Source organism: Gossypium hirsutum, chromosome A08, assembly GCF_007990345.1.
Source record: "Gossypium hirsutum isolate 1008001.06 chromosome A08, Gossypium_hirsutum_v2.1, whole genome shotgun sequence".
Taxonomy (NCBI): domain Eukaryota; kingdom Viridiplantae; phylum Streptophyta; class Magnoliopsida; order Malvales; family Malvaceae; genus Gossypium; species Gossypium hirsutum.
Window position 1 is genome coordinate 91,164,913 of NC_053431.1, and position 72,089 is coordinate 91,237,001.

Below are 72,089 nucleotides of genomic sequence, written 5' to 3' on the forward strand. Positions count from 1 at the left end.
AAATTATGAAGTTGTATACAAATTAATTTAATATTATACATTTACTCTATTTAAATTTTTAATATAATATTTGGTACCTGAACTTGACATTTTTTTCTTAATTTGGTACCTAAAATTTTTTAAGTTCAATTTGATACTTAAATTTATTAAATATTATAAAAATTATGCAAAAAACTAATGGTATTTTTTTTTGTTATGTTACAAAAATATTATCAGTATTAAAGGAAATTCATGTTAAAAATAAGTATTGAGCTATGCTTAATGAATTAATATTAAATAAGAACAAATATTTTTTTAAAACACCAAATTAAAAGAAATTTATTGTTTTCAATTAATAAATTAATTAATTAATTAATTAAAACTAAAAGTAATTGAGCCTATAAAATACAAAAAATATCATATCATCTGTCACATGTCGACCATACATTGATTCTTTTTGCTACATCATAGAAAAATAACATTGTTAGTATATTGAAGTAATTTGTAAAACTTTGACAAGTACCAAATCCAACAAAAAAAAGATTAAGTACAAAATTAGGAAAAAGTGTTAAGTTCAAGTACCAAATTGGACCCTCAAAAAGTTTAAATACCAACTTAAGAAAAAGTGTTAAGTCTAGGTACCAAATTTGAAAAAAGTGTAAGTTTAGGTACCAAATGTTATATTAAGTCAAACTTAAACAATACACCTTAAATAAAAATTTTGTTATAAAATAAAGAGAGATGGAGAGAATAAAGAACAAAGAAAATATGAAAGCAATAGAGAATGTACTTTATTGATCAAAAGGGATGATTACAATATTTCACCAGAGTCTCTATTTATAGGTATAAGAAATATAAAAGAAGTAGAGATCTAATTCTAATAACTATTAGAATTTAAATTACATTAAAACTTTATCTTGATCATGATGGACATCCACTTAATAAGATATTCATAACGCTCCCCTTTGGATGTCCATTGGTAGATAATGTGTCTCGTTAAAACCTTAATAGGAAAAACGCTGTAGAATAAAAACCTAATGAAGGAAAAAGAGTACACAATTTATAATACGCATAATATGCTGCCTTATTAAAAATCTCACCAAAAAAACTCAATGGGACAAAAACTCAATTAAGGGAAAAAGAGTGCAATGCGTATTTACTCTCCCTCATGAAAACATCACAGATTCTCATATTATACGTATTCAATCTTGAATACTAGTTTTTCAAATGACTATTTGAATGCATTTGCTAAGTACTTATATTACCATTTTTTTAAAAGTTATGAGTGAGGGAAATTTGGGAAAATATATTTTGATCTCTTCAGGAGATTCAACAATAATCATAACAAACTTTAATCATGATTCTTTTATAAAAACACAAATAAATATGTTGGATAATTTTATAATCCTCCTTCAACTACTATTCATTAAGTCAAATTTACCACATATGTTCAAATTATTTCAATTCATATAAATGAACAATATGCTTCTAGCATCCTAAATCTTTCAAGGATTTTAATATAAATTTTACTTTATAGTGATTCATAAAAGGTTGTAACAATAACCATTAGACGCAAGTTAAATCTTTTATGAATTGTCAATTTAATAATATATCTAAAAGTTATTGAATCCACCACAAAAGAATATTATATCTTTTCATAATCAATGCCAGGACTTAGCGAAAAACTTCATATTTTTATTCCGCTTTTGCAAAACAAATTCAATTGCAACCTTACTGGCTTTATACCTTTAGATATTTGGACTATTTGTCCAAAAACCCCACGAATTTAATGGTACTTGAGTTGTGTCTTTCTATTTTGATCAATTTATACCATATCTATATTTCTCAATAGATTTATTTAAGATCTTCCTTTTATTTCATTATTTCAATAATAATATTGCATGCAAAATCATTGTCGACCACTTTTATTATTTGGTTCCACATTTTCTCGAATTGGCATAATTTATCAAGATATCTTATTTTCATTATTTTAATCTTCAGTTTCAGGTACCTAAATCTATTTTGGAGTTTTACTTATAAGTTATGTTTTGGGTCCCTTCTGGAGCACCCACCTCCACTATATTACCATCTAGAAGAATTTTCATCTTTAGAACTGATCAATTTATTATTTATTCTAACTGATTGTCTTACTAAGACTTTGATTCAAATTAAAATATTAGATGGTATATAGCACTTGGTTATTCTTATTAAGATTGTAAATACATCTAACAGTTAACTTGAAATGAGTTATCCTTATTGAACTTTTGGTTCAAATTATTCTCACCCTAACTCATTACAAGTTATTATTTCTCTCCCCTTAATGTCGAAAAAACTATCAAATCAAAATTATAATCATAAAGAAACTTGTAATTAATATATATTCCAACTTTCTTTGAGGATTCACTTATCTTTATGTGTTGTGATGGATCAATTGGAACATATTGGCTTGATGAAAAACCAATTGTAATGGGGAGTATTTATAACTTATTGGCTTGATGCGTACAACATATAAATCAATACAATCTCATGCTAAAATAGAAAGTTTTGTTCTCATAAGTAATGATTTAGCTATTAGTTAGAGGCTTTTGATAAACAATTCAGCTAAATCATTGTGTGTGTGAACAGAAGCTACAGGATGTTTAACTTTTATCCCAATTGACATACAATAATTATTGAAAGCTTGGGACATAAACTCACCAACATAAGCAAGATGAATTGTTTTATTACATAATGTGAAATTAATCATTTAAACAAGCAATCTCGCAAACAACAGGTTACGAGTTGATAACGAATGTGACTATTTTGTAGATGCATCTACCAAAATCATATAATGTCAAAACCATCCATATGGTGGATGAATGAGCCCATATTCATTTAAGAAATGCAAGACATTAAATCTCAACTTTAACTAGTAACTTTCTAATAATTAATTTTCATTGAAAACAAACAACAAATGAGAATTTTTTTTTAAATTAAAGAATCTTCTGGTTCTTTAATGAATGTCCATATAAATTCTCGATTAATTTTCGCATCATATATGATCCAAGATCGTCTAACTGGTCACGCCAAATAGTAAATGTATTTGTATTAGTAAACTTTTGGTTTACTTAATCATGTTTTTCAATTGTACTAACAATGTAAATATAAATTTTGACAATTAATAATTTTATCGTCATTCTTTTTATTTTGTATTCACATATAAGCAATATTGTGACACTTCTGAAAATGTCTAAATTAATGTGAAGTTATAATATCACTAAGTTAATAAATATAATTTCCAAATAATTATATACAATATTCGCTTCAAGGAATAGCAAATTTTGTGCTTTTTAGATATTAATATATTAGCTCTTTTGGAGCTTTCAACTAATTTTGTACTATCAAATATTGGAATAATATTTGTTTGTTTTAGTACCAAATAAGATAAATATTTTCTGTCTATAATGATGAATTCATTACTACATTCTCATATACTTCCTCAAAGAATATTAACAGAAATAAAATACTTGGGCATACGCTACATATATGGCCAATAATCTTTCATATCATATTGATAACATAAGTTATCTTTACTATTTGAAATGTTATCTTGAGAACTCTCATTGTTCTCTTATTTATTACTATGTTCCCACTTTTTGTAGTCTATGAGTATATCTTTTATTTTCTTTATGTTTACATTCACTTCGGAGAATTTAACAAATCTAGTAGGACGGAATTATAAACATCCCAATAGATTATTTATTTCATAATCACCGTCACAAACATGCATGAGATTTCAAATCAAAATCTATCTATTAATGTTGTCATGATTAGTCTCCAATTATAAAAACATGATATAATAAATAAAATATAGTAAAATATACCTGAAGATCTTTAACATCATCGTCATCACCATGATCCATTATGAGATTGAATCTTTCAACATCCTGCAGATGAAGTTGTAAGGGTGAAAGTTTAAGATGAAAGAGGAATTAGATTTGGGGGATGACTTTGAAAGATTTTGAAAAAAATAGAGAATTATCGTGCTGATAACGTGTTATAAAATAAAAAGAGATGGCGAGAATAAAGAACAAAGAAAATATGAAAGCAATAGAGAATATACTTTATTGATCAAAAGGGATGATTACAATGCTTCATCAAAGTTCTATTTATAGGCATAAGAAGTATAAAAGAAGTAGAGATCTAATTCTAATAACTATTGGAATTTAAAGTACATTAAAACTTTATCTTGATCATGATAGACATCCACTTAATAAGATATTCATAACAAATTTATCCTCATTTTAATATTTTTAACATATAGTAAATTATAAAAATAGTCACTTATGTGTGGTTTAATTTACATTTTGGTCAATGAACTTTAATTTATTACATTTTGGTCATTAACGTTATTGATTTGTAACATTTTAGTCACTTTGTCATTACTCGACATTAGTGGTATTAATGAAGTCTAACATGACACAAATTATGGTGTTAAATTCTTATGTGTCACCCATGTCTTAAATTCTTATGTGTCACCCATGTCAATTTAGAGTTAAGAAGCAACTAACCCTAATATGACTCTAGGGACTGAAGGGCCAGTTTCCCCTTATCCTTTCCTTTCTCTTTCACGTGAGATCAAAAGGGTTTTATATATATATATTTAATTTCTTTTCGTATATCTCTCTACTTATTTTATTCTTTTTATTTTATTCTTTTTTATCTCTTCCTCTCATTTTCTATTTATTTCTTCTTCTCCGTCACAACCCTAGTCACCACCCAACCACTGTCGTCTGGTGGTGTTTATTATTTTTTTAAAGTTACGGATCCATTAGAACCCTTTACGAGTAAGACGAAAGGTAAGATGAAACTTGTTTAAGCTTTCGACAAGCAAACAAAAACTAAATTGGTAGTGTTTTGGAGTTACTACTTGTAGACACGATTCACTGAGTTAATCGGGAGCTTTGGTTAGCCTTAGATGTTAATAGAATCATTTTAAGTATTATAAAAAATCAAGAGAAGCGTTTTAGGAAGTATTAAAAGTCGACCAAAATAATTTAGGCATTGGAGCTTAATAAAAGCAATTTAATTATTTTGTAATAAAAGCTAATTATGATCTTACGAGTAAACAGGGCTATAATATTCTCTCTTTTATATATATATACATATATATATGTACTTTTTTATTTTTAGCTTATATCTATCTATATTTATAAAATATATATTTTCAACTCCTTTTTAATTTAGTTTATTCTTTTTAACTCCTTTTTAATTTTTAGAAAAAAATTATAATAATCATTCCAATTTAAATTTTTTCTTGGATTAAATCTAAATAAAATAACTTTTATTGTAAATGTAAATTAATTTAATTACAATTGAATCTCTAATTCTAAAAATTTCAATGCCAACATTTTACTTCATATTTTAGCTTTAATTTAACTCTTTTATTTATGTATTTTTAAAGAAAATAGATAATATAGTTTTGAAAAAAAGTATAATCTAAATATTATATATATATTCCCCCACTAAAATAAACTAGATTAATCTAAACTTTTAAACATATTAAAAATAAATAGGTATATTCTCAAATTCTTTGTTCAATTAATTACATTTTAAATACTTATTTTTTTAACTTTCACTTTTTTTTGAATAATTTAATTGTAGGTTCTATACCTATGTACTTTTTTTGACATAATGTCTATAATTACCTATAATCCCTTCTCATAATGTACTTCAGCACACTTAAATCTATCTTTTAACTCCACAACCTCTTGCATTAATAACCATGCGTACCCTAATTAAGCTAAGAGTAAATGGAGAAGAGTTCAAACATTAATTTCAAAGTTTAATTTGAATTAAATTTTTTAGCCGCAGTAAATCACACGTTCGTAGCCCACAACAGGGGAGAGCACAAGCATGACACTTGGCTAGCTTGTTTTTTTGTAGAAACCTAAAACGGAAGGAGTTGATATTACATGGATTAACTGATTGAATTAATCGAGGAATGTATTTAACGCCGAAAATAATGGAAACACAGATCAGCTGTTTAGTTTATAAGCTTGGCGATTGAACTCTTTAAGCTGAAGGAACTGTTTCAGTTGTGCACATGCTACTGGTTGGTAAGGAGTTTGCTGGTTATATAGGCTACTAGTTGTTTTGATATTGATCATTGGCAATGGAGCGAAATGATCTTTATCAATTTAGTAATAGTTTCCGAGCAAACCGTTCTTCAAGATGGAGGGACAGTGGTGGTTACAATGTTTTCTCGAAATCTCAACGAGAACAAGAGAATGAAGACGAAGAAGACCTAAAATGGGCAGCCATAGAAAGACTGCCAAGTGTAAGGAAAGGTTTAGTGACCACATCAGATGGTAAGACGGCCAATGTTGATATACCTAAATTAGGGCCTGAACAAAGGAAGCATTTGATGGATAGGTTGATCAAGCATGCTGAGAAGGACAATGTAAGTTTCTTGTTGAAGGTCAGAGAGCGACTTGACAGGCAAGAAATTCTTCTTTCCGCTGTTTCCTTGGCAGATTTGTTTTTTTTTTAAATGCTATTGAGTATTCTCACTGCTTTTCTTAATAATTTTGTCAGGGTTGGTATTGAAATCCCCAAACTTGAAGTCAGATTTGAGCATCTAAAAGTTAAGGCAGAAGCATATATAGGAAGCAGGGCGTTGCCTTCATTTTTCAATTTCTTTATCAATTATCTAAAGGTAAGCTAAGGATTTTCATCTTTTTTCAAAGTAGGTATTTTCTTGTCAGTTTTAACCTTTCTTCTTTTGGTTTTGAAGAGCATTTTGTATGGCCTGCATTTGCTTTCTAGTAGAAAGAAACATCTGTTTATTCTTCGGGATGTAAGTGGAATCATCAGGCCATGCAGGTGAGCAGCTTTGCCCTATTATATTTATTACCTAGTTTTGATTGTGGGTCTTGATCCATTTTAAATTTTTGTTATATATGTAGAATGACATTGCTGTTGGGCCCTCCAAGTTCTGGAAAAACCACTCTGTTGTTAGCATTGGCAGGAAAACTTGACCGTGATCTAGAGGTTGAAACTATAAACTCTTTGTTCAAATTTTAGCTATATGTTTTAACATATTACTTTGTTGAACATCTAAAGAGATGAAAATTTTGTTTGCAGTTTTCTGGAAGGGTGACATACAATGGGCATGAAATGGATGATTTTGTGCCTCAGAGAACTGCAGCATATATTGGACAACATGATGTCCATATCCCAGAAATGACAGTAAGAGAAACCATAGCCTTCTCTGCTAGATGCCAAGGGATCGGACCACGATTTGGTTAGTTAAAAGAATCCCCCAGTTTTTAAGTTTTCAGTGGATGTCTGCATGCATGTGAGAATAAATTTTGTTTCTTGTTGCAGAGATGCTAGTAGAACTGTCAAAAAGGGAGAAAGCAGCCAATATTACACCTGATCCTGACATTGATGTCTTCATGAAGGTAATAAATTTATAGCGAAACTATTTGTTGGTGCTGTAACTGAAACTAACAGATTCAGTGCAGACTTGTTAAGCAAGTCTCGTGACTTGCTGAGCAAACAAGAGAATTCGAGCAAGAGGAAGGAAGAAAAGCTAAGAAAAATGAGAGAAAAGTTGATGAACAAAACTGAACTTCATTCATAGGTTGAACAATGGCATAATGCCAATACATAAACCAAGCAATTTGCTTGTCAAAATCTGCATAATGATACCTAATCATCACCTACTACCACTAATACATTGTAACTTGAAAAACTAAGCTTGCACACTTAAACAACGCTGACTTAACAGCTCAATTGTCATCAAAATTATATCAATCATAAACCTAACATAGTTCTAAATGAACTAAAGTACATTACATTAACTTAAGATTACAAGATGAACAAAATAGGAACAGTTCAGCTCGTTCCAACAGCTCCTGCATGACTTGGTCTTCATGGCTTGCATGCTGTTGAGTTTGCTGCATGCTGAACCAACTTCATCACTCCTCCTTGGTTTGCATGGAGCAAACACCTAGCTTCTTTCTTAGACATTCGAACCTTGTGACACTAAGGGCTTTGGTTAAAATGTCTGCAAGTTGATCCTCTGAATTACAGTGGATCAGCTTTACTTCCTGAGCTTGCTCCATTTCTCGAACAACATGCAGCTTGATGCTGAAATGTTTTGTTCTTCCATGGAACACTGGATTTTTAGCAATTGCTACTGCAGATTGGTTGTCACAGAAGATCTCAGTAGCTTCCTCTTGATGCACATTCAAGTCAGCCAATATTTTTCTTAGCCATATGGCTTGGTTGACAGCGCTTGCTGTTGCCACATACTCTGCTTCAGCAGTAGATTGAGCTACTAGACTTTGCTTCTTTGAGCTCCAGCAAAACATGGCTGAACCAAGGTTAAAAGCATACCTTGAGGTGCTTTTCATGTCATCTATCGAGCCAGCCCAGTCACTATCAGTGTAGCCAATCAGCTTCAGATTTCCTTCTTTGCTGTACTTCAAACCATAGTTTAAAGTGCCTTTGACATATCTCAGCACTCTCTTTGCAGCTTGGAAATGCTTCTCATTGCAGCAATGCAAGAACCTTGAGAGCAATCCTACAGCATACATGATGTCTGGTCTAGTGGCAGTCAAGTATAGCAAGCAACCAACTAGACTCCTGTAGGTTGTTTCACAAACTTTCTTAAAATCACCTTGGCTTGATAGTTTTTCTCCAACAGCAACAGGTGTTTTAGTTGCCTTGCTGTTTTGCATGGAGAACTTGGTCAGAATCTTTGTGGCAAAGCTTCTCTGGCTTAAAAATATCTCATTCTGTACTTGAGATACCTCCATTCCAAGAAAATATGACATCTCCCCAAGATCAGACATTTCAAACACTTCCTGCATCTTGGTCTTGAAGTCAGCCAGCACTACTCGATCTCCTCCTGTCACTAGAAGATCATCAACATACAGGGACACAATGAGTTGTATTTGTGTCCTTTGTTTCTTGACATACAGTGTTGGCTCACTCTTGCTTCAATCGAATCCCAGATCAGTCAAGTAGCCATCGATTCTACTATACCAAGCCCTTGGAGCCTGTTTTAATCCATATAGGGCCTTTTTCAGTTTGTAGACCATATGCTCTCTGCCAGCTATTTCAAACCCTTGTGGTTGTTCAACATAGATGTCTTCATCTAAGAAACCATTCAGAAAGGCTGATTTCACATCAAGTTGATGGATTTTCCACTCGAGCTGTGCTGCTAAGGCAATCAGCAGTCTGATGGTGTCGAGCCTGGCCACTGGTGCAAAGGTCTCCAGGTAGTCCAAGCCATACCTCTGACTGAACCCCTTAACAACTAGCCTTGCTTTCAGCTTGTTCAAGGTACCATCAGCATTCTGCTTGGCTTTGTACAACCATTTCACCCCAATTACCTTCCTTTTGACTGGCCTTTCAACCAATTCCCAGGTCTGGTTCTTCTCAATCATGCTGATCTCCTCAGCCATTGCCTGCTTCCACCCTTGCTGAGCCTCAGCCTCTTCAAAGTTGCTTGGTTCAGCTATGGCTACATGAGCCCTTTCATAAATCTCAGCCAATGACCTTGTTCCTCTGACTGGTTCATCATCAATATCCATTTCAGGGACATTTTGGTCTGGCTCAGCTTGGTCTGCTGCAAGTTCTTCAGAAACTTCTTCAGGTTCATGTCTTTCCCAGTTCCAACATGACCTCTCATCAAATACCACATCCCTGCTTACTGACACTTTGTTTGTTGAAGGATCTAAAATTCTATAGCCCTTCTTAACAGTGCTATAGCCCACCAAAACACCAGGTCGAGCCCTTTCAGACAATTTGTCCCTTTTAACAGCAGGTACATGTGCATAACAGATGCATCCAAAGACCTTCAGATGAGCCAGTGATGGCTTGAAGCTGAACCAGGCCTCGAATGGGGTCTTTTGATCCAAAGCCTTGGTTGGAAGTCTATTTTGAATGTATGTTGCAGTGTTAACTGCTTCTGCCCATAGTGCTTTAGGCAGATTCTTCTGAATCATCAAGCACCTGGCCATATCCATCAAACTCCTATTCTTCCTTTCACTTACCCCATTCCGCTGAGGTGTATATGTGTTGGTAAGTTGATGTTTGATGCCTGCTTTATCACAGAAGGCTTGGAACTGAGCTGAGGTGTACTCAGTCCCATTATCAGACCTTATGGTCTTCACTTTGCAGCCTGTTTCAGTCTCAACAGCAGTTTTGAACTTCCAAAACACAGTGGCCACCTCTGATTTCTGTTTTAAGAAGTAAATCCAGCAATATCTCGAGAAATCATCAATGAACAGTATGAAATACCTGTTTCCACTTAATGACTCAGTCTTCATAGGGCCACACACATCAATATGCACCAGTTGGAGTTTTTCAGAGGCTCTCCAGGCTTGATTCAAGGGAAATGGGAGTCTGGCCTGCTTTCCTAGCTGACATACTTCACATACATCATCATGGTCCACTGAGTTGATGAAGTTTTCAGCCAGGTCTTCTCTGACCATTCGGGCCATCGATCTGAAGTTGGCATGTCCCAGTCTTTGATGCCACAGCTTGGATTCATCTGAAGTGGCTGTGTAGGCAATGTCTGACTTTTTTGTCCAGTCAACCACAAAGCTCTTATCAGCCATGGGGACTGTCATCAGTTTGGATCCACTTGGATCACTAATTTGGCACTGGTGGTCTTTAAACACAACTGAATAACCTTTTTCCAGCAACTGAGCTATGCTGAGTAGGTTTCTGTCAATTTCAGGCACCAACAGCACATTTGAAATCACTTTGGTACCTGTAAGGGTGCATATCAGCACATCACCTTTGCCTTCAGCTTGAATAAAATGACCATTTCCTATCTTGACTTTAGTTCTGCAGCTTCTGTCTAAAGACTTGAAGATTGCAGCATCAGGTGTCATGTGGTTGGTACATCCACTGTCTAGGAGCCAACCAGATGAGGACCTTTCCTGAGCAGCTGAGCATGACACAGCAAAGACTTGCTCCTCTTGATCACTGTCCTCCTTAGCTACTCGAGCCTCAGCTTTCATCTGTTGAAACTGATTCTGCCTTGATTTGGTCTTACTCTTGCAGACTCTCTCAACATGACCCTTCTTCTTACAATGCTGACACACAGCATCTGGATTGAACCAGCATTTTTCTTCTGAATGACCAGCCTTTCTGCAGTGCTTGCAAGTCTGACCTTTTCTCCTTGCAGCATCATTCTTTGGCTTGTCTCTCCAGGCCTTCTTGCCTTTGTAGGCAGTATTTGTTCTTGCCTGAAAGGCACCTTCTTAGTGCTCCTCCAGTCTGCTTGTTCTCCTCTGCTCTTGAGCATATAGAGCATTGATCAACTCTGTCAGTGAGATGGTGGACAGATCCCTTGAGTCCTCGAGAGATGAGATTTTTGCCTCATACCTCTCAAGCAGAGTTGCTATAACCTTCTCCACTATCCTAGCTTCATTGAACTGCTCTCCAAGGAGCCTGATACTGTTAACCACAGCCATAATCCTGTCAGAATATTGCTTGACAGTTTCTTCTTCCTTCATCTTCAAATTCTCGAAATCTCTCCTCAAGTTTAACAACTGTTGCTGCCTTGTCCTCTCTGTCCCTTGAAACTCTTCCTGCAACTTGTCCCAGGCCTGTTTTGGTGATTCACAAGCCATAATCCTTGTGAAAATCACATCAGACACTGAGTTTTGGATGCAAGACATAGCTTTGTGCCTCTTGGTCCTTTCATCAGCATGCTGCCTGATCTGAGCCACTGTTGGATTAGCTCTAAGTGGCTCTGGTTCAACATCAGAGTTGACCACCTCCCACAGATCGAAAGCCTGCAGGTAGGTCTTCATTTTGACCACCCATATGTGATAGCCTTCTCCATTGAAGACTTGAGGTGCAGCTGGTGAAAAGCTTGATGAAGCCATAGATTTGTGTAACAGATCCCTTAAGAAATAGGCTCTAGATACCAATTGTTGGTGCTGTAACTGAAACTAACAGATTCAGTGCAGACTTGTTAAGCAAGTCTCGTGACTTGCTGAGCAAACAAGAGAATTCGAGCAAGAGGAAGGAAGAAAAGCTAAGAAAAATGAGAGAAAAGTTGATGAACAAAACTGAACTTCATTCATAGGTTGAACAATGGCATAATGCCAATACATAAACCAAGCAATTTGCTTGTCAAAATCTGCATAATGATACCTAATCATCACCTACTACCACTAATACATTGTAACTTGAAAAACTAAGCTTGCACACTTAAACAAAGCTGACTTAACAGCTCAATTGTCATCAAAATTACATCAATCATAAACCTAACATAGTTCTAAATGAACTAAAGTACATTACATTAACTTAAGATTACAAGATGAACAAAATAGGAACAGTTCAGCTCGTTCCAACAGCTCCTGCATGACTTGGTCTTCATGGCCTGCATGCTGTTGAGTTTGCTGCATGCTGAACCAACTTTATCACTATTTAGATTTGGTTGTTTTTAACTTTGAAGACAACAAGTCAAAGGCAGATGGCTAGTGTTACGGCTTTTCTGACTCCTAACCATATTCTTAATTTTGCAGGCAACATCAGTTGCGGGTAAAGAAACAAGTGTGCTCACAGATTACATTCTAAAGGTATTTTAAGAACGCGTCAAGAATATGAAGAAAACAAACCTCTTTGGCTTCATACCTAATTCCTTTGTTTTGGGTTTCAGATTTTGGGCCTAGAAATTTGTGCGGATACCATGGTGGGTAATGAACTGATTAGGGGTGTCTCTGGAGGACAAAAGAAGCGAGTAACAACCGGTAAACATTGTTCAAATTTCACACAATATTGAAGAGTGGTTATTGCTAAATCAGCTTACTATGTATTGATTGAATTATTGTTGAAAGCTGGACTGCAATGCAACATGGAGCCAAAAGCTTGCTACTGTCGAGACCAGCAGCTATCGAGCTCAGCTCATTTTGCTTGGTGCGCACGAATGGTTTTTGAACCGAATGAAGCAACCAACTTTGCTGTTTTGTTTTGATGTAATTTGGTTCAGTTCAACTTTAGTTTGTTTGTAATACTAGTTAAACTTAAGTTAGTGACAAGATCTTTTGATGTAATGGCTGATTGGTCAGCTATATTTGATTATTTTTGGCTAGTGATTAGGTTTGTATTAGTTGGGGCAGTTAAATACATTAGATAACTGTCAATGTACATTGTAACTCTTTTATATATTTCAAGTTTGAATGAAAAATGATGTATGTTCAGTCACAACATTGCTGAGTATTCAATTTTGATCAAATTTTTGCTTTGCTTTGCCTCGATTCTTCTTGCTTCAGTCTTGCAAACACTGAGTTGCAACTTTGTTTTAATGTTTGCTGCTGCCATTGTTCCAACAAATGGTATCATGAGCCCGAGTCTTTGAGGGGCCTTTGTATGCAATCTGTTGTGTTCAAATCAAAACCAACAGCAAGTTCAAAATTTGGTAAGATTGAAGCATTTAAAATCAGTTTAGCAGAATGAGTTTCACTCCACCACCTCCACCAGTGTTCACTGGAGAAAACTATCACATTTGGATAGTTAAAATGAAGACTTATCTCCAGTCACATGATCTTTGGAGTGTGATCGAGAATGATGCTGAACCACCTCCATTGAGAGCCAATCCCACCATTGCACAGATGAGGCAACATACTGAGGAGCGAGCCAAGAAGCATAAGGCTATGGCCTGCTTGCAAAATGGAGTCTCTGATGTGATATTTACTCGCATCATGGTCTGTGACTCACCTAAGCAGGCTTGGGAGAAGCTGAAGGAGGAGTTCATGGGGACTGATAAGACAAGGCAACAGCAAGTGATCAACCTCAGGCGAGACTTTGAAAATTTGAGGATGAAGGAGTCTGAGACCATCAAGCAGTACTCAGACAGGATAATGGCCATTGTCAACAGCATTAGGCTCCTGGGAGTGGACTTCACAGAGAGCAGAGTTGTTGAAAAGGTTATTACAACTCTCCCTGAGAAATTTGAGTCTAAAATCTCTTCACTTGAGGACTCGAGGGACTTATCAGCCATTTCATTGTCTGAGCTGATAAGTTCCCTGTATGCACTTGAGCAAAGGAGGGCAAATAGGCAGGAAGAGAATCCTGAAGCTACTTTCCAGGCTAAAGCCAGTGAAGGCTCGAGTGTGAGTGCAAAAGGCAAGAAGCCTTGGCACAATAGAAGGGTCAAGTCAGGAAGAAATGAAGCAAAAAGGGTGTTCCCACCATGTGTTCATTGCAAGAAGACAACACATTCAGAAAAGTATTGCTGGTTTAGGCCAGATATTCAGTGTAGAAAATGCAAGCAGTTTGGCCATGTGGAGAAGTTGTGCAAGGGCAAACCAAGGGAGGCTACTCTGCAACAAGCTAGACCTGCTAAAGACATTCAAGCTCAGGAGGAGCAAGTGTTCACAGCAACTTGTTTTGTTGGCACAACCAAGGCCAGCAATGATTGGCTACTAGACAGTGGTTGCTCACACCATATGGCAGCAGATGAGAAGCTGTTCAAAAGCCTAGACAGAAGCTTCCACTCGAGGATTAGAATAGGAGATGGTAGGCTAATTGAGGCTAAAGGCAAGGGCAGTGTGTTGATTAGCACTGGTTCAGGTAACAAGCTGATCTCAGATGTGTTTTTTGTACCTGACTTAGACCAGAATTTGCTTAGTGTAGGCCAATTAGTTGAAAAAGGGTATACATTGGTTTTTAAGGATGGTTGTTGTATTGTTCAAGACATGAATGGTTTGGAGTTAGTCACAGTCTCTATGACTGATAGGTGCTTCATGCTGGATGTTAGCCAAATAGAAAGAAAGGCATACACCAGCCTTGTTGAAAGCACTGACTTGTGGCATAGGAGACTAGGCCATGCAAATTTTAGATCCATCGATCTGTTACATAGGCTGAATCTGGTTGATGACATTTCAAAAATTGAAGCTAGTGGGAATGTTTGTGAGGTTTGTCAGCTTGGTAAGCAAGCTAGACTGCCTTTTCCTGCTAACAGTGCTTGGAGAGCTCAAGACAAGCTTGAATTGGTGCACTCTGATGTTTGTGGCCCTATGAGAACACCTTCAATCAGTGAGAACAGATACTTTGCCCTGTTTATAGATGATTTAACAAGGTTGTGCTGGGTCTACTTCTTGAAGCAAAAGTCAGAAGTGTTTGAAGCCTTCTGCAAATTCAAAGCTTATGCTGAAAATCAGTCAGGCTGCAAAATTAGAGCCTTGAGGACTGATAATGGATCTGAATATGTGTCTGAGAGATTTCAGAAGCTTTGTGACAGTGCTGGGATTCACCATCAGCTCACAACAGTCTATACTCCTCAACAGAATGGAGTCTGTGAGAGAAAGAATAGGACTGTACTGAACATGGCTAGGTGCCTCTTGTTTCAAGGCAAGCTTCCAAGTCAGTTTTGGGCTGAGGCAGTCAACACCTCAGTGTATCTGCTCAACAGACTGCCGACTAGAGCAGTCAAGGATAAGACTCCTTTTGAGGCTTGGGATGGAGTCAAACCTGTGGTAACACACTTAAAAGTGTTTGGCTGTGTATGTTATGCACTTATTCCAGTAGAGAAAAGGACCAAGCTTGAGAGCAGAGCAACTCCAGGAATCTTTGTTGGCTACAGCAGCAACAAGAAGGGCTATAGAGTGTATGATCCTACAGCAAAGAAGGTTTTAGTCAGCAGGGATGTAAAGTTTGATGAGGAAAAGGTGTGGAATTGGAATGGTGTTGAGACTGACTTGTCTGAATTGGACCAGTTAGACTTGGTTGCTGAACCTGCAGAAGAAGGACCAAGTAATGATGCTATCGATGATATACCAGTGAGGGGCACCAGAACTTTGGCTGATGTCTATCAGAGGTGCAATGTTGCTGTGATTGAGCCCTCAGACTTTGAAGAGGCTGCTAAAAACAGAAGCTGGACGAAAGCTATGGAAGCTGAGTTGGAAATGATCAACAAAAATCAGACTTGGGAGTTGGTGAGCAGACCAGAACACAAGAGGGTCATAGGAGTTAAATGGGTGTACCGGGCCAAGTACAATGCTGATGGCTCACTGAACAAGCACAAGGCCAGGCTTGTGGTGAAGGGCTACAGTCAGCAGTATGGTGTTTACTACCTAGAAACTTTTGCTCCAGTGGCAAGACTGGATACAATTAAGCTGCTGTTTGATTTAGCAGCTCAGAAGCAGTGGAGAGTTCACCAATTGGATGTCAAATCAGCATTCCTGAATGGTTTTCTCAAGGAGGAGATCTTCATCGAGCAACCTGAAGGTTTTGAAGTTGTTGGACATGAAGACAAAGTGTATAAGTTGAGAAAGGCCCTCTATGGCCTGAAACAGGCACCAAGGGCCTGGTATGACAGAGTTGATGCTTACCTGACCAAACTTGGATTTGTAAAGAGCCTTAGTGAGCCTACTCTATATGTTAAAAGGTTAGAACATGAAACCTTGCTGATTGTCTCCTTGTATGTGGATGATTTACTTGTGACAGGGAGCAAAATTGAGCTCATTGATCAGTTCAAGGTCCAAATGCAGCAAGTGTTTGAGATGACAGATTTGGGGATCATGACTTACTTCCTTGGCATGGAAGTGCACCAGTCTGATCGAGGTATCTTCATCAGCCAACATTCATTTGCTTTGAAGATCCTAGACAAATTTTGCATGCATAACTGTAAAGCAGTCAGCACACCTGTGGCTCAAGGAGAAAAGCTGACTAGCAGTGGTGATCAGCAGAGGGTTGATGAGAGGCACTATCGAAGCCTAGTTGGTTGTCTGTTGTATCTAATAGCAACCAGGCCAGATATCATGTTTGGTGTCAGCCTGTTATCGAGATTTATGCATTGTTTCAATGAGGCACATTTGAAGGCAGCAAAGAGGATCCTTAGATACATCAAGGGCACTGCTAGTTTTGGTGTAATGTTTGAAAGTCAGAACCAACTAAAACTAGAAGGCTACTCTGACAGTGACTGGGCAGGATCTCTCGATGACATGAAGAGTACCTCTGGATACTTCTTCACACTTGGATCGGGCATGTTTTGCTGGAGTTCAAAGAAGCAACAAACTGGTGCTCAGTCCACAGCTGAAGCAGAGTACATTGCTGCAGCAGGAGCAGTTAATCAGGCCATTTGGCTAAGAAAGCTGCTTTACGACCTTAATGAAACTCAAGATGAAGCAACTGAAATTTGGGTGGACAATCAGTCTGCAGTTGCAATAGCCAAGAACCCTGTGTTTCATGGCAAGACTAAGCATTTTAAGATCAAACTGCATTTTGTTAGAGAGGCTGAACAAGCAAAGGAAGTCAGCCTTGTGCATTGCAGCTCAGGAGCACAATTGGCTGACATAATGACTAAGCCCTTAGGGGCTGCTCGATTTGAATCTTTGAGAAGTGCAATTGGAATGTGTTGCATACAGTCCAAGGAGGAGTGTTGAAAGCTGGACTGCAATGCAACATGGAGCCAAAAGCTTGCTACTGTCGAGACCAGCAGCTATCGAGCTCAACTCATTTTGCTTGGTACGCACGAATGGTTTTTGAACCGAATGAAGCAACCAACTTTGCTGTTTTGTTTCGATGTAATTTGGTTCAGTTCAACTTTAGTTTGTTTGTAATACTAGTTAAACTTAAGTTAGTGACAAGATCTTTTGATGTAATGGCTGATTGGTCAGCTATATTTGATTATTTTTGGCTAGTGATTAGGTTTGTATTAGTTGGGGCAGTTAAATACATTAGGTAACTGTCAATGTACATTGTAACTCTTTTATATATTTCAAGTTTGAATGAAAAATGATGTATGTTCAGTCACAACATTGCTGAGTATTCAATTTTGATCAAATTTTTGCTTTGCTTTGCCTCGATTCTTCTTGCTTCAGTCTTGCAAACACTGAGTTGCAACTTTGTTTTGATGGTTGCTGCTGCCATTGTTCCAACAATTATAGGTGAAATGCTAGCTGGACCAGCAAAGCTGCTGCTCATGGATGAGATATCCACTGGTCTGGATAGTTCAACAACATACCAAATTGTCTAGTCGCTGAGGCAGTTTGTTCACATCTTGAATGGAACTGCCTTCATTTCTCTCCTCCAGCCAGCACCAGAGACTTACGATCTCTTTGATGATATCATTCTCCTATCTGATGGCCAGATTGCGTACCAGGGTCCTCGGGAACATGTGCTTGAGTTTTTTGAATCCATGGGGTTCAAATGTCCGGCAAGAAAGGGTGTTGCAGACTTCTTGCAAGAAGTAAGACTACTTAATGTCTGTCCAACCTTTCATGCATCATTAGGAATCGTAAATGGAAGTTTTTACTGAAAGCTTCATAAGATACTATGTTTATCAAGTAGCTGATTTCATTCTGATAATAATAATAATAATAATAATAATAATAATAATAATAATTCTGCATTCCAGGTTACATCAAGGAAAGATCAAAGACAGTATTGGACGCAAGCTGACAAGGACTACAGTTTTGTGGCGGTGGAACAATTTGTGGAGGCTTTCCAATCATTTCATGTAGGAAAAGGATTGCAGAATGATCTTGCAACTCCGTTTATCAAGAATGAAAGAGATACTCAACTTTTGACGACCAAGAATTATGGTGTTAGGAAGATGGAGCTTCTCAAAGCTTGCTTCTCGAAAGAAATGTTGTCGATGAAGAGGAACTCATTTTTGTACATCTTCAAGCTAGTACAGGTAGTACTACTCTACAGTGCCGTATCATTTCTTTTGTGTCTTAATTTGACGCAATTGTTTGTGACTAGAGATTTTATTTTTGCCACTAGCTTTTAGTGATTGTTGGATAAATGGCAGCAGCAAAGAAAGCAAAAACGATTGAAAGAAAAACAAAAGAAAAGAACTCAGCAAGAAAATTTGTAACTGAGAAGTCATCATAATTTCATTCAAACTTTGAATATATGATGGTTACAAAAGTATTTGACAGCTACCTACTAATTTAACTGCTCTTACTTACCAAAAAAAATATAGCAACTTGTATACAAAAGAAAGCTGGCATACCAGCTATTACATCAGTCAATCTTTCCTACTAACTTAGCTAACTCATTACAAAGATTTAGGCTAAGTTCCATAGGAACAAATATTCAAAAAAGTAATTTTATAACTGAACCAACTCCATTTCTTTGCTACAAAACAGTATAGCAGCTAAAATTGTACAATTTGCTGCTGTTGGTCCTTTGTTGCGATGCAGGCCACGGCTTCAACACTCCTCCTTGGTCTGTATGCAACAAACACCAATCCTTTCCTTCAAAGCATTAAATCGGTTGGCTCCCAATGGTTTAGTTAAAATGTCAGCTAGCTGAATTTCTGAGCTACAATGAATTAAGCTAACCTCCCTAGATTGCTCAGCTTCTCTAACAAAATGAAATTTGATTTTGAAGTGTTTAGTCTTACCATGGAAGACTGGATTCTTGGCTATGGCCACAGCTGATTGATTATCCACTCTAATCTCAGTAGGCTGAACTCGACTTTCATTCAAACCATCCAAGATCTTCCTAAGCCAAATGGCTTGGTTCACAGCTGCTGCAGCTGAGATATATTCAGCCTCTGCTGTAGATTGTGCAACAGTTTGTTGCTTCTTCGAACTCCAGCTGAAAACACTCGAGCCTAAGGTGAAAAAATAACCTGAAGTGCTCCTCATGTCATCAACTGACCCTGCCCAATCGCTATCAGAATAGCCTACGAGTTTCAGCTCCTTTGCCCTCCAAAACTTCACACCAGTATCGATGGTTCCTTTGACATACCTTAATACTCTTTTTGCTGCCTTCAGATGTGCCACATTACTGCAGTGCATAAACCTTGAAAGTAGGCTAACAGCATAGACAATGTCTGGTCTAGTTGCTGTTAAATAAAGTAAACAACCAATTAAGCTTCTATATGCCTTCTCATCTACTCGATCATGTTCACTGGCACTTGATAATTTTTCTCCCAATGCAACTGGTGTAGTGACTGGTTTGCATTTCAACATGCAAAATTTTTCGAGCACCTTGGAAGCAAATGTTTGCTGACTTATGAAAATGCCATCACTTCCTTGTTTTATCTCCATGCCAAGAAAGTAGGTCATCAGACCAAGGTCAGTCATCTCAAAGACATGTTGCATCTGTTTCTTGAAGTCTTCAATAAGTTGATCTTTGCAGCCAATAACCAACAGATCATCAACATACAAAGAGAAAATTAACAAGGTCTCCTCCTGATCCTTCTTAACATAGAGTGTAGGCTCACTGATACTCTTTATGAACCCGAGCCTTGCTAAGTAGCCATCAATCCTCTCATACCAGGCCCTTGGAGCCTGTTTTAGACCATACAAAGCCTTTTTCAGCTTGTAGACTTTCTGTTCTTCACCAGTGACCTTAAAACCCTCAGGTTGCTCAATGAATATTTCTTCATTAAGAAAGCCATTTAGAAAGGCTGACTTAACATCCAGATGATGCACTTTCAAATGCTTTTGAGCTGCCAAAGCTAGCAGCAATCTGATAGTATCCAACCTTGCAACAGGTGCAAAGGTTTCAGAAAAATCAACCCCTTGCTGTTGACTATAACCTTTAACAACCAGTCTGGCCTTATGTCTATTAAGGGAGCCATCTGCATTGTTCTTAATTCTATAAACCCACTTTACACCTATAATTTTTCTGTTTTCAGGTCTGTTTACAAGCTCCCATGTATCATTTTTCTGAATCATTTTAAATTCAGCTTCTATAGCATCCTGCCAGCATTTTTCTTTTTCAGCTTCTTCAAAACATGAAGGCTCTAATATAGTTACTGCACATCTCTCATAGATGTCAGTTAATGTCCTGGTGCCTCGAACAGGTTGATCATCATAGCCATTTTCAGTTACTTCTTCATTTTCAGCTTGCTGCAGATCAACATCAATCTCTTCTCCATCAGACATATTTGCTTCAATTCCATCCCATTTCCAGCTACTTGCTTCATTGAATTTTACATCTTTGCTCACTACAACCTTCTTGGTCAGTGGATCAAAGACTCTGTATCCTTTCTTCACGTTGTTGTAGCCAACAAACACCCCTGGCATGGACCTCCTGTCCAACTTAGTTCTTCTCTCCTCAGGTACCAACACATAACATAGACAGCCAAATACCTTCAAATGAGAGACAGATGGTTTCTGTGCAAACCAGGCTTCAAAGGGAGTTTTTCCTTTGACTGCATTAGTTGGTAACCTATTCAACAGGTAAGTAGCTGTATTCACAGCTTCAGCCCAAAAAACATTAGGCATTTTAGCCTCAAATAACAAACACCTAGCCATATCAAGGACTGTTCTATTTTTCCTTTCACAAACACCATTTTGCTGTGGTGTGTACACAGTAGTCAATTGGTGTTGAATTCCAGCATCATCACACAATTTTTGAAACTTCTGAGATACATACTCAGAACCATTGTCAGACCTCAAACATTTTAGTTTGCAATTTGCTTGGTTTTCAACCAAGGCTTTAAATTTGCAGAAGGAGTCATAAACATCTGACTTATGCTTCAAAAAATTTACCCAACAGAACCTTGAATAATCATCAATGAAGAGTACAAAGTACCTGCTGCCATTTAAGGAGGTAGTCTTCATTGGTCCACAGATGTCTGTATGAATAAGCTGAAGCTTCCCTTGTGCTCTCCATGCCTTGTTGACTGGAAAGGGTAATCTGGTTTGTTTGCCTAGCTGACAGACCTCACATACAGCATCCTTTGGCTCAATTTTGGACATATCACTGACCAAATCCATTTTGTGCAGCATGTTCAGTGAATTGTAGTTCACATGCCCCATCCTCCTGTGCCACAAGTCTGTCTCATCAGACTGAGATGCATATGCCTTGGCTTGCAGTTGATTCACATCCACAATGAAGGTTCTGTCTTGCATAGCCACTGTAGTCAACACTTCACCAGCAGCATTTTTGATCAAACAGTTTTTGCCTTCAAAAATCAGAGAGTAACCCTTCTCCAATAGCTGGCCAACACTTAGCAAATTTTGGTCAATGTCAGGTACATAGAGAACCTCTGAAATGGTTTTAATACCTGACTTGGTGCTTATTAAGGCCTTGCCTTTCCCTTTTGCCTCCAGCAGCTCACCATTGCCAATTTTAACTTTGGACTTGAAAGTGGTGTCAAGCTCCTTAAATATACTCTTCTCAGAAGCCATATGGTGGGTACATCCACTATCAATCAACCATATTTTACTAACTTTGCTCGAGCTTGCAAAGCATGATGCTGAAAAGACATGCTCTTCAGGTGATTCAACCTCTTCTGCAGCTTGAGCTTGGTTTTGAAATTGTGGTTGTGGTTTTGGCTTGCTCTTACAGACCTTTTCGATGTGGCCAAATTGCTTGCAGGCTCTACATTGAATGTCTGGTCTGTACCAGCAGTATTTCTCGAGATGAGTAGTCTTCTTGCAATGGACACAAGGTGGGAACTTCCTTTTGACAGGTTCTTTTTTCTTCTTCTCAGTCCAGGGCTTCTTGCCTTTGGCATTTAAGTTTGCACTTGAGCTTTCTCTGCTTCTAGCCTGAAAAGCTCCTTCATAGTGGTCCTCCTGCCTATTTGCCCTTCTCTGCTCTTGAGCATAAAGAGCATTTATAAGCTCTGTCAAAGGGATTGTTGACAAGTCCCTTGAATCTTCCAGAGAAGAAATTTTTGCTTCATACTTCTCTGGCAAGGTTGTTATGACCTTCTCAACCACTCTTTGGTCACTGAATTCCTCCCCAAGCAGCCTTATATTGTTGACAGTAGTCATGATTCTGTCAGCATACTGCTTGATGGTTTCTGAGTCCTTCATTTTGAGATTTTCAAAATCTCTTCTCATGTTGATCAGTTGCTGTTGTCTGGTCTTGTCAGACCCCTGAAACTCCTCCTTGAGTTTGTCCCAGGCCTGCTTTGGAGTGTCACAAGCCATTATTCTTGTGAAAATAACATCAGAAACTCCACTTTGAAGGCACGACATAGCCTTATACTTCTTGGCACAGTCTTCATTGTGCTGCCTAATCTGGGCTATGGTCGGGTTGGCTCTTAATGGTGGTGGCTCAGTGTCATTGAGAACAACATTCCACAGGTCGTGTGCTTGCAGGTATGTTCTCATTTTCACTGCCCAGATGTTGTAATTTTCTCCAGCAAAGACAGGTGGAGGAGGTGGTGTAAAACTCATTTTTCAACAAGCAAAACAACCTCTTCTTCTGTTGTTTCAAACACAATTTGCTTAGTGACAGTGTACAACCAAGGCCCTCAAAGACTGAAAGCTCTTGATACCATTTGTTGGATAAATGGCAGCAGCAAAGAAAGTAAAAACGATTGAAAGAAAAACAAAAGAAAAGAACTCAGCAAGAAAATTTGTAACTGAGAAGTCATCATAATTTCATTCAAACTTTGAATATATGATGGTTACAAAAGTATTTGACAGCTACCTACTAATTTAACTGCTCTTACTTCCCAAAAAAAATATAGCAACTTGTATACAAAAGAAAGCTGGCATACCAGCTATTACATCAGTCAATCTTTCCTACTAACTTAGCTAACTCATTACAAAGATTTAGGCTAAGTTCCATAGGAACAAATATTCAAAAAAGTAATTTTATAACTGAACCAACTCCATTTCTTTGCTACAAAACAGTATAGCAGCTAAAATTGTACAATTTGCTGCTGTTGGTCCTTTGTTGCGATGCAGGCCACGGCTTCAACAGTGATGGCAGTGATAGGATCGTCTGTCTTTCTGAGAACTGAGATGCATAAGGGGACTCCAACAGACGGAATAATTCAGACGGGTGCTGTTTTTTTCTCTGTGTTTATGATCATGTTTAATGGATTAGCAGAGATAAGCATGGTTGTTTTCAAGCTTCCTGTCTTCTTCAAGCAAAGAGACAGCTTATTCTATCCTGCATGGGCATATGCTATCCCTACATGCCTTTTGAATATTCCTATATCATTCTTAGAGGTCGGCCTCTGGGTAGTGATGACCTATTATCCCATGGGCATGGATCCCAGTATTCTCAGGTAACTTGGAAAAAAAATGAAAATAAGAAATATACTAATGACATGCAAGATTTGTATTTTCTTTCTCATGTCACTTCATTCATTACAGGTTTCTAAAGCAGTTGCTTCTGCTGCTGCTATTGAACCAGATGTCTTCTGCGTTATTTCGATTAATTGCAGCAATGGGTCGGGAGATGACTGTTACTAGCACATTATCTGCATTCTTTCTGCTCGTTCTTTTTGCGAACTGTGGATATATCTTGTCACGAGGTATAATAAAAACTTTTACTTTTTACTTTTAGATGATAACAAGTTCAGTTAAGTTTTAAGCACTAATGGTTGTTGCTTTGTGGTTGTATCTCCCCGAAGATGAGGTTAAGAAATGGTGGATCTGGGGTTATTGGGCATCACCTATGATGTATGCACAGAACGCAATAGTCGCTAATGAATTCCTTGGAGATAGCTGGAATAAGGTACTTTCTTGAACTGGATTAGTGAGGTTTCTCCATGTGACCTGCTGGATGGTCAAGAGGTTCAATTCGTGCTGACAAATGAATCAGGGTTACGTTTGACTTCCCTGAAAGCCTCTTGCTCTTGCTTACCCTTTTCTTCTTCCATTTGATAAAGTAAATTGTTTGTCAGGTTATCAAGTACAGCTAATGCCTAAATAAATTTCTGACATAGGTTATTCCATTAGCAAATGAAAAGCTAGGAGTTCTAGTTTTGAAGGCTCGTGGGTGCTTTGCAAAAGCATACTGGTATTGGATAGGAGTAGGTGCATTGTTGGGATTCGTACTAGTTTTCAATCTCTTCTAGACTCTGGCTCTAACTTTTCTCAACCGTGAGTTTCTTTACATGTCTACTCCAAGTTACTTTAATACATTCACATATATTTATATATAATAATATGTTGACTACTGTATTTGTTTAGCTTTGAAGGAATCCCGAAGTCTAAAATCAGAAGATAAAAGCAACGAAGAAGATGATAAAAGTGGAGTACATGCTCCGCCGCAGCCCAAAGGATGGGACACAGGTAATCAACATGGATAGATAATGGCATTGATTATAGAGTGTGTGTGTGTGTGGAAGCAAATGCCGAATCAGCTCATTTCGGTATCTAATGCACCTACTAAAATATTTGAGCAGAACAATTGAAGTCAAAAGATGAGCTGGGTAGAAAAAAGGGTATGATCCTTCCATTTGAACCGCACTGCATTACCTTTGAGGAGGTGGTATATTCAGTAGATATGCCACAGGTGAACTTCAGATATGTTATGCAATGAGAATTAATCAGAAGTCAAAAAGCCTGTTTCTGAAGTAAAAATAAAAAATAAAAAATGTAATATTTGGAATTGATGTTTCAGGAAATGAAAGCCCAAGGAGTGACTGAAGATAGATTGCTGCTTTTGAGAGGTATAACTGGTGCTTTCAGGCCTGGTGTTCTCACTGCCCTGATGGGTGTTAGTGGAGCTGGTAAAACCACTTTGATGGACGTCCTGGCTGGTAGGAAAACTGGAGGGTACATCGAGGGAAGCATCAAAGTTTCTGGGTTTCCCAAAACGCAAGACACGTTTGCTCGAATAAGTGGTTACTGTGAGCAAGCTGACATCCATTCCCCTCATCTTACAGTCCATGAGTCCGTGCTCTACTCAGCATGGCTTCGTTTAGCTCCTGAAGTGAATTCAGAAACCAGAAAGGTAGTGTTGAAAAGCCTACAGTCAGTTAGAGCAGTTCCATTTACTCTTTATTTCATATAAATCAACTGGAACAAACAAATGGTTGTGCAATTGGTTGCAGATGTTTGTGAAGGAAGTCATGGAACTCGTTGAACTGAATGCCTGGGGGCAAGCATTAGTTGGCTTCCCAGGTGTAAATGGTTTGTCACTTGAGCAGCGAAAGAGGCTAACCATTGCAGTTGAGCTAGTTGCAAACCCTTCAATTATTTTTATGGATGAACCAACATCAGGACTTGACGCTAGAGCTGCTGCAATTGTTATGCGAATAGTTAGGAAAACAGTGGACACAGGAAGGACTGTTGTGTGCACCATACATCAGCCAGGGATTGATATATTTGAAGCTTTTGACGAGGTAAGAAATATTAATGCATCACATCGTGTCAGCTAACAGTTGTGTATGCTGACCCACATGCATTGCAGTTATTGTTAATGAAGCAAGGAGGACAAGAGATATATGTACGGCCATTGGGTCACAATTCATGTGAATTGATAAAGTACTTTGAGGTAAACTTCAATTTTGATCCTTATTTATAATCAATCAGTCACTCTTTTGAGATTGACCATATACTTGAATCGTGGTTGGATCACCTAGGGAATCGAGGGAGTAAGCAAAATAAAAGATGGATATAACCCATCAACTTGGATGTTAGAAATTTCCATTGCGGCCCAGGAGATGGCTTTGGGGGTTGATTTTGCAGATGTATACAAAAATTCAGAGCTGTACAAGTAAGTGTAAAGATAGAAGTTTTTTGCATCTCGGCAAGTCTTAACATTTCATTTGATATATGTTTTCAGGAGAAACAAAGCTCTTATTGAACAACTGAACATGCCTTCACGTGGTGCTAAGGAACTTCATTTTTGTACTCAGTACTCGCAGTCAGTTTTGTCCCAATTCTTGGCCTGTTTATGGAAACAACGATGCTTATACTGGCGAAATACAGAATATACTGCCGTAAGATTTTTCTTCACGACCATCACAGCCTTAATGTTCGGAACAATGTTCTGGAAGGTTGGGTCCAAAAGGTAAAAAAGAAAGAGTGTTGGAGCCTTCCCTAAGATCTCTTATTTTCCATTATTCTAATTGCTTCATTTGAAAACCATAGAGGAAGGAGGCAAGACCTGCTCAATGCAATGGGTTCTATGTACGCTGCTGTTCTCTTCATTGGCGTCCAAAATGCTTCAAGTATACAGCCAGTAGTGAATGTTGAGCGAACCGTGTTTTACAGGGAAAAGGCCGCTGGAATGTACTCACCTATGGCCTATGCTTTTGCACAGGTAAAAGCACATGTTGTGCACTTCAAACAACTACATAATCTTCAAAGCATATATGTGACTGAAATTATTTTACTTATATTTTTCAGGTTGCAATTGAGCTCCCATATATCTTGGTGCAAACAGTGACATACGGCATCATTGTGTATCCATTAATGGCATTCGAATGGAGTGGTGCAAGATTCTTTTGGTACCTATTCTTCGCGTATTTCACATTCCTATTCTTCACCTTCTTTGGCATGATGACTGTGGCTATTACACCAAACTACCACATTGCTGGAATCATTTCTACTGCTTTTTATGCAATTTGGAATCTCTTTATAGGGTTCTTAGTCCCCCGCACGGTAAATCCTACCAAACCGACCTCCATATTATTATTGCTTTCAAGTTGCAATTTATCATTATCTATATCTTATCTAAAATATGCAGAAAATCCCGATTTGGTGGAGGTGGAACTATTGGATTTGCCCCTTAGCTTGGTCCCTCTATGGGTTGACAGTATCACAGTTCGGAGAAGTAGAGGATGTTCTTGATACAGGAGAAACAACAAAAGACTTTCTAAAGAGTTATTTCGGTTTCAGGCATGAATTTGTGAGCGTGGTGGCTGTTGTGATGGTTGGATGGGCAGTGGTTTTCGCATTTTTGTTTGCAGTTTTCATCAAAATACTCGATTTTCAACATAGATAATGAAAGTGTCCTTGGTGGTTTGTTCTACTAGTTGTCAATTTCTCATTATTAGATGTAGTTAGACATAGTTATTCCAAACTCTAAATAAAATTATTTTTTTATGTTTTTATTGGATTATATTCACTCCGACAATTTCCATATTTGAGTTGTTGGCAATTTATTGAACGATATTTATAAGTTGTGTTAAAAATGTGAATGATATTTAGTCCATCAATTAAGATCATATTAATTGGGAAATATATTTTGGAGATCAGATCAAATCAAATAGTCCCTATCTAATCTCTTGGATCGTGGATATTGGATTGAATTGGAACACAACATTTTTAGCTGCCGAGAGTCTATTTTTACCTTGTTCATTATTATAATATTGTATTTAGCTTATATGGTGGTTGTTTTATAGGGTTTGATATAGATCTTCCTATGTTAGTAACCGCTTATAAACGTATTATCATTTATAGTTAAATATCATACAAAAAATATATATAATTAAATTGACGGTATCCGCAAGCGGATGAGTCAATTTGTAATATAGTTTAGTTACAATGAAACACTTGGAAGTATTCAAGGATCGTATTTAAGGGATTGCAGATTGGAGAAATTCATATTAAATCAAATACAAAAAATAATTACTAACCTAATCGAGTTACAAATTAGTAGTGTTAATCCAAATAAAAATATTGATTAAACTAATTAAGTTAATTAACCTAAAATTAACCTAATGGACTCTCCTATTCCTAGTGTCGAAAATACGAGCCTTTAGCCTGTGATCGATTAAATCCTAATTATCTAATTAAATAATTAAATAATTAATTATCCTAGATCGAGTTATTTATCACCTTTAGTTAAGATTACCCTCCCAATTCATCTTTACTAACGATTACCACCTATGTCACCCTTCCAATCTCTTCCTAGGCATACGGATACTCTTTCAGTTTCACCGCTTGACACAAGTTGTACACAACAGGATACCCTTCCAGTCTCACCTGTCTCGGTCACTCCCTAACATACTAAATATTTTTGAATAATCAACCAATTTTGGATAAGTAATCACTTAACAAATAAATTAGTTTCATAATTGAAACATGCGAAATATAAAATAAGCACATCAAACTATTTGTATACTTATACAACGATTAATCAAAAGATAAATAAAAAAACAAAAGAATAAGAGATAGGAGAAAGCTCATGAATATATTTGAAGTGCAGTGCCGGAGTAATATCTGCTCACAATTGTCTTCACATCAGAATAGAAAAGTTTTGACCACACGAACATGAAAAGAAAATAAATATGAATAATAAAACTGTCTAACTAGGTTGGCTTACAATTCCAATGACCCTAAGGTTGCTTCCAATAAATAAAATATTCTGCTAAAAGCTAGGGTCGAATTATTGAAATTTTTCCAAAGAAGCCGTCCAAGAAAATCAGCTCTTTTCTTCTACACCAAGTCGCGTCGTACAATTCAAAGTTATTTACATTTAAACAAATTAGTTCAATATATTACAAAGCAAACAAGTCAAAGAAATATATATATCCCCGTCAAAATGTATATACGAATATCGTATTCATTTTTGCAGGGTATAGTTAGTTCGAATAATTTTTCCTACTCGGTTAATTTTATCCACGCTTTGAACCCTAATGCAGTAATATTTCCCCGATAACCCTTATAATGATGATTTTTTTGTGCCAATACTATCAAAATTTTGCACGGGCACTTTTTATAAGGGTTATACTAGTCATATTGCACCATTTCAATAACCACGAATTTTACCGAGTATTTTCTTTTTAATTCGAACATCCTATATTTCTACAAATATAAGTACCTATTCATATCTACCTTTATCCCCAGAGATATTTAATTTCTTTTTCCTATTTACAGTTTAATTAACTGAACTAATTAGTCTAAATATAAACAACCTAAATTATTTAATTTTAGTTTAAATTTACAATTTAAACATCAACTTAGGTATATGCTCTTAACCAATCACTTGTATTTCTACAAGCTCAAGCACACACATAAAACACAAAATTAAAAATGACTAAAATAGAATAAATTAACATAAAAAATTTAAAATTTAAAATTAATTTTTTTTCCTATGTCACCCCCACACTTTAGCCAGCACATTGTCCCTAATGCGCTATATGAAAATAAAAGAAAGATGTTACTTGATTAGAGTTAACGATCCATCGCAAATGATATGACTGACTCTTCCTTGTAGTTTTGGCTTGAATTTTTAGTTCCTCATAACTTGTGGGGTTCTTACACAGAAAAAGAAAACACACAAAAATATAATAATTTTTTTTGGCCCTTTGACCACCTCCAGATGTACCAACGTCCAGATTAAGAATCTTGTACAAAATATATCAAATAGGCGGTGTTCGCAAGTATATGGGTCATGTTGTAATATAGTTACAACGAAGTTGGTGAGTACTCCAAGGATTGTACCTAAGGGAGGTGAGCACTAAATTAATCTTAACCTAAGCACAAATAGAGCTAATTAGTACTTTAAATAAATTATATTACGAATAAACATAAATAAAGATTTTTGGTTTTTTTATAAATAAAGAATAAAAGAATATAAAGGGAAAAACTTTGGGAAATTTGATATAGAAATTGAATAAGATATTAGTATGGGTGATTACCTCGCTTCGGTAATCATAACTAACTATTGCTTCAGGTTCCCTATTTAATCAATTAGTCATTACGCTAGCAGAATCTCTCTATCTTTCACTAGAATAATGAGTCAGCAAGAACTACTTATCTCTCGACCTTACAGTCCAGACCGGTTCAGGGCTCCATACTAATTTTAGGTTAATTCCCACAATGATGTCTTCCTAGGGTCATCAAGCCTAGGGTTTAAGTTCTCCCTCTCCCGAATAGTTGATCCGCTAAGAAAACTCTGCACAACAATCAATTAATCATACCTCCACTCGCTAATCCCCCATAAAAGGATTAGTTCCTCATGAATCTCAAAAACATAATAAACTTGATGTAAAAGATAAACATAATAACAAATCAAGAGCAGAATATTTAAGAGAATCCTGAATTGTATTGATTGAAGCACCAAATCCACAAAGAGTTGATAAAGTTCCACAAATCAAATCTCCCGACAAATGCAAATAGCAAAATAAAAAATAACCTAAGCCTAAGAAAAAGGAAAAAATAAAAGATAAAATTACAAAGAAAATTATAAAGTATAAAAGTTATCCATAACAAGTGTTAAATGAGCATATTTATAGATTTAGGGTTGCCATTATCCTCAACCCTAGGTTAGTTGATGCTTTCGTATTAAACATTTGACTTCGCAGACCAAAACACCCTTGACTCATAAGTATTTCTCGTACAGGACTAATGTCGCGACACCCTAGTGCTTGTGTCATGACATTGAAGACAGTATCCTCGTACTTAATGTAGTTTCAGTGGTGTGTCGCAACATTGAAGGAAATCTTGAGATTCTTGTGCTCTACTACCCATGTTGCATTATCAAACTCCCTGTGGTGCAACACAGCGACTAGTACCAAGTTGATACGCCTTCTAATGGTCTCTTGCACACTCAAAAGATATTAGATCACCCTTAGGACTCATTTGGCCCCTAAGGTCAATAAAAGACTTAAATTATACTTTTTATTGAATGTAAATGAAATTATAAAAACTAAACTAAAATATAATAAAAATGCTTGTATTCAAGCTTCTCAAATGCGAAAACTAGTTTAATCTGCTACACCCAATTACGATAGATCAAACTCCCCCACATGTAAGTCATTGTTTGTCTTTAAGAAAGGCAAACAAAAAACAGTAATTCCTAGACGACCCTTGAGCAAGTATGGCACAAATGTTAGCTTTGGAGCACATAACTAGGTATTTCATATTTACACATAATCTTGGCATGATATATAGTTGATTTATATTTGGAAAAAACGGGTTTGAAAAATGCCGCAGAAAAGAAATTTAGGGAAAACAAAGTTTTAATTTTTTTCCAAAACAAGATCTTAGTTGGGATATCTAAAGTAATAAGTACTTAATCAAAAGTACCTTTTCGATTCATCTAGAATGAGTGCTTTGATCGAGTAGTCTTCTTCGCTATCCTTAAGCTCACATTTGTCGAGTCTAAGCTCGCTTCGAATCAGAATTTTTTCACAAAAATTACCAGAAGGGTAAATTTGCAATTTCTCTAAACTTTTTGGTCAAGTTGTAAATGAGAAAAATATCTCTAGAAATGTTCTGAAATAATTTCTTTAAAGAATTTTCTCTCTACAACTTTCTCTTAAATCCAAGTGTGAAAAATAATGACCCAAGGCTCTCTTTTTGTAGGGATAGTTTAGAGAGTTCAACTATAATTAAACTTAATCAATTTAATATTAAATTAATATAATATTTATCAAGATAAATATTAGATTAAATTTAAGATTAAATCTTATTAAAATAATAGAATGTTTATCTACAAGATAAACAATAAATTAAATTTAATATTAAGATAATCACTTTAATATTAAATTAATAAAATACTATTAACATAAGTATTAAATTTAATTTAATATTAAACTATTAAAATAATATTATTTTTGGAATAGTTAATTTGAAATCAATTTCTTTGGTAGAGTCCCAGTAGGAGTGTAACTCTTCAAATACTCAACCACCGAAGACTAACCACCACCGGCCATTGGGACACCACTGTGACAGTTCCTGGCACTGTCGTGTCTAGTGATGCAGGTGCAACACCTTTACGACATCCCGAGCCGATTCGGTCAGGGTCACTGACGACTCGACCAGTTTGGTCTAGTCACCGGTTGGATTGTTGGCCTGGTTTCACATATTAGGCTTGGTTAGACCAATTTCTGGGTCTTAGTCTCGGTTTTAGGCTCCTGGGCCCAATTTACGATCTTAGGTCCAATTTTCAAGTTCAATTACCCATTGGGCCAATTGTCTCACTTGAATTTAAAAAAATATCATATTAATTTTAATTAATTTGATTAATTTAATTTTACTAGATCAAAATTAATTTTTCCAAAACTCACATAGATTTTCCAAATTAAATTTTCAAGAAAATTTTTTAAGCAATTTCTCTAGTTGAACAATCCTTACGAACACCTAACTTAATTCCAAATTCAATAAATCGACTCAATTAAATTATTTCCAAAGTTTTAGAATTTTCTTCTAATTCAAATACAGTCCAATCGGGCTTTTGTTGAGCTAGCGGAAGGATCAATCAGACATATAAAATTAGGCTCTAGTAATTGCAATTATGCCTAGAAGCATTGTTACGATAATTCACAATTACTTAATCATGGAGTCAGTTTAAAAGAAGTATCATGATTGAAAACTCCATATTTTATAGTATTTACAAAAGAAATTCATTCAACTGCTATGTCCAATGACCTCATCAGGTGAGTGTTACTGTAATAGCCCAAAATTGGGTCTAGTTGGAATAGAGGTTTCGGGACCACAAAATTTGAGATAGAAATAATTATTTTATGATTATTTTGAGGTCTATGATATGATTTCATGGTTGTGTGAAAATTTCGTGAAGAAATTCTATGCATAAAGTGCTCAATTTGAAGTTAGGGACTAAATTGAATAAGTTGCAAAACTTGCATTCTAGAAGTTTCTAGTATGAAATTACTTTGAAATATTAATTATGAGGTCTTAAATAGAAATTTTACCAATTTCTAAGTGATGGAAAAAATTGGACATAGATGGAATTTTTGAAAGTTTAGTAAGGAAGGGCATTTTGGTCATTTGGTAATTAAAAGAAATAAAAAGGAAAAATAAAGCCAAAATTGACTCATCTTTCTCATGGAGGCCGAAATTAGCATGGGGAAAGCCATGGCTAGGGTTTTCAAGCTTTCCAAGCTCAATAGTAAGTCCGTTATAACCCCGTTTTTCAAGCTCTTTACGTTTTTGGAATCCCAGTAATTTGATTAAGCTTATTCTAGCAATAATTTAAGCTAGGGTTCATATTTGGAAAAATACCCATAGGTGAAATGTGTTTATTTTGATGTTTTATAATAGAATATGAGGTTTTAAATTATGTTAGACAACTTGTGCTACTCGGTTTTGAGTGAAAACAAGTAAAAGGGCTTAATCGGTAAAAATACCTAATGTCATAAGTATATGTCAGAGTGAGAATTTGATGTTGCCATAGAAGGTAAAAGTGATCAGAATGTCATAAAACATAAGAATAACGGATGAAGTTTAATTTCTGAGCCTAGGGGAAAAAGTGTAAATATGCAAAAGTTTAGGGGCAAAATTGTAATTTTTCCAAAGTTTGAGTTAAGGACTGTTTTGAATAGTAAATTAATTAAATAAGTAAAATATGATGTTTTAGATCCCGGAAAATGAGATTTGAACCTAGAATGAGAGAAAAATCGAAAATTGGGAAAGTTGGTAAAATGGCCATTTTAGTATCGAGGTAAGTTCATATGTATAATAAGCATTAATTTATGCATGTTTCAATGTAAAATTGATATATTCATTATGATTTCCGAGGTGTTGAAAGTATGTAAGTTGGTATGATAATAATACAACAATAATGCTGTAATTTATATTTGAAAGTTAAATTTAGTGAATTAATTGAATTATATTAAATTAAATGATTATGGTTCCAAGTTTATGAATTGATTTAAAAATATGTCTATGGTACATGAAGTGCATTAAATTATCATACATAGATGTGATTTCTATGATTATGGATATTATGGGAAATTGTAAGTTCATATGATTTTTAATAAGGTAATATGTAATTTAATGTTATTGCCTTGATATTAAATGAGATGTAAGTTTATATGTAAGTAATACATCAATATTACTTGTATTATGATATTTTATAATAATATTGGAAATATGTTTGTGGATAATTACTTGATTGGTGAAATTGTTGGAAAAGAGAGAGAAATCCCAGTTGAACCTTCGAAAAGATTGGATGATACAAATAGTATGTAGCTAGGTCACATGTATGGTGCTGAGTGCACATCATGTGTACAAGAGAGCTACAAGACATTATGATGTAGCTAGGTCGCATGGGTGATACTATGTGTACACCATGTAGACAAGAGAACTACGGGATATATGTAGCTAGGTCGCATGCGTGGTTCCAGGTGAAGGACACCATGTAGACAAGAGAGCTACGAGATAAATTGGCTAGGTCACATGGGTGGTACTGAGTGTTCACCATGTGTACAAGAGAGCCGAACTATATGATGGGTGGAGCTATCAAGGATTGATCTGAAGTGTTCAATGAGAGACTCTCTATGTATTGCTTTGTGAGTTTTGTGATGAATAAGTGCAGAAACTTGATTATGTGAATGATGTGTTCATTAAGTGACCAGGATGTGGTGAGGTTATAAACAAGTAAGTTATACATGAGGATGATTTTATGGTGACCTTGTGGTCATGGGCCTATACTTGTGATGTATGAAATGTGGTGAAAATGATTTGTGATATGTATGTTAAAATGAGGTTAATACAAAGAAAGTGTGAAAGAGTGAATTAGCAATAAAACTGTTTTGGATAGTAGCAGTGACATGATTTTGAAAAATCACAAAAAATAGTAGAAATTGAATCAGAGACTGAATGAGATATCAAATTAAATATTAATGAGTCTATTTTCATATAAAGAAACAGAGCAAGAAAAGGAGTTCTATATTTTGAGATATTTATATTTTTGTGAGACTGGTTCAGAATGATTACGTGATCCCCTATTCTGATTTTGGAAAATCACAAATTTTGGATAAAAATAATTAGAGGCTTAAAATTATATTTTTAAAATCCCTAATGAGTCTATTTTCAAGATAAATCAACAAGAACATTATCCAAGTTCTGTACTTTGAGATAATTAATTTTTAGTGAAGAGAGGTCAGAACTGTCAAAAAGTGAAACAGGGGAAATTTTAATGAATAAACTGTATTAATTGGATAAACCAAAAATTATGAAAATTTTATGGTGGAAAGATATGTGAGTCTAGTTTTAGAAGAAATTTACAGATCTTAATTTGGAGCTCTGTAGCTCGAATTATAAATAATTAAGTGGTGATGACTCGTGTGGAAAGTTTGATGTGAGCATTTATTAGTAAATTGTGAAATCGTACTTACAAGAATGCTATATACATTAAGGATGTGGAATGGAGAGGAGGAGGAGGAAAATAAATATATGTGGAATACATGGAAACTGTGGTATATGAAATATTGATATAATGAAATAAATGATATGTGTTTATAAGAAAACAAAAAGAGAATGATATGTATCATGACATGTATATATATATATATGACTAGTCTCAATGTAATGCTTGTTGGGTATGGAGTTGAATTGAAATGTTTCAGGCAAACATGTTATTTTGCGTATTTGAGTTGTGGTATTTTATAAAGATATGATCTAGTTTTAAATATGAATGCTTGATGATTAAGCTGAAGATATTTTGTAAGATGATAATCTTGGTATAAATGTATAAGTGGTACTATAATAAACAAGGTAAAATGAGTATGAGAGACACATGTATGATGACATACAAATGCTATGTTTGTGGTTTAATTGAGAATATTTAATCATTAAATGAATACCATGTTATATGCTTTTGATTTTGTATAAGTGTGTAAGAGATTAAGGTTGACCAAAGCTTGGAAAATAGCCTAGGTATATTCCACACAGGCAGAGACATGACCGTGTGTCTCAGTCGTGTATGGAACACGACTTTGGGACACGGGCATGTGGAGCCTTAAAGCATGAAATTTCCAAGATTTTCGTAAGTTCTCGGTTTAGCCCCGAACCCTTTCTAAAGTATGTTTTGGGCTTCGTAGACTCAAATAAGGGACTATGTTAAGTGAATGAATGTTTTGAAATATGAATGAAATTTTATGGCCCGTATTTTAGTTTAATGTTTGTATGTTTGTCCGGTAACGCCTCGTACCTTATCCCGGCTTTGGGTACGGGTAAGGGGTGTTACAGTTACCCTCATATGATATCCTTGATTCCTTTGAGTTAAATCCATTCATTCAATACAATCCTATTTTATCTCATTGTCACTATTGTGTCTTTTTAATGATGAATATGATCACTGTCAACAAATGACTGTGATAAATTGCTTGTTCGAGAATAAGCAACCCGTGACCACGTTTGATATTTATCAATCCACACAATACCAATGAGAGGATAGCATTAACTCTTTAATTGAGCTATGAATTCTACTATGCTAGTAAAACCATGCCATACACAAGTCATGTACCCAACATACTGGCTACGAGCTCGATCATCTTTAGAGCATAATCCTCCACTTATATCAAAACACATGAGTTGCATATACATGGTCAGTGACTAACTCAGGATTTAGGTAAATCACACCATAAACTTCACAAGTGAATTAATTCACAAGTGGATTCAGAATTAATTCATCTTGGGTCCAATCCAATGTATCATTTTACTAATTAATACATCTATGTCTCTACTCATGGAGTCAACTGCTCTGATAGCCAAGACTAGGCATCTCCCTAATTGGAATTGTAGACGACATGATAATCCTTCTTAGTATTTCAATCAAATGCTCACTTTGATTCTTTTACGGGATTATAGACTCATTTAGATTATCTACTAAAGTAAGTTGTCCTTCTCACATTGTAAACGTTCTTACAATGCTACTTATCTTCAGTTTGAACTTAGACAATCAATGAATTAATATTTGTTTGTCGCAAGTTCACTATGCATGCAAAATATGAAAGGCAGAAAATACGAGATAAATAATTGTGAAATGTGGAATTAACTTTATTTATTTATTCATCGTTCAAATAAATAGAAAATAGTTACATGTTTACTACAATATATGCACATTTCCCAAAAATCTCCCACTTGCCCTAGTGAAGTAAATGTGTCATATTTCGCATTACCATATCCTCGATATGTTTGTTAAAACTCATAGTTACAATAGCCTTAATAAATAGATCCACAAGGTTATCTTCGGAAGCTGCTTTCAGCACATTTACAATTCCTTCGACTGTTGCCTCTCGTATCAAGTGATACTTTCGACCAATGTGTTTCGTCCTCCTATGACTTCTCATTTCCTTGGTATTAGCTACTACAACACTGTTATCACAATACAATGTTATTGCTTTTTCTATACCAGGAATGGCTTTAAGATCGGTTAAGAACTTTCGAAGTGGTATTGCTTTTTTCATTGCCTCAGAAGTAGCCTTATACTCAGCCTCCATAGTAGAATTAGCAGTGCAAGTTATTTTTACACTTCTCCATATTATGGCCCCACGACTTAGAACGAATACATTTCTTGATGTCGATTTCCTAAAATCTTTAAAGGTTTGGAAGTTTGAGTCTGTGTATTCAACAGGAGTAAGGTTCTCCCTGGAATAGACAAGCATATAATCCCTAGTTCTTTTAAGATACCTTAATATATGCTTTACAGCTTGCCAATGCTTGAGACCTGGATTTGCCTAATATCTACTAATCATTTCTATAGCGAAACAAATATCTGGACGTGTGCAAAGCATCACATATATAAGGCTTCCAACTACTGAAGCATATGGAACCTTACTCATATGCTCTCTTTCTTCCACTGTCTTAGGACAGTCATCTAAAGGAAGATGAAAACTTGATGTAGTTGATTGAACGTCTGGCCTCACATCGATCATTGTAAAACATTTCCGTACCTTATTGATGTATGAAGCTTGAGAGAGAGCTATCATTTTATTCTTTCAATCCCTTAGGATTTGAATTCCAAGAATATAAGTAGAATTACCCAAGTCTTATAACACCCCTTACCTTAGTCTGAGGCCAGGACTGGGCACGAGGCATTACCATACTTAACCACATGCATACATTCATTTCTGAATCACCAAGACTTGATTAAATTTAAAACTCTTTCGAACTCTGTTTAGACTCCTTAAAGTGGGCCTACGAAGTCTAACACTTACCTTGGGAACCAACTCAGGTCCTTAAACTGACTAAATAAAAATGTCTCTTGAAGCAGGGCACACGCCTGAGTAAAAGGCCAACACGCCCGTGTGGTCATTATAACATGGTTGTGCTAACAGCCTGTGTGACACATATGACCTAAGCATCTAGGGACACGCCCGTGTCCCACACTCGTGTGAATTAAATTCTAAATTCAAACCTACAGGGGTTTTCACACGGCCTGTCACACGCCCGTGTCTATGGCTCGTGTCCCTCACACAGCCATGACACGCCCATGTCCTAGCTCGTGTCTAAAAAACCTTGACATTCTGTTTCTGACGTTAGCATCCATTTTAGGGCACACGGCCAAGGCACACGCCCGTGTGCTAGGCCGTGCCCTTCACACGGCTGAGACACACAGCTATGTCTCTACCCGTGTGTTTACTACCATGCATTCTGACTTGCAAAATTTATGCGTAGGGGACACATAGCCAGACACAACGCCCATGGGGCTGGCCGTATGTCACACACGGCCTAGACACATGCCTGTGTGTCTACCCGTGTAGACAATATAAGGCTATTTACCAAGCCTTATGCCACCCTAAAACAAAATTGAATACCAACCAACAACCATAGCTAAGGCCTATAAACATTTCACATTTGTAAAAGACTATCTTGCATCCATATAATAACTTACAATATTAACCATGTTCATGGCCTTATACAAAATGAGTCAAATGTTAGAACAAGCCAACACTTTTGGCCCCAAAACAATGTGACACAAAAATAGATTCAAAGGTTCCTATACATGCCATAATCAAAAAGATAAAACTAGCTATACCAAGTGCCTTAAGGATAGTGTGACTGGCTTCAACTACGTAGGTGACGATCCTCGATCTACTTCAACAGCACTATAAGAAAAGGGAAAGGAAAAAGGGTAAGCATGAGATCTTAGTAAGTACATAGATTCAAATAAGTGTAATTAGAAACACATTCGACAAACAATGGTTTATCATACTGAAGTGATATATCATTTTAACCTCACTATCATGCTCTTCCTTCTTTTACGCATACCTACTACATCTTATCACATACTAAGGTTTTCATTCGAGAGTTTAGTATACATACTTATAATTACCTGTAAAATAACTCAAGTACATTCTCTCTATTGACATACCTCATTGGAAGTATCGTCAATCCATTCATCGAGTTATTCCTTTTTGAACACTCAGAAATATGAAGGAATACACGGATATTTTACTCTTAAGTACTATACAAGTAGCCAAAGCTACCTCGTACTTTGTAATACTTGCATATTTGAGCTACTCATGGGCCATTTTACCAAGTTAGTACCCAAACCCCATAGCTCTATCATGTAATGCCCACTCATTGAGCTACTCAAGGGTCTGCACACAAAGTCAGTAGCCGGACCCACATTACATAATTCACTTATCTTATGAACTCAGACTCAACTCATGAGTTCAGACCACTCAATTTCTCATGACTTATATTTTATATCCTATACTATTTCTGAGGTTTGATGGGATCTCGTGTCTAACCTGATGTTGTCGCATTTGTTCATAACGTGGATTACTCTTATTTGACACTATTCACACTTTCGTGGTATCAAGTAAGATTATGATACATGGAAAAATTATAAAACATTTAAAAGTAAGCTACAATAACACATTTTTACATATGTACTTACCTCGGCACAAAATGATGGAAACGAGCCTAATCCTCGTAAATTTTGTTCTTCCCTTGATCAAGACCCGTGTCACGTTTCTCTTGTCTAAAATGTCGCAAATTAGCTTAATTAGTACACAATTCAATCAATTTAACTTAAGACTCATACTTTGGTAAAATGACCGTTTTTCCCTTAAAATTTACAAAAATTACGATTTTACCCTTAGGCCCGAAAATTGATTTTTATCACATTTTCTCACTAACCAAGCCTAGCCAATTACTTTTTATACTAGAAGCAGCCCACACTTCTCATTATTTCACACATTTATCACCTATTTTATAACTTATCCAAAATGGTCTTTAGTTAGGGTTTTCATGAAAACTGCTTCACAAAAGTTGTTTATTACACTACCATAGCTCATTTTCTTACATAAAATTTTAGAAAACAACATGAACACACTCATGGTAAAACCCTAGACTTTCAACCATTTTGCAAAATAGTCCATTTGTTAGAAAGCTCATGCTACAAGGTGTTCAAAAATACTAAAATCAATAAGAATAACCTTCTAAATGACTTACTTGTAAGGGATACAAATGGCTGACATTTTAAGCTCTCTAAAACCTCCTTTTGTTGCTGAAATATTGGTGGAGAAGATGACACTATAGCTTCTTTTTTTTTATTTTAGTCAAATAAATTACCAAAAGCTCACCTAACCTAGTCAACATGACTCAATTTGTTCCCTATGGCCGGCCAAGCTTCTTTTAAGGGTCTATTTGCCCTTTAAAGACCCTAAATTATGGTTCTCTAGTTATTTGACACCCTTAGCTATAAAAATAGGACTTTTACACTTTATGCGTTTTAGTCCTTTTTACGTGATTAAGCTTACAAACACTAAAATTAATTCACCAAAAATTTCATGCACCTTTATAAACATGCTATCACACGTAAAATAGTACTAAAATAATTTCTCTAGCTTCAAAATAGTGGTTCCAAAACCACTGTTCTGACTAGTCCCAAAATCGGGCTATTACAACTCTTCCCCTTTAGGGATTTTCATCCCCAAAAATTTTACCAGTGAATAATTTTGGGTATTGATCTCTCATAGTCTCCTCGGTTTCCCACATGTCCTCTTCGACTCCGTGTCTCTGCCATAACACTTTCACAAGGGAAATCTTCTTGTTCCTTAATCGCTTAACTTCTCGAGCTAGAATCTTAACGGGTTCCTCCATATAAGACATGTCCGGTCTAATCTACACTTCAGTCGGAGAAATTACATGTGAAGGGTCAGAGTGGTATCAGCATAACATGGACACATGGAACACGTCGTGGATCTTTTCCAATTTTAATGGTAAGGCTAACCGATAAGCTACCGGTCCTATTTTCTCTATCACCTCATAAGGTTCGATAAAATGCGGACTCAATTTACCCTTTTTACCAAATCAGAGAACTTTTTTCCAAGGAAACACTCTCAAAAATACTTTGTCTCCGACTTGAAATTCGATCTCCTTTCGTTTCAAATCCGCGTAGGATTTTTGTCTATCCGAAGTAGCTTTTAAATAATCACGAATCACTTTAAATTTTTCTTCAGTCTCTTTTATTAAGTCGACCCCGTGAACCCAATTCTCTCTAAGCTCGGTCCAATACAAGGGCGTTCGACACTTACACCGATACAAGGCTTCGTAAGGTGCCATTTTCAAACTTGACTGATAGCTATTGTTATAAGCGAATTTGACCAGCAATAGATACTTCTCCCAACTGCCTTGGAACTCAAGGACACAACAACACAACATATCCTCAAGGGTTTGAATTACTCTCTCTAACTGACCGTCGGTTTGCGGATGGAAAGCTGTGCTAAAATTCAACTTTGTTCCCAAAGCTTCTTGCAACTTCTTCCAAAACCTCGAAGTAAACCTTGGGTCCCTATTCGAAATAATCGACAAGGGCACTCCATGAAGCCTCACAATCTCAGAAATGTATAAGTCAGCTAGTTTATCAAGTGAGAAATCCGTTCGCACCGGGATAAAGTGAGCTGACTTTGTCAGTCAATCAACCATGACCCAAATGACATATTTCTTCCTTGGAGTTATCGGTAAACTCGTCACAAAAACTATAGTAATACGATCCCACTTCCACTCGGGGACCATGATAGGCTGAAGTAAACCCGAAGGTACTTGGTGCTCAGCTTTCACTTGCTGGCACACTAAGCATTTTGATACAAACTCTGAAATGTCTCTTTTCATACCCAACCACCAATACATTTTCTTCAAATTATTGTACATTTTCGTACTTTCGGGGTGTGCCGACAAATAATCACTATGTACCTCAATTAAAATTTTCTGAATCAACTCGGTATCCTTAGGAACACAAATCCTATCCTAAAACTTCAAGTAACCATCGGATCAATCTGAAAATCTGACTCAACACCCAATTCACATTGAGTTCTCTTGGCTAACAATTCACTGTCACTCATCTGAACTTCACGAATTTCTTGGAGAAATGTCGGTCTGGCTTTTAAATCAGCTATAATTGAACCATCCTTTGACAAGGCCAATTGGGCGTTCATTGCTCTCAGTGCATATAATGGTTTTCTACTCAATGCGTCGGCGACCATGTTCGCCTTACCCGGATGGTAGTCAATAGCCAACTCATAATCTTTTAATAGTTCCAACCACCTTTATTGTCTCAGATTTAAATCCTTCTGAGTTATAAAGTACTTAAGACTCTTATGATCGGTGTATACATGACATATCTCTCTGAACAAATAATGTCGCCAGATCTTTAAAGCAAGCACTATGGCGGCCAACTCTAGGTCATGTGTTGGATAGTTCTTTTCATGAGGTTTCAATTGTCTTGAGGCATAAGCTATAACCTTGCCTTCCTGCATAAGCACACATACCAACCCATTTAGAGAAGCATCGCTGTAAACCATGAACTCTTTTCCTGATTTGGGTTGTACTAATACTAGAGCCTTCAACTTCTCGTAACTTTTCTGACACTTATTCGACCATTCAAACTTAACTTCTTTTTGTAATAACCTCGTCATGAGGGTAGAAATCATGGAGAAGTCCTTTAAAAATCGTCTGTAATAACCAACCAAACCCAAAAAGCTTCTAACCTCGGTCACATTCTTTAGTGGTTTCCATTCAACAATAGCAGAAACCTTGCTGGGGTCAACTCTAAGGCCATCACTCGAGACAATGTGACCCAAAAATTTGACTTCACAAAGCCAAAACTCACTTTTACTAAACTTGGTATACAACCAATTATCTCTCAGAGTCTGTAGAATGATTCTTAAGTGTTCGGTATGCTCTACCTCATCTCTAGAATATATCAGGATGTCATCGATAAATACAATGACGAACTTATCCAAGTATGACAAAAATATCCTGTTGATTAAATCCATAAACAGGGCAGGAGCATTTGTTAAATCGAAAGGCATGACGAGAAACTCGTAGTGGCCATACCTCGTCCTAAAAGCAGTCTTAGGCACATCTGACTCCTTAACTCTCAGTTGATAGTAGCCAGATCTCAAGTCTATCTTAAAAAACCATGCTGCTCCTTTCAATTGGTCAAATAAGTCATCAATCCATGGCAACATATATTTATTCTTGATTTTCATCTTATTTAACTGTCGGTAGTCTATGCACAGCTTCATAGACCCATCTTTCTTTTTTACAAATAGCACCGGAGCACCCCACGGTGAAAAGCTTGGTCTCACAAAGCCTTTATCGGTCAACTCTTGTAATTGTGACTTTAGTTCTTTCAACTCAGTCGAAGCCATTCGATACGGAGCAATCGAAATAGGCGTTGTCCCTGGCATTAACTCTATACCAAATTCAACTTCTCTATTAGGGCGTAACCCAGGCAATTCTTTTGAAAATACATTCGCATACTCGCATACAACTGGTACTGTCTCAACCTTCAGCTCAGACTCCTTAGCATTCATTATAACAGCAAATAAGCTTCACAACCTTTCCTTAAACATTTTCGGGCCGACGTTGAGGATATCACAATAGGCAAATTCTCTGGTTCATCTGATTTAACCCAAAGAGTTTCACCATTTTCACACTTCAATTTAATAACCTTTTGCCTACAACTTACTATAGAATCATGGAGTGTCAACCAGTCTATACCCAATATGACATCAAACTCATTGAATAGTAACAACATCAGATTTGCCGGAAAAAACTGACTTTTAACTATCAAAGGACATTTCTTGCATACTTTATCAACTATCACATGCTTGCCTAGTGGGTTTGACACCTTAATTACAAACTTCATAGACTTAACTGGTATGTTCATGTTAGACACTAATTTCATGAACACTTACGAATGAGTAGAGCCAGGATCAATCAAAGCAATAACAGTATTATCATAGAGAGAAAATGTACCGGTGATCACATCAGGAGAAGATGCATCTTTACGTGCGCGTATGGCATATGTTCTAGCCAGAGTTCTAGCTTCGGATCTCCCTGTGGTGTCTCCCATCACATTCTTGCTGCTAGCCCCAATTTCAACATTCTTCTAAGGTCTTCCTTTAGAATTTGTGCCACTTGGCCTTGCATTTTGAAAATTTTCTTTCTCGTTCAGCTCAGGATAATCCTTGATAAAATGGTCTTGAGACCCACATCGAAAATAAGATCTATCATTCATTATACACTTACCGAAATGATTTCTACCACAATGCTGACACTCTGCTCGAGAAGACCTAACGTTACCCACACTAGTTACCGATGTAGCCCTAGATTTAGAACTAGAATCTTGTTTCTTACGATCTCTATATGAGTGTCTGGCTGACACATGAGAACGAGAATAAAAATCCCTAGATTTCTTAGAATGAGATGGAAATTACTTACTCGAATGTCTCTTCCTTGCATCCCTAGACTCTGCTTCAGTTTTCTTCTTCTCCTTAATCAATTCTTCGACCTTACAAGGCCGATTAACGAGCACCACAAACTCATTCAATTCAAGGACACCCACTGACAATCTGATATCCTCATTTAGTTCGTCTTCAAATCTTCAACACATCTTAGCCTCGGAGAACACACACTCCCAAGCATACTTACTGAGTCGGACAAACTCCCTTTCATACTCAGTAACTGTCATGCGGCCTTGTTTCAAATTAAGAAACTCCTTACGTTTTTGTTCCATGAATCTCTCACTAATGTATTTCTTCCGGGATTCTTCTTGGAAGAATTCCCATGTAACTCTCTCATGAGGTACCACTGAAACTAATGTTTTCCACCAGTTGTATGCCGAATTCCTCAACAAGGATATGACACACTTCAAGCATTCTTCTGAGGTACAAGAAAATTCATCGAATACCCTGATGGTATTCTCAAGCCAAAACTCTGCCCTTTCATGATCATCATCTTTATTTGCACGAAACTTCTAGGCTCCATGCTTTCGGATCTTGTCCACGGGGGGTCTATACAGTCTCACAAAATCCATACTCTAGGGTTCTACAGGAATAGGTGGAGGAATAGGTGGGGATGGAGGGGGTTGAGCATTCGGGTTAGCTCGAACAAATTCTGTGTACCACTTATTCATCATGTAGAGAAAGGCTTCTTGAGCCCCTTCTCCCCCTCCATGGCTAACCATGGGAGGTCGATTATCGGATGGCACTGCCCCTTCAGTAGGAGCCGATGCATTACTTTCTACATCGTTCACCATAGTTCGATTGAGATCCATTACTATAAGAAAATATGATAACAAAATCAGGAGCCATCACACTATCACAATTTATTTATGCATGTATAGCTAGACTTGTACACATACTAGGTTAGTCCGAGAACTGACTAAACGATAGCTCTGATACCACTAAATGTAACATCCTTTACCCAAGTCCGAGGCTCGGACTGGGCATGAGGCATTACCATACTTAACTACATGCATACATTCTTTTCCGAATCACCAAGACTTGATTAAATTTAAAACTCTTTCGAACTTTATTTAGACTCCTTACAGTGGGCCTACGAAGTTTCAAACTTACCTTGGGAACCAACTCGGGTCTTTAAACCGACTAAATAAAAATGACTCTTGAAATAGGGCACACGCCCGTGTGGAAGGGCAACACACCTGTGTAGTCATTATAACATGGCTGTACTGATGGCCCGTGTGACACACACGACTTAAGCATCTAGGGACACGCCCATGTCCCACACCCGTGTGAATTAAATTCTAAATTTGAACCTACAGGGGTCTTCACACAGCCTGTTACACGCCTGTGTCTATGGCCCGTGTCCTAGCCCGTGTCTAAAAACCTTGACATTCTGTTTCTGAGATCAGCATCCATTTTAGGGCACATGGCCAAGGCACACGCCCGTGTGCTAGGCTATGCCCTTCACACGGCTGAGACACAGGACCATGTCTCTACCCGTGTGTTTACTACTATGCATACTGACTTATAAAATTTACATGTAGGGGACACACAGCCGGACACCACGCCCATGGGGCTGGTCGTTTGTCACACACGGCTTAGACTCACACCCGTGTGTCTACTCGTGTGGATAATATAAGGCTATTTACCAAGTTTTTTGTCACCTTGAAACAAAATTGAATACCAACCAACAACCATAGCTAAGGCCTATAAACATTTCACATTTGGAAAAGACTATCTTGCATCCATATAATGACTTACAATATTAACCATTTTCCTGACCTTATACAAAATGAGTCAAATGTTAAAACAAGCCAACAACTTTGGCCCGAAAATAATGTTACACAAAAATAGAATCAAAGGTTCCTATACATGCCATAAGAAAAAAGATAAAACTAGGTATACCAAGTGCCTCAAGGATAGTGTGACTGGCTTCAACTACGTAGGCGACGATCCTCGATCCACTTCGGCGGCACTATAAGAAAATTGAAAGGAAAAAGGGTAAGCATGGGAGCTTAGTAAGTACATATATGGAAATAAGTGTAATTAGAAACACATTCGTCAAACAATGGTTTATCATACTTAAGTGATATATCATTTTAACCTCACTATCTTGCTCTTCCTTCTTTTACACATACCTACTACATCTCATCACATACTAAGGTCTTCATCCGAGAGTTTAGTATACATACCTATAATTACCCGTAAAATAACTCAAGTACACTCTCTCTATTGACATACCTCATTGGAAGTATTGTCAATCCATTCATCGAGTTATCCCTTTTTGAACACTTAGAAATATCAAGGAATACACGAATATTTTACTCTTAAGTACTATACAAGTAGCCAAAGCTACCTCGTACTTTGTAATACTTGCATATTTGAGATGCTCAAGGGCCATTTCACTAAGTCAGTACCCGAACCCCATAACTCTATCATGTAATGTCTGCTCATTGAGCTACTTACGTGTCTGCACATAAAGATAGTACCCGGAGCCACATTTCATAATTCACTTATCTCATGAAATCAGACTCAACTCATGAGTTCAGACCACTCAATTTCTCATGACTTCTATTTTATATCCTATACTATTTTCGAGGTTCGACGAGATCTCGTGTCTAACCTGATGTTGTCGCATTTGTTCATAACGTGGATTACTCTTATTTTGTACTATTCACACTTTCGCGGTATCGAGTAAGGTTATGATACATGGAAAAATTATTTACATTTAAAAGTAAGCTACAATAACATATTATTTACATATGTACTTACCTCGGCACAAAATGATGGAAACAAGCATAATCCTCTTAAATGTTGTTCTTCCCTCGATCAAGACTCAAGTCACATTTCTCTTGATCTAAAATGTTACAAATTAGCTTATTTAATACACAATTCATTCAATTCAACTTAAGACTCATAATTTGGTAAAATGACCATTTTGCCCTTAAACTTCGCAAAAATTACAATTTTACCTCTATGCTCGAAAATTGATTTTTGTCACATTTTCTCACTAACCATGCCTAGCTAATTACTTTTATACTAGAATCAGCCCACAATTCTCATTATTTCACACATTTATCACATATTTTATAACTTATGCAAAATGGTCCTTAGTTAGGGTTTTCATGAAAACTACTTCACAAAAGTTGTTTGTTACACTACCATAGCTCATTTTCTTACATAAAAATTTTGAAAACAACATGAACACACTCATGGTAAAACGCTAGACTTTCAACCATTTTGCAAAATAGTCCTTTTGTTAGAAAGCTCATGCTACAATGTGTTCAAAAATACAAAAATCACTAAGAATAACCTTCTAAATGACTTACTTGCAAGGGATACAAATGGCTGATATCTTAAGCTCTCTAAACCCCCCTGTTTTTGCTAAAAAATTGGTCAAGAAGATGACACTATAGCTTCCTTTTTTATTTTAGTCAAATAAGTTACTAAAAGCTCACCTAACCTAGTCAACATGACTCAATTTGTCCACTATGGCCAGCCAAGCTTCTTTTAAAGGTCTATTTGCCCTTTAAAGACCCTCAATTATGGTTCTCTAGTTACTTGACACCCTTAGCCATAAAAATAGGACTTTTGCACTTTATGTGATTTAGTCATTTTTTCGCGATTAAGCTTACAAATGCAAAAATTAATTCACCAAAATTTTCATGCACCTTTATAAACATGCCGTCAAATGTAAAATAATTTTAAAATAATTTCTCCAGCTTCAAAATAGTGGTTTTGAAACCACTGTTTCAACTAGGCTCAAAATCAGGCTGTTACAAATCTTTCATGATAAACTGTTGGGCTAACCAAAGTTTAATCGATGACAATTCTACTACATCATTTCTAATAAGTAGAATATCATCGACATACAAAACAAGGAAGACCACCTTTTTGTCCTTTATACGCTTATAAACACAAGGTTCATCAACATTTTTCTCAAATTCAAAATTCTTGATCGTTTAATCAAATCCTTTATTATATAAATAGGGCGCCTGCTTAAGTCAATAAATGGATTTTTGCAGTTTGCAAACTTTCTGCTCCTTTCCTTTGACAACATAGCTAGTTGGTTGACCATGTAAACGGTATCATGAATAAAACCATTCAAGAATGTTGTCTTGACATCCATTTTCCAGATCTCATAATCAAGATTCAGTAATAGGGAAGAGTATGCGGATAGACTTGAGCATAGCTACCGGAGAGAAGGTCTTATCGTAATCGATGTCTTCTTTCTGTGTGTAGCCTTTCCCTACAAGTCTAGCTTTGTGTGTTTCCACTTTTTCTTTGGCATTTCTCTTCTTTTTGTAGATCCATTTACACCTTATGAGTTTAATTTTAATCGGTAAGTCTACAAGTTCCCATACCGTATTAGATTTTATAGGATCCATCTTAGCATCCATGACCTGTTTCTAGAGCTTGGAATCAACATCTTGCATAACCTCCTCGTAAGTGAGTGGATCATCATCCTCATGATTGGCTTACATATTATAAATACTAACATCATTGATGAAAAAGTCTGATTTATTAGAAACTCTCCCACTACGATGAATTCCCCTATGGTGTTGATTGTTTGTAAGTCTTTCTACGACTTTCTCAAGAATTGAACTTGGTGATTGTTCCATCACTCCTGAAAGTTCCTCAAGTTCCATTTTACTTCAAGGTTTAAATTTATCCATGTAGCTTCCTTAAGAAAAGTAGTATGAGTAGAAAGTTTAATTGTATTATCTTCTAGATTGTAGAATAATCCTCCCTTTGTTCTTTTCGGATATACTACAAACATGTACAATTCTATCTCGTGCATCCAACTTCTTTGCATCATTATCTAGAATGTGTACTGGACAACCTCATATTGTAAAGTGATTTAGAGTGGGTTTCTTTCCATGCCACAATTCATAAGGTGTCTTACAAGTATACTTGGTTGGCACATCATTCAGAATATAGCAAGTCTTTTGTATTGGATGTCCCCAGAAGGAAGTAGGAAGTTGTGAATAACTTAACATTGAATGAACCATGTCAAACAAGGTTCTTTTCCTTCTCTTAGCTATGCCATTTTGTTGTGGAGTGTCCGACGTAGTCAATTGGGATAAAATCCCATATTCTATAAGGTATCCTAAGAACTCGTCGGACAAGTATTCCCCACCTCGGTTAGACCGAAGATTCTTTATGGATAAACCTAATTGCTTTTCCACTTCTGCACAAAACTCTCAAAATTTATAAAAGAATTCACTTTTGCAGTGCATTAGATACACAATTCAAGAATAGTCGTAAATAAAAGTCATGTAATGTGACACCCGTAATTTGACCCTAGTCGGAAAGCGGTTTCGGGACCGCTAAACCGAGTCACCAAATTATTTGAACATAATATTTATTGTCTAAAATAAATGTGTGAAAATTTTAAGCTTTGATTTAGTAAATTTCATGTGAATTTAGTCAATAGGACTTATGTGTGACATTTTTGAAATGTGATAGATCAAAACATAAGGACCTATTAGAGCATGTTGAAAAAGGGGGGACTTGCATGTCAAATTTCCCCCCCATCTAGTAGTGGCCGGCCATGACATTAGGATGGACAAAGGGTGATGGGCAAAACATGTCATAGACATGTTGTGTTGGTGCATCATGGGAGGAAACAATAAAGTAAAGAGCATGGGCAATAAAATATTAGTGTTAGTAGGATGAGAAACAAAAAAAAAAGAAAGGATATGTGTGATTGTCCCCCCCTTGCCGTGAGTTGAAGGAAAGAAAAACAAAAAAAAAAAGTGTTCATCCTTTGGTTCATCCTTGGCTGAAAATTTTAAGGAGGAAGGAAGAAGAAAGATTGAAGAGGTTCGGCCATGCATGTAACTAGGCTAAGGTATGTTTGATGATGTTCCATGAGATGCATGCATGTTTTAGTTGTTAGCTTGAGTTCTACCTAGCCCATGGTCTAAATCTTGCTATGTGATGGAAATGACACTCGGCCATGGATGCATCATTCTTGCTTGGTGTTGATGTTGTGTTGGTGAGATATCAAGTTATTTTTGTGACCAAGTTGAGATTTGAATTTTGGAATGAGTAAGGTTTTCGGTTATGTTGTTTTGTATGAGTAATGGATTGTTGAGTTCATGCTATTATGAATAAAATTGATTAAGAGAGGCTTGAGATAATTAAATATGCATGTTGGTGGTAAGATGAGCATTCGGTTTTTATCATGGAAGCATAGGAAGCTTGTTAAAGTTGAATTTTAGAAAAGTTAAATGTGTGTGTGCTTGTGCTAGTGCCGAATGTGCCTAGGGTGATTTAGCATTGAGTTTGGTGTTATATGAATTGAGTTTTATGGTTTTGGATTTTTAAGTGTTGTTAAATACTTTGAATAATATATATAAGTGGCTTTGAAATGTGAAACTCGGCCAAGTGGTTATAAGCATGATTTTAGAGATTCAATGATATTCGGCCGATTTGAATAATTCATGGCACCCCAAGCAAATTAGTTTTAGATGTTAATAAATATTGAAATTATTTAAAAGCATATTACCGAATGTGATTTTAGTCAATGATTCAGTTATGAGTGCTGATTTGTTTTATAATTAGCCGAATGTGTATATGTATACTATGAGGTGGTTTAGCTTAAAGAAAATTAAGGTGCTCGGAAGGTGATTGTCGTGGATAGTTTAAGTAATGAAATTTAATTTCTGTTATGTAAAGTGATGACATTGCTATTTGCAAATTTGAAGTTAAAAAAATTGTTGATTGAGCATCAAGAGCTTATGGAAACAAAGTCGGATCGTGGAAAAAGGGAAATTGGTCGAATAGTCGGAATTGACGTACATTAGCGATGAGGTAAGTTTTAAGTATTAAAGCCTATAATGTGATTGAGTATGATATGTTAAGCACATATTAAAAGAATCATAACTCTATTGTAAATTTTTATGCATATAGCCTAATGGCTATTATGAAGTATAGGTAAGTTATTGATATGATATGTTGCCAAATGGATATGATATTATGAAGTGCTAAAAGGATATGTCAGAAGAGTAAAATTGTGATAAACCTGCTCAGGACAGCAGCAGTAACATGAATTTAGAAAATCACCATAAATTTTTGGAGTTGAATGGGAGGCTGAATAAATTATGAAATTAAAGCTTAATGAGTCTAGTTTCTTATAAAAGAAACCGTGTAAGAAAATTTATTTCCGATAATGAGATATTTAAAGTTGTGTGAGACAGTGCAGAATGACACTGTAATCCTCTGTTCTGTTTTTAGAAAATCATTATAAATTGTACAAAAATGGTTATAAGATAAAATTTATATGCTTAGACTCCTTAATGAGTCTAGTTTCAAATAAAATCAAATACAACACATTTTGAATTCTGTAAGATGAGAAATCTGATTCGTAGTGAAGAGTGGTCAGATTAGTCAAACAGTGAAACAGGGGAAACTTTAAGAAAAATCTGGTATTGATTGGCCAAACCTAAAATTCTGGAAATTTTATGGATGGAAGATATATGAGTCTATATTCAGGAAAAATTAACGGAAAGTGATTTGGAGTTTTGTAGCTCCAGTTATAAATGATTTAGTGACTATTGCTCAGGAAAAACAGCTTGTGCTGAATTTGAGATTGTTGTAAACCTTGATAAACTTGTTCTAGTTGCTCATAAGCTATTGATTAAACCCATACGTGAATTATAAATTGTGATATTGGAAAATGATAGATGTAGATTCAGCCAAGACAGTGTATATATGTGATAAGGCCTAATGGCCGATGTGATGAATGTGAAAGTGTATATATGTGATAAGGCCTAATGGCCGATGTGATGAATGTGAAAGTGTATATATATGTGATAAGGCCTAATGGCCGATGTGATGAATGTGAAAGTGTATATATATGTGATAAGGCCTAATGGCCGATGTGATGAATGTGAAAGTGTATATATGTGATAAGGCCTAATGGCCGATGTGATGAATGTGAAAGTGTATATATGTGATAAGGCCTAATGGCCGATGTGATGAATGTGAAAGTGTATATATGTGATAAGGCCTAATGGCCGATGTGATGAATGTGAAAGTGTATATATATGTGATAAGGCCTAATGGCCGATGTGATGAATGTGAAAGTGTATATATGTGATAAGGCCTAATGGCTGATGTGATGAATGTGAAAGTGCATAAACGTGATAAGTCCCGAAGGGCATTTGTGTCAGTACTATATCCGGGTTAAAACCCCGCAGGCTTTATGCGAGAATATTATCACTGATTAATGTCCGTAAGCTTCATGCTCGTACTATATCCGAGCTCTAAAGACCCGATGACTACGTGTGAGAATTTTGTCCGGGTAAGACCGATAACTTCGTGTGGAGATTATGTCCGGGTAAGACTTCGTAATAAGAATTGCTTATAAATATATTCAATGCGAAAGGTTAAACAGGTATGTACTCCAAGTTTATATGTGAGCTTGATTTGCACTAAATCATAAGGTAGTTATGTGATGCATACGAGAGCAATCTATGAGACTATTCCTATGATTATGTGACATCGGATCAGTGTGAGAGGTGATGTGAAATCATACGATATATCTATGTCACATAAGCTCACTTTTATGTGAAAGTTTATCTGCCTATTGTATATGATGAGATGTGCATATTCGGTAAAGGGATGGTATGCTCGAAGGAAGAGTGAAATAAAAATACGAACAACTATGTTATAATTTGATTGTTATCTGTTGACACTGCTTAAAACTTACTAAGCATTGTAATGCTTACTCCGTTTACTCTGTTTCCTCTGTTTTATAGATCTCATTGCGAAGCTGCAGGCTCGGGGATCGTCAGCAACTAGTCACACTATCACTATCCACTGTTTGGTACTGCTATGTTTTGGATTATCTTATGGCATGTATAAAATAGACTAGTCGCGGAAGAATATTTTGGTTAATGTATATAGCCATGCGAAAATGGCTTATATATGTTTGAGCATAATGTTATAATCATTTGGTATGGAATGGTTAATCACTATCACAATTTGTGCTATTTATGCTAAAAGGGCTAGTTGAATCATGGAAACTATGAAATAGGTAAAGTCTACCTTAAAGGCAGATGCTGGCAGCAGCAGTGATGTAGATTTGGAAAATCACTAAAAATAGTAGGATTGGAATTAAATAATGAATAAATTATGTGAACGAACCTTGATGAATATATTTTCATAGGAAAGTAACGAAACGATCATATGGACAGTATGTTAAGAGATATTCAGGTTCTCGTGTGACAGGGCCAGAACGGTTTCTGGATTCCCTGTTCCGACTTTGGAAATTCATTATAAATTAACCAGAGATAATTAGGAGTCATGCAATATATGTATAGATTCCTCTCTGAGTCTAGTTTCTATAGAAACAAACAGCATCAGTATCGAAGCTCTGTGCAGGGAGATATCCAAGTCGTATTGCGCAAGGGTCAGTGTAGTTGATCCCTGTAACATGGGAGACTTTGACTAATAAAATGTACTAATTGGCCCAACAAAAAATTCTAGAAAACAATATGTAGATGGTAATATGAGTCTAGTTTCAGGGAAAAATTACGAAACTAATTTTCGAGTTGTGAAACTCAAGATATGATTTTTAAGGTGACAGTGTCGAAGTTAGCCAACTGTCTGGAAAATTTTAAAATGGACTGCGATAGTAAGCGAGTTTAGTCTGTGAACCCCTCGTGTCCGACTCCGGCAACGGTCTCGGGTACAGGGTGTTACATGTAAAAATCGTAACTTCCTTGGGCATTGATACCCATGTGACCACTTACATCAGTGTGCACAAGTTGGTTGGCCCTTGTACCTTTCGCATTAAAAGTCCTCTTAGTCATTTTACCTTCCAAGCAATATTCACATTGTCAAAGACTAACTTCCTTAAGCATACTTAAGGGACATCTTTCACGCGTCCAGTTATGCTTTCTTGGTTAATATGACCAAATCTTAAGTGCCATAGGTACCCCTCATTAGAGTGAGAATTTTTAGGCTTTTTATTCACTATTTCAGCTTGAAGCATTGAGTAGTTATTTGGTTTGATAAAGTAGAGATTATTTTCTATCCATCTATTATAGATTAAAGAATGATTTCTATGAATAACAATACCTTTATTGAATGTGATGGTATAACCGTCATAAAATAAACATGTTACAGAAATTAAATTCAACTTAAAATGAGGTACATAAAATACGTTCTTTAAAGCACCTTCCTAAACTTATCAAAGCTAAAATAAGTTCTCCCATTGCTTCGGCTGAAATACAGCTCCCATCTTTGGTCCACAACAAAAGACTTCTGTCACGCATACTTCTTGTTTCGTTGAACCCTTGTAAAAGAACATACACATGGTTAGTGGCTCCAGAATCAATAGCCTAGTTGTCAATTGACTCTTCCACTAAGCAAGCTTCAACCACAAAGAGTTCCATACCTTTTCCCTTTTTGGCTAGGTAATCCAAATACTCCTTGCATTTTGATTTGAAATGCCCTTTTCTATTGCAGAAAAAACATTTGATCTTTTTAGGATCTTTTAACTTCTTAGCCTTTTTCCTATCCACACGAGGTGGAACCGAAGACTTAGTCAGTTTCTTCTTTCCTTTATCTTTCTGCTTCCCCTTAGAGGATGAGGGGCCTACAGCTAAGTTGTTTCTCCTGAACCGACTTACCATCATTCAACATCAACTTATAGGATTGCAATTCTTTCATAAGTTGAGTCAAGGAAAGTGCTTTATTCCCTAAATCGTAAGCGCCTCTAAAACTTTCAAAATCCTTTGTTAAGGATTTGAACACTATTTCAATTTGAGTGTTCACGTCTAGTTCAACCTCATTATCCTCCACTTAAGCATATGTTCTTTAAATGGAGTTCCGATTTTCTATTAAGAATTTATCAAATCTGTAATAGCGAATTGGCGAGCTAATGCGACTTGGCCTCCGAGCAAATCCTCCAATTCGTCATGATTTCTTTGGCAGTTCAAAATTCTCATGTTTCTTTTGCAATACATTACTCATGCTCACTAACATATAACATCGAGCAATCGAGTCAGGATCTCTCTAGTGATTTCTCGCTTTGGGTTGAGCTTCAAGAGGGCACGTTTCATTAGGAATGAATTTGTGTTTCTCATAGCTGAAAACTATTAGCAAGTTTTGTTTCCATTCTCGAAAGTTATCCCTATTTAATTTATTCTTAATAGGAGTGTAACTCTTCCACTACTCAACCATCAAAAACCAACTGTTTCCTCCCATTAAGCACCGTCATCACAGCCACTGACACTGTCGTGTCCAGTGATGTAGGTGCAAGACTCTTACGACACTCCAAGCTAGTTCGATTATTGTCGATTCGGTCTGAGTCAGTGACGACCCGACCAGGTCTAGCCACCGGTTGAACTGTCGGCCCAGTTTTACATACCGAGCTCGATTCGACCAATTTTTAGGTCTTAGTCTCGGTTTTGGACTCTCGAGCCCAATTTACAATCTCAGGTCCAATTTTCAAGTTCAATTACCCATTGGGCCAATTGTCTGACTTAAAAATTAATTTTCAAAAATATGATATTAATTTTAATTAATTTGATTAATTTAATTTTAGTTGATCAAAATTAATTTTTCCAAAAATAACTTAGATTTTCCAAATTATGTTTTCAAGAAAATTTTTTAATAAAATTCTCTAGTAGAGTAATTCTCACGACCACTAAATTTAATTCCACATCAAATAAATTGACTTAATTAAATTATTTCCAAATTTGTAGAATCTTTTCTGATTCAAATGCAGTCCAATCGAGCTTCTGTTAAGCTAGCGGAGGAACCAATTGGTCATTTACAATTAGGCTTTAGTAATTGCAATTATGTCGAGAAGTATCATTCCGATAATTCACAGTTACTTAATCATGGAAGCAGTCCAACTGTTTTTTCCAATGACCCTGTCATGTGTATGTTACCCTCATATGATATCTTTGATTCATTTGAGTTAAATTCGTTCACTCAATACAATCTTATTTTATCTCATTATCACTATTGTGTCTTCTTAGTGATTAATATGATCACTATCAACAAATAACTGTGATATAGTACTCGTTTAAGAACAAGCAACCCGTGGCCATGTTCCATATTTATCAGTCCACTATCATTAACTATTTAATTGAGATATGAATTTCACTATTGCTAGTAAAGCCATGTCATACACAAGTTATGTACCCAACATACCGGCTATGGACTTGATCATCTTTAGATCATAATCCTCCACTTATATCAAAGCACATAAGTTACATACGAATGGTCAGTAGCTAACTCAGGATTTAGGTAAATCACACCATGAACATCACAAGTGAATTAATTCACAAACGAATTTAAAATTAATTCATCTTGGGTCCAGTCCAATGTATCATTCTATCAATGAATACATCTATGTCTCTATTTGTGGAGTCAACTGCTTCATAGCCAAGACTAGTCATCTCCCTAATTGAAATTGTAGACGACATAATAATTCTTCTTAGTATTTAAATCAAATGCTTACTTTGATTCATTTATGGGATTATAGACTCATTTAGATTATCTACTGAAGTAAGTTGTTTTTCTTGCAATGTAATCATTCTTACAATGCTACTTGTCTTTAGTTTGAACTTAAACAATCAATGAACTAATATTTGCTTGTCACAATTTCATTATGCATGCAAAATATGAAAGAAAAAATACAACAGACATAACAGTGTAATTTGAAATTAACTCTATTTATTTATTCGTCGTTCAAATAAATAAAAAACAATTACATATTTACTACAATATAGGCGCATTTCCCAACACTTACCACTTTTGATATCAAATACTTAAGTTCAGTGTATTACAAAGCAGAAAAACATTAAGGGTTTCAAATGTATGAGTCCATCAATAAATTATACAAGTAATTTGATTATCCTAATAGAATACAAATAGTCATAAATGTAACTATGTAGTACGATGCCAATTCATAAATAAGTTTACCTAGATCACATAGGGCTTTTCAGCTTATAATATTATGAGGCTTGAGACATGTATGGAATTCAAGAATAGTAAGCATCAAATAGTTTCAAGCACAATAATAGTTTGATACATCATATTGTTCCCTATTTTCCCCGTTAGTGACCCTTACCTGCTCACTGCCTTAGTTCTCATTCTTTCACATTCCTTATTTCTCCATATAGGAAATCAAAACATAATATAGTAACTACGACTAGCTCACGAGTTTTTATGCACTAATGAGCGAGTCTTTCTATTTTTAATGACTTTGTCACTTTCTTTCTTCTTTTTCAATGCATTTTTCATTCACAAATGCTTTTTTACTTTTCAAGAACTTTTTCTACTTGTTTTGATTTTTTTTATTTTGCTACACATATTAGCTAGCCTATAATCACTCTATCACACTGATCCTTCCTATTTAACTTTATTTTTACAAAATTCTACTATAATATATATACTTAACTCTCAATATGTATGGCCAGGCATTTATAATCGTGCAGTTCAAGACCAAAGAAAAAGGGCAAATACAAATTACATGTTTGGCTTAAGTGTTGCATGACGGTTCATCAAGAGGTGTTTTTTGGATCAAATATAGGTACTAAGGATGAATAAATGGGGTTAGTTTTTGGCTCTGGGTCTATAGCTCTTGGTGTATACCAAACAATGCCTTAGGTCATTCTTAAGTATTTCAATATTCACAAATTTAATCACCCAAACAATCAAAATTTCAACAATTTATCGTTTGCCTATATTCTTTATATCATCCGGTACATCCAATTGTTCAATGCCTATTTACAATGTAATATATATAACTTAATAGTCTAATAATAAAAAATTTAAAATCATCTACTATCATACAAAATTTATAGTAAATACAATCAACCTATATACACGCTCAACCAATCATTTGTACTTCTACAAGCTCAAGCATAAAATTGACAAAAAAAATTAAATAAACAACATAAAAATGAAAATTGAAACAAATTTTCTATGTTACTCCCCACACTTTAGATAACACATTGTCCTTGTGACATCCCTAATTTGACCCTAGTCAGAAAGTGGTTTCGGGACCACAAAATCGAGACATAAAAATAATTTAATATTCATTTTGATGCCTATAATATGTGTTAATTCATGTGTGACATTTTTGATGTTTTAACTTAGAGTTATAAATGTGAATTTCACTAAAAAGGGCTTAGTAGTAAACTTTGAAAGTATGATGGGGAAATGTGTGATGACTAGTTGATTCATGCATGCAAAATAGTGGAGTTGCATGTCAAATTTCCCCTTTTAATGTTAGTGGAAGGTAATGATGACTTTGTTTTGGCATTTTGTGCTTTGTATGTTAGTAACTAATGTTAATAATATATTTGTTTATATTAAAGAAAATGGTTTCATAAAATAGAAATAATAAAAGTTAATAAAATAAATGAATAAAATATGTTTGAGGTGAAAATAACAAGGCCATTTCTTCTTCTTCTTACCGTGAGTTGAGAAAGAAAATACAAACCTTTGAGCTTAGGGCATTCGGAAAAAGAATGCTTCAAATAAGGTAAGGTTCATGTTATTTTCTTTGAAAATTTGTGAATTTTGGTTGGTTTTGAAGCTTGCAACAAGACCCATGTGAAAATTTTTGTGTTCATGAAGCATGTAGCAATCGGTCATGAGCTTAATGGGGTATATTTTGTATGTTTGATGATTTTGGGAGGATAATTGATTCTAGTTGAGTATGAACAAACTAAATGTGCTTGATGGTTGAAATGAGCTTGGAAATTTGGCCAATGTTGTTTAAGTTCATGAATTAGGGCATAATTTCTTTCGGCAAACTAGGATAAATTGTAAAAAAAAATTTCTTAGCATTAATAGCATTTGCTTAATTGGTGAATTGAACTTTGAGTGGATAGGGTGAGCCCTTGTGACTATGTTGATTGTGAAAATCGGCAATGTGGGGGTTTATACAAAAGTTAATGTGTATTGATAATAGTTGTATGAGAATTATTCAAATTAGCACCTAAGTGATAAATTGATTATGTAATTGGGTTGATTGTTGCATTCGACCATGAATTCAACTTGTCATTTGAATTGGTAGATAAATGCCACATATTAAGTTGAGTAATTAAATTTAGTTTTAGCTTGATTTTGAATGAATATAAATTGAGATGTTCTTTATGTGTTATCCGAATTAGTTGTTGAATAAGATATTGGGCCACACTTAGTGAAAGTGTTGAATGGATATGATAATGTGAAGTGCAAAAAGGGTATGTGAGAGAGTGAATTATGTATTTGTGCTTTCTTCAAATGAGGGAAAATCTTATATTCATATACATTGTTTCGGCTATAGGTGTGTTTGAAAAGTAGGTTCTTAAGTATTTGAGTTTGATTCCTTTGTAAGTTTTAAGTACTTAAATGGAATGAATATGAATTATGTATATGTATGCCTTATGTATGTACCATGTCACTTAAGGACATTTGGCAATATGATTAAATTCTTGTATAAGAAAGAATGATAAATTAAGTGACTCTTTGCTTGTGAATGTGAATTAGATATAGATTAAATAAGCATGAAATCGAGTCATGGCATATTTTATTAATTAATACATATTGAAAATGATATGTGATTGCCAAATGTGATTGTCAAGTGAATAATATTAGTTAAGTACCTAAGCCAATCTATTGTTTCACTTAAGCTTAAGAGCAAAGAGGATCAAAGTCGGATAAAGGAAAAGAGAAAGTAAACGAATAGCCGTGGATATCTAGTCGTTGACCACTTCTGAGGTAAGTTTTAAGGGATTAAACGTTGAGTAAATTCAATCATAATAGAACATATTGAGTTGATTTAATAAGATATGATGGGCCATGATATGTTCTAAGCTCAAATGGTAAGTTCTTAAGTGTTTGAGCTTGGAAATTTAAGTGTAATTTGAAATAATCTGCTTAGGACAGCAGCAGTAACGTGAATTTAGAAAATCACCATAAATTTATGGACTTGAATTAGAGGCTGAATAAAATATGAAATTAAAGCTTAATGAGTCTAGTTTCTTATAAAAGAAACCGTGTAAGCAAAGGAATTTCCGATAATTAGATATTTAAAGTTGCGTGAGACAGTGCAGAATGACACTGTAATCCTCTGTTCTGTTTTTAGAAAATCATTATAAATTGTACAAAAATTTTTAAAAGACAAAATTTATATGCTAGATGCCTTAGTGAGTCTAGTTTCAAATGAAATAAACTAGAACATATTTTGAATTTTTTACAATGAGAAATTTGATTCGTAGTGAAGAGTGGTCAGAATAGTCAAACAGTGAAATAGGGGAAACTTTAAGAAAAATCTGGTATTGATTGGCCAAACCAAAAATTCTGAAAATTTGTTGGATAAAATATGTATGAGTCTATTTTCAGGGAAAATTAACGTCACTTCATTTGGAGTTTCGTAGCTCCATTTACGAATAATTTAATGACTGTTGCTCAGGAAAAACAGCTTGTGCTGAATTTGTGATTATGTTGTAAACCTTAATAAAACTATTTGAGTTGCTTATAAGCTATCGAGTAAATATTGGTAATCAAAGTACCAAATCCGTATTAAAGTGAAGCTATAAGCCGTAAATGACTAGTATACCTAGTCAATTTTGTTATGATGAAATTGATGTACAAGATATGTATATGTGATAAGGCCGAATGGCCAATGTGATGAATGTGAAAGTGTATATATGAGATAAGACCTAATGGCCAACGTGATGAATGTGAAAGTGTATATATGTGATAAGGCCGAATGGCCAATGTGATGAATGTGAAAGTGTATATATGTGACAAGGCCTAATGGCCGATGTGATGAATGTGAAAGTGTATATATGTGATAAGGCCGAATGGCCAATGTGATGAATGTGAAAGTGTATATATGAGATAAGACCTAATGGCCGATGTGATGGATGTGAATGTGTATATATGTTATAAGGCCGAATGGCCAATGTGATGGATGTGAAAGTGTATAAATGTGATAAGTCCCGAAGGGCATTTGTGCCAGTACTATATCCGGGTTAAGATCCCGCAGGCTTTATGCGGGAATATTATTCCGAATTAATGTCCGTATGCTTCGTGCTCGTACTATATCCGGGTTTTGAAGACCCGAAGATTCAAGTAAGACTTTGATATTGAGTATCCGCAGTAAGTTACCATCAAATAAGTATTACGTATTTAAAGATGTTCAGGTACGTATTACTTACTCGTCGGTGGATTGATTTCAAAGTGAATTATTAGTATCAAAAAGGTTTGTAAATGTGATCAATATTATAACTTCAAATATGTGAATGATCTAATTAGTAATGGTATGCTTGTATAATGAAGTATGGGATGAAATATTCTTATGTATTAGTGCATATTCTGCCCAAAGGCCTTATGATTTGAGTACGGGTTGGGTTCAGCTAGATGTGCCAGTACAAGGTAAGGATTATATTCTGTAAACTTACGTATATATAATAAGGAATATGTTTGGTTCTTTAGGTGCCTACAGAAATTTAGTACTTGTCATGTTGAAATACTTGAAAATATGGATGTGATTATGAACAAGTGGAAAGGATTATTGAAAGTTGTAAATTGGTGAAGAATGTGCTTACCATGTGAATCCATCTTCAGTTGATGAAGAATGTGCTTTGGAAATATTCGACCATCTAGATCACTATTGTACGAAAGTATATATATGTGAGAGTTAAGTGATGCGTTTATTGATATGATAGTTTGAGATGAAGCTCTAGATTAACTTCATCGAACAGTTGAAATGAATGACCAAAGATATTGAATGAAAACACTTTGCGACTTAAAGCTCAGGCTAAAGAAAGGCGAATTAAATTATGTGAAATTTTGGTTAGGTATATTGGGTCAAATGAGATTTTATCTAGATTAAGTATATGTGAAAAACGTCATTGATTCAACAAAATTATCGTTTTGCTTAAAACTTACTAAGCTTACGAAAGTTTACTCTGTTCGTTCATGTTTTTGGTATGTAGGTTGTGGATTCTGACTACTAGCTCGGGGATCGTCAGCACTTCATCACACTATCTACCATTACGGTAGCCATGAGATTGGATTATCTTATGGCATGTATAGAATAGACTAGTAGCGAAAGAATAATTTGGTTATTGTATATAAGCCATGCGAAAATGACATCTTTTGAATGTTTACTTATAGAAGTTTACATTTTATCCCTGGCTGTGTTTAGTGTTTATCCAAATGAATGATCTAAAAAAAAAGTTTTACCGTTCTCTCATGAGTTATAAGTCCGGTAATGCCCCTTACTTATTCCGGCGATGGTTACGGGATAGGGGTGTTACATTTTATTGGTATCAGAGCTACGGTTTAGTCGATTCTAGGACTAACGTAGCACATGTGAGTCTAGTTGTACATGCCATAGAGTGATAATATGATGGTGTGATGATTTCTAATAGTTAAAGTGTGTTTTTTTTATTGTAATGAATTCCGATCCCGATCGAGCTGTAGCAGATGGTATTGAGAGGACTGAGACATGGTTATGATGTGTCAATATTGAGAAGGGTATAATATAAGTAAGTTTTGAGTAATTGAATTTGGTATTTAATTTAAAATGCCATGATATACATGTATGATAGATGAATGATGTCCCATTGTCTTTATCATAATAAGGTTATTGAGAAAGAAACCTTATACATGTTATGTAGCCGAATGGTTATTAGAGAAATGAACAAAGAAAAAGATTGGGGATATATGCTTTTGTGTGATTGCTTATTGAGCTGAAAGTTTAGTAAAAGAAGTATACATGTATTAGATTTGAATGATATTTACGACTTAAAGTAAAGAATCATGTTATATGTTTACATGTGAATGAATTGATTAAATTATAAATGTGATTTGTGCTATGTGAAACATGATAACATGTGAATAAATATGTATGAGACTCAGTGATGTGAATCCGGGCTTAAAGACCCAATGACTATAAGTAGAGATTGTGTCCGGGTAAAGACCCGATGACTATATGCGAAGATTATGCCCGGGTAAAGATCCGATGGCTATGTGCAGAGATTATGTCCGGATTAAAATTCGCTGGCTTTGTGTGGAGATTTCATCCGAGCTAAAGGTCTCGACGATGATCCGGGTTAAGTCCCGAAGAGCATTCGTGCTGGTGTTACATCCGGGCTAAGTCCGAAGAGCATTCGTGCTGGTGTTACATCCGGGCTAAGTCCCGAAGAGCATTCGTGCCGATGATGTGTAATCAGGCCTTCATGCCTAGCAGGCTTAATGCCGGTGATTCGAGCAAAGTTTAAGTGTTCTTTACTATATGAATTCAAAATTAAATGAAAGGACACGTTTAAAGTGTACTTATATGATGTTTTATAGACTTGGTTAAGTTATTTCAATGTGTAATAATGAATGAATATAGGCACTATGTGTGCGAATGAATTGAGACACTGTGTGTGCGAATTCTTTAACCGAGCACTATGTGTACGAGATCGGTCAGTGGACACTGTGTGTGCGAATTCTTTAACTGAGCACTATGTGTGCGAGATCGGTCAGTGGGCACTGTGTGTGCGGATTTCGTTTCATGTAAGATCTCGTCTAGGACGACGGCATTGATTTGTGATAGTGTGTAAGACCGTGTTTAGTACACTGGCATCACTTGTGTTAAGCTTTATGCCTATTCGACTGTATACGGGTAACTTTAAATATGAATGGATGTATTGAATGAACTAAATGTTCAGGTACGTGGAAGTTAATCTTCTTTTGGAAATAAGTTAAGTCGAATATTTAGATATGATAACGTTATAAAGGATATTCGTTAGGATGTTTAAGAACATGTATACTTTTATTCATTAGGATGTTTAAGAACATGTATACTTTCGGCCATGTTACGGCTTATATATATATGAATAAAAATGTGGGTTATGAATATCTGAGTTGATGTTATGTATTTGTTTTAAAACAAGAGGACATTATCCTAACGTAGTCGCTAGTAAGATTTTCAGGGATGAAAATCCTTAAAGAGGGGGAGAGTTGTGACATCCCTAATTTGACCCTAGTCAGAAAGTGGTTTCGGGACCACAAAACCGAGACATAAAAATAATTTAATATTCATTTTGATGCCTATAATATGTGTTAATTCATGTGTGACATTTTTGATGTTTTAACTTAGAGTTATAAATGTGAATTTCACTAAAAAGGGCTTAGTAGTAAACTTTGAAAGTATGATGGGGAAATGTGTGATGACTAGTTGATTCATGCATGCAAAATAGTGGAGTTGCATGTCAAATTTCCCCTTTTAATGTTAGATGAAGGTAATGATGACTTTGTTTTGGCATTTTGTGCTTTGTATGTTAGTAAATAATGTTAATAATATATTTGTTTATATTAAAGAAAATGGTTTCATAAAATAGAAATAATAAAAGTTAATAAAATAAATGAATAAAATATGTTTGAGGTGAAAATAACAAGGCCATTTCTTCTTCTTCTTGCCGTGAGTTGAGAAAGAAAATAGAAACCTTTGAGCTTAGGGCATTCGGCAAAAGAAGGCTTCAAATAAGGTAAGGTTCATGTTATTTTCTTTGAAAATTTGTGAATTTTGGTTGGTTTTGAAGCTTGCAACAAGACCCATGTGAAAATTTTTGTGTTCATGAAGCATGTAGCAATCGGTCATGAGCTTAATGGGGTATATTTTGTATGTTTGATGATTTTGGGAGGATAATTGATTCTAGTTGAGTATGAACAAACTAAATGTGCTTGATGGCTCAAATGAGCTTGGAAAGTTGGCCAATGTTGTTTAAGTTCATGAATTAGGGCATAATTTCTTTCGGTAAACTAGGATAAATTGTAAAAAAAAATTTCTTAGCATTAATAGCATTTGCTTAATTGGTGAATTGAACTTTGAGTGGATAGGGTGAGCCCTTGTGACTATGTTGATTGTGAAAATCGGCAATGTGGGGGCTTATACAAAAATTAATGTGTATTGATAATAGTTGTATGAGAATTATTCAAATTAGCACCTAAGTGATAAATTGATTATGTAATTGGGTTGATTGTTGCATTGACCATGAATTCAACTTGTCATTTGAATTGGTAGATAAATGCCGCATATTAAGTTGAGTAATTCAATTTAGTTTTAGCTTGATTTTGAATGAATATAAATTGAGATGTTCTTTATGTGTTATCCGAATTAGTTGTTGAATAAGATATTGGGCTACACTTAGTGAAAGTGTTGAATGGATATGATAATGTGAAGTGCAAAAAGGGTATGTGAGAGAGTGAATTATGTATTTGTGCTTTCTTCAAATGAGGGAAAATCTTATATTCATATACATATGTTTCGGCTATAGGTGTGTTTGAAAAGTAGGTTCTTAAGTATTTGAGTTTGATTCCTTTGTAAGTTTTAAGTACTTAAATGGAATGAATATGAATTATGTATATGTATGCCTTATGTATGTACCATGTACACTTAAGGACATTTGGCAATATGATTAAATTCTTGTATACGAAAGAATGATAAATTAAGTGACTCTTTGCTTGTGAATGTGAATTAGATATAGATTAAATAAGCATGAAATCGAGTCATGGCATGTTTTATTAATTAATACATATTGAAAATGATATGTGATTGCCAAATGTGATTGTCAAGTGAGTAATATTAGTTAAGTACCTAAGCCAATCTATTGTTTCACTTAAGCTTAAGAGCAAAGAGGATCAAAGTCGGATAAAGGAAAAGAGAAAGTAAACGAATAGCCGTGGATATCTAGTCGTTGACCACTTCTGAGGTAAGTTTTAAGGGATTAAACGTTGAGTAAATTCAATCATAATAGAACATATTGAGTTGATTTAATAAGATATGATGGGCCATGATATGTTCTAAGCTCAAATGGTAAGTTCTTAAGTGTTTGAGCTTGGAAATTTAAGTGTAATTTGAAATAATCTGCTTAGGACAGCAGCAGTAACGTGAATTTAGAAAATCACCATAAATTTATGGACTTGAATTAGAGGCTGAATAAAATATGAAATTAAAGCTTAATGAGTCTAGTTTCTTATAAAAGAAACCGTGTAAGCAAAGGAATTTCCGATAATTAGATATTTAAAGTTGTGTGAGACAGTGCAGAATGACACTGTAATCCTCTGTTCTGTTTTTAGAAAATCATTATAAATTGTACAAAAATTTTTAAAAGACAAAATTTATATGCTAGATGCCTTAGTGAGTCTAGTTTCAAATGAAATAAACTAGAACATATTTTGAATTTTTTACAATGAGAAATTTGATTCGTAGTGAAGAGTGGTCAGAATAGTCAAACAGTGAAATAGGGGAAACTTTAAGAAAAATCTGGTATTGATTGGCCAAACCAAAAATTTTGAAAATTTGTTGGATAAAATATGTATGAGTCTATTTTCAGGGAAAATTAACGTCACTTCATTTGGAGTTTCGTAGCTCCATTTACGAATAATTTAATGACTGTTGCTCAGGAAAAACAGCTTGTGCTGAATTTGTGATTATGTTGTAAGCCTTAATAAAACTATTTGAGTTGCTTATAAGCTATCGAGTAAATATTGGTAATCAAAGTACCAAATCCGTATTAAAGTGAAGCTATAAGCCGTAAATGACTAGTATACCTAGTCAATTTTGTTATGATGAAATTGATGTACAAGATATGTATATGTGATAAGGCCGAATGGCCAATGTGATGAATGTGAAAGTGTATATATGAGATAAGACCTAATGACCAACGTGATGAATGTGAAAGTGTATATATGTGATAAGGCCGAATGGCCAATGTGATGAATGTAAAAGTGTATATATGTGACAAGGCCTAATGGCCGATGTGATGAATGTGAAAGTGTATATATGTGATAAGGCCGAATGGCCAATGTGATGAATGTGAAAGTGTATATATGAGATAAGACCTAATGGCCGATGTGATGGATGTGAATGTGTATATATGTGATAAGGCCGAATGGCCAATGTGATGGATGTGAAAGTGTATAAATGTGATAAGTCCCGAAGGGCATTTGTGCCAGTACTATATCCGGGTTAAGATCCCGCAGGCTTTATGCGGGAATATTATTCCGAATTAATGTCCGTATGCTTCGTGCTCGTACTATATCCGGGTTTTGAAGACCCGAAGATTCAAGTAAGACTTTGATATTGAGTATCCGCAGTAAGTTACCATCAAATAAGTATTACGTATTTAAAGATGTTCAGGTACGTATTACTTACTCGTCGGTGGATTGATTTCAAAGTGAATTATTAGTATCAAAAAGGTTTGTAAATGTGATCAATATTATAACTTCAAATATGTGAATGATCTAATTAGTAATGGTATGCTTGTATAATGAAGTATGGGATGAAATATTCTTATGTATTAGTGCATATTCTGCCCAAAGGCCTTATGATTTGAGTACGGGTTAGGTTCAGCTAGATGTGCCAGTACAAGGTAAGGATTATATTCTATAAACTTACGTATATATAATAAGGAATATGTTTGGTTCTTTAGGTGCCTACAGAAATTTAGTACTTGTCATGTTGAAATACTTGAAAATATGGATGTGATTATGAACAAGTGGAAAGGATTATTGAAAGTTCTAAATTGGTGAAGAATGTACTTACCATGTGAATCCATCTTCAGTTGATGAAGAATGTGCTTTGGAAATATTCGACCATCTAGATCACTATTGTACGAAAGTATATATATGTGAGAGTTAAGTGATGCGTTTATTGATATGATAGTTTGAGATGAAGCTCTAGATTAACTTCATCGAACAGTTGAAATGAATGACCAAAGATATTGAATGAAAACACTTTGCGACTTAAAGCTCAGGCTAAAGAAAGGCGAATTAAATTATGTGAAATTTTGGTTAGGTATATTGGGTCAAATGAGATTTTATCTAGATTAAGTATATGTGAAAAACGTCATTGATTCAACAAAATTATCGTTTTGCTTAAAACTTACTAAGCTTACGAAAGTTTACTCTGTTCGTTCATGTTTTTGGTATTTAGGTTGTGGATTCTGACTACTAGCTCGGGGATCGTCAGCACTTCATCACACTATCTACCATTACGGTAGCCATGAGATTGGATTATCTTATGGCATGTATAGAATAGACTAGTAGCGAAAGAATAATTTGGTTATTGTATATAAGCCATGCGAAAATGACATCTTTTGAATGTTTGCTTATAGAAGTTTACATTTTATCCCTGGCTGTGTTTAGTGTTTATCCAAATGAATGATCTAAAAAAAAAGTTTTACCATTTTGTCATGAGTTATAAGTCCGGTAATGCCCCTTACTTATTCCGGCGATGGTTACGGGATAGGGGTGTTACAGTCCTCAATGTGTGACCTTGAAAAGATAAGGAAGGAAGTTACGTAATTGATCGTGGTAGTTCTGTAAGCTATTGGGTGGTGCTTATTCCTTTGATTGTTGTAAGTTTGAATTGGTTGTGCTTCTTTCATGTGAGGTTCCTACACAGAAAATTAAAAAATAGAAGAATAAAATAAATAATATTCTACTATTACTCCTACTCTTAAAATGAAAACATCAAAGTTATCCTATAATTAATTACATTTTTTTAAAAATAAAATTTTAGTTTAATCATCATCTGAATCCTCAAAATGGAGAGACTGCCCCCTTTCCATAGGTGCTTTCCCTTTCCATGAAACATATCCTTGGGAAGAGCCACTACCCGACAAATTTGCATGTCAGGTCGGGCTATGAATGATAGACCTTTTGGTGTGGAATATTGCGGCTAGAATGTCGCCTCATAATCATCCTCTTCTCTTCAAATATCTCGCTTAGTAGCCTCGTTCTCTTCTTCTCCTCCTTCCTCATTCCTTGGTTCCTTGAATCTAATGTTAAATAATTGGGATATATCCAAGTTTTGTGAGTAGTTTGGTTCTCTGATATTATTTTTCTGTGCAAATTCCTAAATTAATGGTCATGTTTCTTGCATCCAGTGGATCATCCAATCTATTTTCACTGTCTCACTCGTTATTTATTTTTGAGTCTTTGTTATTGCTTTCTTTAATGATGTTGGGACATCCATTTTATGCTTTGTTCTTTGGTTCCAATAAGTAATTTGTTTTATTTAAAGCTCAACATATTGAGTGTATAGGTAATCTTCAATCAAACTTTTCATTGGCTTCTAATGGAACTTTAGCTTTTTTGCATAGAGCTATCACAAAGTGAGGAAAGAAGATCCTAACTTTTTGGCTACTAATACATTGCTTCATATCTTGATGTATCCATCTCTTGACACATACCTATTTTTCTGCAAAATACCATAAACCAAATAGCTCAAAAAGTGTTTACATTAGAGACATTCAGTGTAGGGGCTATTCTAGTATAAATTAGTTGCATCCACATCTTAGGTACTGGTAACATAATTGTGTAATAATAATTAGTCGATAACTCAGTATTCGGTCTATGGTTCCATACACCTCTCCCTTGAGTCTAATATTTTACAATTTCATCCATTTCAATGTTCATGTATACATTTAAATCAGTGTTATCTAGGAAATCCTTTACATAATATGAGACATTATAAAGTTCACATATTTCTCGAGGAGTCACACATACTTTATTACCTCTTACCTATGCAGTTTCCCAAATGTCACCATGTGGCCTCTTCGATTTCCAACCTCTAAAAGTTGCATAAAACTCCTAACCTATTGAGATTACTGCATTTCTTTGGGAGAGACAAAATCGCTCCTATCGATGATATCGGACCAATGTCCAAATTTTATTACACAAAACCATTAATGGTTCGAACCCTTGCTTTTGGATATAAATTTTCCCTTATAGTTTGAGAAAGTACTTCTGAGTTTTTAGATTTTAAAATTTTCGAGGGTCCGATACCACCGAATTTTTTTGTACATTAGCTTTTCCAGTTTTACTATGAGGAATATTCAATACTTAACACTAAAACAACTAATATAATCAAGCAATAATTAATGGAATAGTAAAAATGAGTTTAGGAACCGTTAACCTCAATTTTGGAATCTTTGTTGCTTATTTCCTAAACGTTTGTTGACGATCCTGCACCAAGTAAAACTCAAAATAGCAAAAGAGGCTTTAAAATTTTTTAGGGCTTTAATAAAAAAGGGGGTTTTAGAGTTTGAGAATATTTTGAGAGGTTAGGGTGTTAAGAATAGTTAGAATATTGAGCTAAGATGTTTTTACGTTTGAAAGTAAGGGTTTTGAAGTTAAAAACTAGGTAAAAATAGGTTTTAGGTGAACGAGTTACGCAATTGGGTCAGGTCAACCTTGCAGAAATTTGCAGCGATGTCGAGACACCAAGTTTTCATGTTGCAACATCCCTTGTAGTTTGTTGTTGTCTCGACACACCCTGAAATTTTGGAATCTTGAGTAGACTATCTTCTGTATCGTGACATAGAGATGTTGTGTCGCGACATCTAGATGATTTTCTCAATCCTTTGATACTGGACGCGATGTATGATCCGTCGTAATTTGGTATAGCATATTAAACTAGTTTGTGTACTTTAGGAGCTTGAACATATGCATTTTAGTTAAGTTTTAATCACATTTTCGTAAGTTTACTCAAGTTTAATAAAGTGTGTAATTTGAGTCTTTTATTGACCTTAGGGGTCAAATGAGGCCTAAGTGAGTTAATATACTTTATGAGTGTTCAGGAGACCTTTGAAAGGCGTGCTAACTTGATAATGGTCGTTATGTCTAAAGTCTATAAATAAGCTCACTTAACACATGTTAAACACACGTGACAGATTGTATAATTTAAATTTAGTCTTCAATTTTTCTTTTCACTTAGACTTAGGTTTTATTTCAGTTTTTGCTATTTAGTTTTTTGTGAGGAAAGATATTTGTGAAATACCATCAAACTCTGTGAGGATTTTGCACTTAAGATCTAATACAAATCAGGCTTATTCTAAACTCTATTCTCTTGAATTGCTCTTCATGTTTATTATTTCTATCAAGTTTATATTGTTTATTAGATCCATGAGGAACTAATCCTCCTATGGGGGATTAGTGAGTGAAGGTATGATTAATTACTTGTTTTGAGAGGTTTCTTAGAAGATCAGCTGCT

The 72,089-nt window shown here is 35.5% G+C and overlaps 1 pseudogene; it reads left to right on the forward strand.

Annotated features, from left to right (window-relative positions):
- The first annotated feature begins 6,061 nt into the window (after positions 1–6,061).
- Positions 6,062–27,795, forward strand: LOC107959033 (pleiotropic drug resistance protein 1-like; annotated as a pseudogene).
- The last annotated feature ends 44,294 nt before the right edge of the window (positions 27,796–72,089 follow it).